General features: G+C 40.9%; 4 gene segments (V, D, J or C); all 4 read left to right on the top strand.

The window, feature by feature from the left end:
* Positions 1 to 265, top strand: part of LOC114688316 — a 557-nt gene extending 292 nt beyond the window's left edge. Inside the window, 1 exon segment of the V gene segment in view lies at positions 1 to 265. This exon segment is cut by the window's left edge and continues 100 nt beyond it. Within this exon segment, the coding sequence occupies positions 1 to 265 (265 nt within the window).
* Positions 266 to 44,875: 44,610 nt separating this feature from the next.
* On the top strand, positions 44,876 to 45,362 carry LOC114688317. The segment is given in 2 exon segments: positions 44,876 to 44,927; positions 45,088 to 45,362. Coding segments are annotated over 2 exon segments (327 nt in total).
* A 2,045-nt stretch (positions 45,363 to 47,407) lies between these two features.
* LOC114688318 lies at positions 47,408 to 47,926 on the top strand. The segment is given in 2 exon segments: positions 47,408 to 47,497; positions 47,610 to 47,926. Coding segments are annotated over 2 exon segments (378 nt in total).
* A 22,905-nt stretch (positions 47,927 to 70,831) lies between these two features.
* LOC114688319 lies at positions 70,832 to 71,599 on the top strand. The segment is given in 2 exon segments: positions 70,832 to 71,094; positions 71,208 to 71,599. Coding segments are annotated over 2 exon segments (435 nt in total).
* The last annotated feature ends 490 nt before the right edge of the window (positions 71,600 to 72,089 follow it).

Raw genomic sequence — 72,089 nt, 5'->3', positions numbered from 1 at the left:
AGCATCCCCTGCTCTTTTCTGGTATGTTCGATATCCTGGAGAAACACTACAGCTCCTCCTGAAAGCCATTACGGCTGGCGAAAAGGGAAGCAGTCGAGGGTTTGAAGCTACACACGATAAAGGATCCACCTCCTTCCACTTGCAGAAAGCCTCGGTCCAAGAGTCAGACTCGGCTGTGTACTACTGTGCTCTGGGTGACACAGTGGTGGAAACTGCAGGGGGAGCTGAACACAAACTGAGAGGCAACAGGTGGTCTAACTGCTGAGCACCTGCCTCTGAAATCCCTCTGGCTTCAGCACACCCTGTGGTGTGTGGACTCACAATCTTTGTTGGTGAAAAAATGTAAATGTTCTCATGCCAGACCATGTAACTTCACAAACTATTAAAAGAATGAGCAGTCTCTGGGGCCGAATCTTAAGTTATTTTCCTGCAGTGCTGAGAATCAACCCAGAGCCTTAAACTTGCCAGGCAAGTGGTCTGCCACTGAACCACATTTAAAACCTTATCTATCATTAGATAATCAAATGTGCTGGAGAAAGAGACATCTGCATAATGTGACCTAACAGGGTTTGGCAGGAAAGGTGACAGAAAGCTGCAATCCTTCCCTTACAAAGCCCTGTGGAATTCTTAAGTAGGAGGAAGAGCAGGAACTCAGGTGCAAACAGCAACATGAAGAGCTGAAGGGAGGGACACTCATTGTGCAGGAGACAGGTCACTTTCCTGGTAAATCAGACAGAATTTCTTCTATTTTGGGGGAACCCCATCATTTTTCCTCCTCTTCTTCCTCCTCCTCCTTTTGCTCTTCCTCATTCTCCTTCTCTCTTTCACTCTCTTTCTTTGAGATGGGGTCTCTTTATGTAGCCTTGACTGTCCTGGAACTCTTTGTAGACCAGGCTGGACTCAGACTCACAGAGATAAGCCTGCCTCTGCCTCCCAAGTGTTGACAATAAAGGCAAGAGTCACTATGCCTGACTATCATTTTTCTCTTATACCCTTCAAATGATCATATGGGATCCACCTGTTTCACAGTGAGATTTGATTAGTGTTCGATCTGTGTACTGTGGGCTGGCCACACTGTCAGAAAACCAGTGATCACACTGTCTTTACCTCTCATAATTCTCTATTAGGAACATGTTTTGTCCTGTATAAGTGGACTATTCTAGTTTCCTTTTGATTTCTCAGGCAAGCTATGTTTCCGAAATTCCTTTGTTTTCTCCACCTCTATGCATCAGATCTCAGATGTACAGTAAACCTTCACTTATCTAAACAACTTTCACATTTTCATTGGCTTCAATTTCACTGAGAAATGAGAAGCACTAAGAAAGGAATTTTCAAAACCTTCATTACTTATCACTTTTCAATACCTGTGCGGGATTTTTACTTTTCCTCCCTCAGTGTTTAATTCAGGAGCACAGAGCACTGCTGATCCTTAGCATCTATGACAGCATTTGACAACAGTAGGTCTTGAAAAGGATTGTTGAACTAATAATGGCTGATTAAAAGTCCTACCGTTACCACGAGAGCAGAATTTAACATACACTCAAAAAATATTGTATGCAGATGTGAAATTGTCAAAGAATTAAGAAAGATATTACATTTTTAAACAGAATTTTAATGTATCTGTTTCTTGACAAAACTCATTTTTTTAAAAACTGGTGACACAGTAGCGAATAGAACAGGGAAAAGTCACATTCTAAAGGAAATTTCCATTTTAGGTTCAGACTAAGCTCAGGCTAGTCATTACCACTAGCCTCTGCCATGAATCATTTCAATTCAAACCTTGAAAAATCATTAGGCATCTGCTTTCATTGAGGAAAGTAAACATTACCTGTCCTGTGTAATGTCCTTTGTAGAGCCAGAATTGAACTGAGGCCCTGAAATAGAATCTGATTGACACTCTACTGTGTGTTTCTATGGATACATAAAAATTTACACCCTGAATCACTTTGCCAGCAGTGAAAAACAACTGCAAAAATTTACCCAAAGGTTTTGAGCAAGTTCAGCTCTCACCCCAAGATGGCAGTGCTGGCATTGGTCCTGTCTCCAGGAGCTGAGGTGTGTATCAGGTCTCTGATTGGCTGGCTGTACTTCCTGAGCCTTCCTTTATGTGACTGTTTCTATGAAATAGGCAGCAGCTTTGGGGGCAGACTTCTGCAGAACAACAATGGAGAAGCACCTGAGTGGCTGCTGGGTGGTTTTATGGCTATATTTCCAGTGTGAGTTAGAGGTAGTTTTAGCCAGGGGCCATAGGAAGTCAAAGAATATATATATATATATATATATTTAGAATTTGGGAAAAAGATGTAATACCTTGGGATAAGTGGAGGGAGGAAAATAAACCTATTCCTAGATCACCTGAGATTCATGTGGAGAGTAACGAAGGATATGAACTACAATTACTAAGTGTGGATGATTGATTTCTGGAATTTCACACTCTTTTCTGAATAGGGGCTGCTGGGAAGACCCAAGTGGAGCAGAGTCCCAAGCTCCTGGCTGTCATGGAGGGAGAGAACTGCGTCCTCCAATGCAATTACACTGTGAGCCCCATGAACAACTTAAGGTGGTACTGACAAGACACAGGCAGAGGTCTTGTGTCTCTGGCAGTCATGACTTACATAGATAACAAAAAGTCAAATGGAAGATATTCAGCATCTCTGGATGCAGATGCTAAGCACAGCACCCTGAACATCACAGCCTCCCAGCTCGAGGACACTGCCTCCCACATCTGTGTGGTGGGTGCACCATGCTCCACAGATAGTTGCAGCCAGTACCAAAACCTGCTCCTGGAGGCTTCAAGGAGGCAGAGGTGACAGAACAGTCTTTTTTCTTTATTATTACTATTATTATTATTATTATTATTATTATTATTTATTTATTTATTTTACAATAATATTTGGTTCTACATAATAGCCACAGATTCCCTTGTTCTCTCCCTTCCAGGTCCCCTCCCCATCCCCCCATCCCACCCCCATTCCCACCTCCTCCAGATCAAGGTCTCCCCAAGGACTGGGATCGACCTGATAGACTCAGTCCAGGCAGGTCCAGTCCCCTCCTCCCAGATTGAGCCAAGCGTCCCTGCATAAATCCCAGGTTTCAAATAGCCAACTCATGCAACGAGCCCAGGAACTGGTACCACTGCCTAGATGCCTCCCAAACATATCAAGCCAATCAACTGTCTCACCTATTCAGAGGGCCTGATCCAGTTGGGGGTCCCTCAGCCTTTGGTTCATAGTTCATGTGTTTCCATTCATTTGGTTATTTGTCCCTGTGCTTTATCCAACCTTGGTTTCAACAATTCTCGCTCATATAAACCCTCCTCTTTCTCACTAATTAGACTCCCAGCTCTCCACCAGGGGCCTAGCCGTGGATGTCTGCATCCAGATTCCTCAGTCCTTGGATGAGGTTTATGGCACAACTATTAGGGTGTTTGGCCATCCCATCACCAGAGTAGGTCAGTCCCGGCTGTCTCTCGACCATTGCCAGCAGTCTTTTGTGGGGGTATCTTCGTGGATTTCTGTGGGCCTCTTTAGCTCTTTGTTTCTTCCTTTTGACAAAGAAGCCACAAGTGTACAATGGAAAAAAGGAAGCATCTTCAACAAATGGTGCTGGCATAACTGGATATCAATGTGTAGAAGGCTGCATATAGATCCATATCTGTCACCGTGCACAAAACTTAAGTCCAAGTGGATCAAGGACCTCAACATAAATCCAGCTACTCTGAACCTGCTAGAAGAGAAAGTAGGAAGTAGTCTTGAACGCATTGGCATTGGAGATCACTTCCTAAATATAACAGCAGTAGCACAGACACTGAGACAAACAATCAATCAATGGGACCTCTTGAAACTGAGAAGCTTTTGTAGAGCAAAGGATACGGTCAACAAGGCAAAGCGACAGCCTACAGAATGGGAAAAGATCTTCACCAACCCCACATGTGACAGAGGACTGATATCCAGAATATATAAGGACCTCAAGAAATTAGACATCAAAACGACCAACAGTCCAATTGAGAAATGGGCTTTAGAACTAAACAGAGAATTCTCAACAGAGGAAACTCAAATGGCTGAAAGACATTTAAGGAGTTGCTCAACATCCCTAATCATCAGGGAAATGCAAATCAAAACAACTCTGAGATACCACCTTATGCCTGTCAGAATGGCTAAGATCAAAAACACTGAGGACACTTTATGCTGGAGAGCATGTGGAACTAGGGGAACTCTCCTCCACTGCTGGTGGGAATGCAAGCTTGTACAACCACTTTGGAAATCAATATGGTGCTTTCTTAGAAAATTGGGAATCAATCTCCCCCAAGATCCAGCTATACCACTCCTGGGCATATACCCAAGAAATGCTCAATCATACCACAAAGCACTTGCTCAGCTATTATGTTCATATCAGAACAGTCTTTTTAACACTGTACTAGGGAACTGAATTTCCCTTTTTGGCTTATTAGTCTCATTAGAAAGACAATTTTAAAACAGTCTGAAAAGAATGCTTGAGGACAATTTTAATAGATTTTGAGAGAAAAACAACAGTATAGGAAAGTAGAGTATCCTGGCAGCCGCCATGATGTGAAGAGATGGAGAAAATGTTAGCCTTTTCAGTTCACCACAGAGGTCAGGAAACAGTGAGAAAGCTTAGAATATCAAGGAAATAAGCTCAGGAGTGCTGAGCCATGGATATGTATGCAGAGGGCAGCAAGTACCACACTCTTGTGTCCCAGGAAAAAGGATTGCACCAAAAACACATGCTTAAAAATGGAAACAGAAATAGCTTATTAAGGAGGAAAAACACTCCTAAGAATGGATGTGTGCTCATGAGCTGAGGAGAGAGTTCAAAATCATCTGACCACACTGTGTACAGCTCTTCACAAGATCCATAGAGTCCCCATCTCTATCATGCACTTTGCCTGAGCATTTTTGCACAATCCAAGTTCCCTAGATGAGATTCAGGTGAGGAAAGGCATCCAGTCTTCCTTTTTTCATATGTTAACCTTTTACAAAAAGGAATAATTATTTCTAATTTAAACATTTTTGAGAATTTCATACAGGTGTGCCATACTTACATAATTTCTACTTCACCCTCCCTCTTCATCTCCTCCCACATTTTTCTTACTCCATCTCAAACTTATGTCCTCATCTTTAATTACTGTTACACACACACACACACACACACACACACACACACACACACACACACACACGCTACATCTTGCTGAATCCATTTAGTGTTGCTCCTATGTGTATGTGTTTAGAATGACCTCTTGTGATTGGATAATCTGTCAAGTCTTACCCCTGGGGAAAGCTGATTCTCCTGGTCTCAGCAATCATTAATTGTCTGCATCTCTTCATCCAGGAGTGGGACCTTATGAGATTTCCCATATCTATGCTGACACGTCAGTTGGCACTGTCATTTTGCAGATCTTGTTTAGTTGATCATATTTTTTGATATTTCTTGGTTGCAACTTCCCTGTCATATACAGAAGACACAGTCTCACAGCAGATGTGCTGGTTCTCTGGCTCTTTCAGTCTTTCATCTCCTCCTTCCCCAATGTTCCTGGAGCCTTGAGTGTGTGTGGTGGATTGTAGACATATCAGTGGAGGTTGGGCAGTATATGATCAGTTGTGCTCTGCTCTTTGGCCAATTTTGGACATCTGTAATTGTCTCTTGTTTGCTGCAAAATGAAGCTCCTTTGATGACTGGTGAGAGATTATCTGCGTGTACAATGATCAATATTTAGAATTTTCTTAGAAATTATACTGGTTTAGGGAAGTGACATTAGTATGGTCTCTTGTAGGGATCATGGCCTCATCGGCCATGGGTAAGTGAGCTAGGTTTACAATACCAGGCATATATTTCTTTCCCTGGAATGGGCTTTAAGTTCAGCTAGACAGATGTTGGCAGCTACTAAGATATCCATTGTATAAAGGTAGTCATTTTTTGTGGTTCATACACAGTATACATAAGTAGGACTCTTGATTGCTTTTCTCCTTCAGAAGCATGACCAGCTCCTTTGGATACTGTGAGAGCTAATTCTTAGAGAAGAGGTTTCAAGGATGGGCCCAACTTGATTCTCCCAAATCTTGAATCTCAAGTGTGTGCTGTCTTAAACAATAGGCTCTTACCTTCAGGTTCTGGGAGGCAATCAGTGACAATGGCAATAAAGCATGTTAATTTGTCAGTCTCTTTGACTTCTCTGACCAACATCTCAAAGAAAATTTCCCAAGTTTAGCACTGGGGCTTTGTCAGATAGTTTGTGACTCTTGGGGAAGAGCATTATCCCTCCAAGTGGAGCATGTTCATTCAAACTATCACCTATCATCTACTATCTGCCTATCTCTATCTATCTATCTGTCTGTCTGTCTGTCTGTCTATCCATCTATCATCCATCTCTATATCTACCATCTATCAACTATTTACACAAGTACACACACAGCATGTATTTTTAAATAAAGATGGAATTATATGCTTTCCTATGGCTTTTTCAGACAACCTTAGTACCTTCTGTAGTTCATTCTTTCCCTTTTCCAAGTTAAATATTATTTTTGCCTTTCAAATTTTCCCCTTTGTAGCACCTGTATCCTACTCTCCACCTTTCTTCCATTTCTCCCAATGGCATGCTTTTAGTTTCATAGTTTCTGTGGTTACTACAAGCTGTATCCTCCCATCTGAAGATTCAGGCTAGGAACCACAAATATGACAGAACACGTAGTGTTTTTCTCTCTGGGTCAGGGTTACCTCACTCAGTATAATAGTTTTGATTTCTGTCCATTTACCTGCAAATTTTATGATTTCATTTTCTTTACAGTTGAATAGAACATTAATTTTGGTAATTCTCCTGCTTCAATAGAAATAGTGAGTGAGTTTTCTGTCTCAGAGGGAGGTATTATCTGTGCTGGCTGGTTTTATGTCAACATGAAGTAAGCTAGAGTTATCTGAAAGGAAGGAACCGCAGTGGAGAAAGTGCCTCTATAAATTCTGGCTGTAAGACATTCTCTTAGTTAGTGATTCACTGGGTAGGGCAGCCCAATTGTGGGTGCTGCCATCCCTGGGCACATAGTTTTGAATTCTAGAGTAAAACAGGCTGAGAAAGTCATGATGAACAAGCCAGAAAGCAGCATCCCTTCATGGTGATATTTTATTTGTGCTGAAATGTGATGATATTTTATTTGTGCTTTGATAAATAAAGCTTGCCTGGAGATCAAGGGGAAAAGGCCAGCCATTTTAAGTAAACAAAGTCAGGCAGCACAAACCCTTAATCTGATCACTTAGTAGGCAGGGGCTCTGTGTGTTCAAGACCATGCTAAGAAACAGAGCCAGGCATGGTGGTGACACATGCCTTTAATCCCAGTACCAACCATAGAGGCCTGGAAGTGTGTACAGATAGAGTGACAAGGAAGTGAGGTAGCTGGGCTAAGATAGCCAATGAGAGGGCAGAAAAACAAGGAATATTAAGGCATGGATAGATAGGAAGGAGCTCACATTTGGAAGCTGCTGAGTTGGTGAGGTAAGGTTAGCTGTGGCTCTCTCTATTTCCCTGATTCTCTAAGTCTTTTGCCTCTATATTTGGCTCTGTGTTTTTTATTTAATAAGACCATTTAGAAATTCATCTATACCCCTTCATGGTCTCTGCATCAGCTCTTGCCTCCTGGTTCCTACTCTGTTTGAATTCTTGTTCTGACATCCTTCAACGATGGACTACAGTGTTGAAGGGGAAGCCATATAAACCCTTTCCTAATTGCTTTTGGTCACAGTGTTCATCACAGTAATAGTAACTCTAGAGAAATGGTACAGGTTAGGTAGTCATGTTATTGACAAACCCAATAAAACATGTAGTGCACAAGAAATTCACAAAGAGCTGACTATTTTTATTTTTCTGAGCTTTAATAGTTGATTAAGAAAAAAAGAACATTAATTGCACTCCCTTTCCACACCCGAAGGGACAAGGAATATCCCTTGCCAACTGATAAAGTTGTTTCTTTTTTTCTGCTAGCATAAAATCATAAAATTCCTCTTTCCTTTTTTTCTTTTCTTCTTTCCTTTCTTTTTTATCTTTTTATTTCTCTTTCTTTCGTTCTCTCTTTTTCTCTCTCTCCCTCCTTCCCTCCCTCCCTCCCTCCCTTCCTTTTTTCTTTTCTTTTTTTCATAATCTCTTAGTTATACCTGAACCTTGTTCTGTAAGTGAGGCAGTTTGAACGAGAGTGTCTCCCATAGGCTCATGTATTTGAATGCTTGGCTACCAGTTGGTAGAATTATTTGGGAAGGGTTAGGAGGTTTGTGCTTATTGAAGGAGGTCACTGGAGGCAGGTTTTGAAGTTTAAAGAGATTTATGCCATTCTAGTTAGCTTTCTCTTTCTGCTTCATGCTTGTTTATCAAAATGTAAGCTCCCAGCTTCTGCTCCATTGACATGTCTCTCTACCTGTTACTATGCCTCTTGCCTTGGTGATCCTAGACTCACACTCTGAGGCGTAAGCTCCAAATAATCTCTTTCTTCTCTAAGTTCCTTTGATCATGATGCCTCTTCACAATAATAGAAACTTAACTACAACAATAATGGAAAAGACAACAAGGTTAAGGATAGTTTTATGAGATTTACAGAGATTTGTTGTGTTTGCCATTAGACCCTCTGGGACCACTCTGCAGTGTCTAATGGGAAAGTGAACTAACCCAATAAGCAGTTATTGTCCTGATCTAAAACCATATCTTCCAGTAAGAGAATCCAGATGGATTAACTACAATTAAGTTTATTATTATTATTGTTGGTGTGGTAATGAAGGATTTTGGAGACAAGGTCTTAGCATGTAGACAAAACTCAGTAAGTTCAGGCTGCCTTAAAATTTGGGATCCTCTTGTACTAGCCTCTGAGGTTCTGGAATTAAGGCCTGTGTCACCATGCTGGGCATAGAGGCCAATTTAACAACTTTCTGATGAAGCTGATAGCAGGAGGATGCACAGTGCTGACTGAGGCTATGATTAGAAAAAGGAAAGAACCAGTGTGTTTTGTGCTTTTAGAAAGTTGTAGAGCTCCCTTCCCATTTCTTCTGTTTAGTAAAGTTTCCAAGCCTGAAGGACATGAAAAACCAAATTTTAATGAGACTTCGGAGCCAGTAATGGTGTGTGTGTGTGTGTGTGTGTGTGTGTGTGTGTGTGTGTGTGTGTATGTGTGTGTTGCGGGGGCGGGGGTATGGGAACTTTTAGGCCAATGACTCAACAAGATGTTTCCCCTTTCTGGAACTGGAGGTTTCACTTGGTGACATAGACATGTAGTTGGGACTTTCTCTCTCCATCCCATGATGACTCCATTTTGATTCTTTTACTATATGTATATTTTAGGAAGCTTCCACCGTAGCAGGTTTCCATGTGGTTTTTCAAATGGCTTTAGTGTTAGTTGCCCCTCTCTAGTCTTTCTTGACCCTTCTCTCCCACCCTGCCCTATTCTAATTTACCTTTATCTCTTCATAACTCTGTATTCTATTCCCCCTTTCCATCCAGATTCTCTCTTCTCTCTGAGTCCCTTACTAAATATGTAACCTAGGTGATCATTCATTTTATAGCACACATATCAAAAGCTTAAAATCTAACATCCATTCACAAGTGAAAACGTGCAGTGTTTGTCTTTTTGGGTCTCAGTTTTCTTAGTCAGGATGATTTTTTTCTTCTAGTTCCATCTACTTGCCTACACTTTTCTTTCTTTCTTATTCTTCTTTTTTTTACAACTGAATAATATTTCACTGTGTAAATTTCCCGCATGCTCAACATACTCCAAGTATTGTGGACCATTTTCCTGTTGCCTTCTGATCAAGATGCAGCCAGCACCATGCCTGCCTACATGTTGCCCTGCTACCCACCATGATAATAATGGACTAAACCTCTGAAACTGTAATCAGGGCTCCGATTAAATGCTTTCTTTCATAATAGTTGACTTGGTCATGGTGTAATTTCACAGCAGTAGACCAGTGACAAAGATATAACTCCACCAGTATAACTAATCCCCCATTTTCCTGAAAGAATGATCTCTTTTGTATGATTCCTAAAATATTAGGCTTTATTTGTTAAAGATTTGATTTTCATTTACATGTGTGTGCATGCTCATGTGTGTCTACACAAACTTGTGTGTACACATGGGTACACACACCTGTGTGCATATGAAGGCCAGAAGATGGTGTCAAATCAATCAAAGATGGAGTTGCAAATTTTGCTAGGAACTAAGCTTAGCTTACTAAACAGGTTCTGAACTTCCATCTTTATGCTTAGCAGCAAGTTCCTTTAACTGATGAGCCAGTTCTCCACCAACCTTAAACTTTATCATCACTAGGAAGTATTGTTTGCCAATTAAATCTCAAGGAAACACAAGGCAGCATTTAGAATGAGACCAATTGCCCAGCCCAACACTCAACCCCAATGGGCTCCAATGCCCCATCTCAGAGGCTGTGGCCATGCAGCATGGAGAGCATCCACCTGCTCCATGGAGAACTAGAGCAGGGGCACAGCCCTGCCATCCTGAGCTCCCCAGGCTGCTATGCCTCCCATGCTCTCCTACTTAGACACAGAGACTGCAGTCCAGGGTATATGCTTCCTGTCAGCATTCAGCAGTGAGGTGGGCAGAGGAATATATCTCAGGTACCAGAAACTCATCCATGATATACATTTTGACTGGTTATTGAAACTCATAGTGAGACATGGAGCTCTTTCAGAGACCTTGTTTGTACTTTCTCTTCCGATTGCCTTTTGGTTCATTTCATCCATTGGGATAATGAGAGCAAATGAATAATTAAGAACTACAGACTAGGCTTTTTGGAGCCCACTACCTATGATGGGACACCTCACACAGCCTTGAGGCAGTGCATTGGGCTTGGACCTGCATCTACTTCCCCATGGGAGTCCTTAACTTCTAGTAGAAGGGAATGGAGGGTAGGTTGGGAAGGGGAGGCCGGAGGGGCATGATGGAGGGAACAGGGGTATGTAAAATGAATTAAAAAATTCTTAATTAAAAAAAGTGCTACAGACTAAATGATGACACAATAGTACCCAAAATCCAAACATCAATTTATGTGGCATTAACATGTTTCTAAGTTTATTCAGGTTATATATATCACGTACATATATAATCAGCTGAAGTCACAGAGAAACACGGCAAGATTATCATGAGACCATTTTGTACACTAAAAAATACCCAGAATTTAACAAGTGAGAATAAATACTTCAGGGCAATAGTATAGAAGCTTCTAGGACTTGTAATAAGCAGTTCTTTTTTGTGGAGAGAACAGGACATCTCCTGAATAAAACTTGATGTAAGACTTTTGCAAACTAGTCAGACTTTGTAAAAGTGAGTTTTCAAATTAGTATGACCCTCTCTCTCTCTCTGTGTGTGTGTGTAATCCAGTGGTAAACATTCCTATATTGCTCTCCACATTTATTTATTAATTTAAATAATCAATTAATTAATATATTTATTTATGTGGTAGAGATTCTCACTGACACTGAAACTCACCAGTTGGACTAGACTGTCTGACTAGTGAGACCCCATGATTTTCCTTTCTCTGTTTCCGAGAGCTCTGACTGCAGGTGCACGCACCCACATCACCTAGATTCTTAATTGGCTTCTGGAGATCAACACATAGGTCCTCATGATTCACAGCAGGCAAGAGACACATTGAGCCTCTCTTTAGTCTGTAAGGACTATGATTTTATTCATATTACAGTTTCACAGAACATAAACAGGTATCTTCTAGCATTCTGATGCACTGCCCTTTACCATGTGATTTAAAAGTAGCTCTACTAATTGCTGAATTTATATGGACCCTAGCACTCAGTGAAGGAGGAAGATTATTTCAGATCCCAGTGAGTCACAGGGAAATTCACAGACCTGTGTGGACTTTTTTTAAATTAGGCTTTATTAAATAATTGATATAGAGAAGTAAACATATGACAATGGTCTGTAAGTGCATTAAAGACTGCACATGGCTCTTGATGAATCTGACTTTGGGTCTCCCAAATTATCCTTCTAATAACAACCATGAGTTCAAAGCAACTTTATGCTCAGCAGGGATGGGTTTTCCCATTCTCTTTTTTTTGGTTTTTCGAGACAGGGTTTCTCTGTGTAGCTTTGCGCCTTTCCTGGAGCTCAGTTGGTAGCCCAGGCTGGCCTCGAACTCAGAGATCTGCCTGGCTCTGCCTCCTGAGTGCTGGGATTAAAGGCGTGCGCCACCACCGCTCGGCCCCATTCTCCATTTTAAGTGCCTCCTCTTTTAACTACCAATAAAGACAGGAAGCAAATAAAAGTCTATGGTGAGCTACACTCAAAGCCCCATTTCCTGCTTGAGGTGATGTAGGAACCACAGTCAGTACATGTGCAGTCACTTGACACTGCTCTAAGGCCGAGGAGACATATTCCTAGGAAGGAGATGTGCTGCACACCTCCTCACAGCCTGCTCTGTGTGCTGGTGGCCTTGGCCTTCTCTGGTATGGATGACTCACATATAGTTAAGTATATTAAGCAGGAAGCCTTGCCCTAGGCATGTAGCAGTTCGCATGGACATGATGGAAACAGGGATTAGAGAGAAGAGAGCAGAATATGTCTTCAGTTACGTTTGTCTTGGGTCTCAACGTAGCGAATTCCAACACTGTTTTGTTCACACTATCACAGAATGAGCTTTTTTCTTTCTTTTGATTTTTCTCCAGGATCCAATTTTGGCCAGAAAGTGACTCAGGTCCAATCAACTGCAAGTACACGAGAGGGGGAATCAGTCACCCTGGACTGTTCATATGAGACAAGTTGGAAATATTATTATCTTTTTTGGTACAAACAGCTTCTTAGTGGGGAGATGATTTTTCTTATTCGCCAGTTTTCTTCTTCTACTCATACTGAGAAGAGCAGCCGCTACTCTGTTGTCTTTCGGGAATCAGCCAAGTCCATCAGCCTTGTGATTTCAGCCTCACAGCTAGAAGATTCAGTGAAGTATTTCTGTGTGCTCTGGGAATATATTCACAGTGTTTGAAATGATAGCACAAGCTGAACAAAAACTGGAGCTCCTTAAGCATAGCCTCTCTCTGGGAGCCCAGATGAGAAGCACACCTGCACATCACAGACAAGACAGTCCCAACCATGGCTTCTTCCTCTGTGGTCTGCATCAGAAGTGTGTTTCTAAGTAAAACCACATTTTATGAAATTTATAATCAGTTGGTGTGTGTCTTTTAATTCTTTGTCTTGAAATATTTAGCTAAAAATAGACTACAGAGAGCATGTGTAGTATTCTCTATACTTCGGAATCTTACACCACAGTAATCTAAAGTATCAGTTTTTCTTTAAGTTGGTAACAGCACAAAGCTCAGACTAGGCATCTGGAAGAGCAAAGAACATAATTTCCTTGTGAAACTGAGAGAAGCAGAGCCATCATGAGTGAAGTTGTCAGAGACACATTAGGAGGAGTTTACCCCAGGAAACTGCTGCTTCTGGGGAGTCCCTACAAATCACTGTCTGCATCTGGTACTGAGCCTGAGATACAGAAGTTCAGCTAGACCAAAATAGGGAAGGACAGCAGCATGTGGGCAGCATCTGATGGTAATCATACTTTTGGAAACACAGTGAGTCTCATAAATCAATTGGAATCTACAAGGATAAACCTTCCCCATCTACTCAGTCTCACTCCTTTTAGGGAACTTCAGAAGAAACCATGGTATTATCCAACACCCTACACTCAGACTTGACCTAAGATAAAGAAAAACTCTAGAAGTGAGGAGTAGAGAAAGAAACTGAAATATGAGTTGGAACCTCATTGAAATCTTATGTGCCTGGGCCTCTATCAACTGAAGTACATTAAAAAAATATAAATGTATATAAATACATCCCACCTGTTTCTCAACTTCTCTGTAATTGCTTTTTCGAAGTCCAACCTCAAAACAGAACAACATGGGGAAGGAAATTCTGGGAAATGTGTTCCAGATATGTTTTCAAAGATTTATTTATTTATTTTATATTGTATGTGTAACTTTTTTCTGCATATTTGCGGTTGTACTTTGTGCAAGTCTGGAGCTCATGGAAGTCAGAAGAGGGTACTAGATTTTCTGTAATTGGATTTACTGAAGTGTGTGAGTTGCCATGTGAGTGCTGGGAACTGAATCTGAGTCCTCTGCAAGAGCCGCCAGTTCTCTTAACCGAGTCAATGTTCTAACCCCTGTTTCCAGATAGTTTACATTGAGACTACAAAGCTACCATAGGGCTTCTGGGTAAACTGTGGGATTAGACGTTGGGTTTCTGAGACAAGAGGAAATAGAGTCAAGGTGAAACTGCAATAGGTCATTGAAGAACAAGAGCTAATACAACAGAAACTATCCGACATGGTGCTTTCTCCACAAAGAACCAGCCAAGGGATGTAACAAGCTGCTCCTGCAGTTACCACCAGCTGCAGCCACCAATGAAGTGTCTGCCTTCATGGTCTCCCTGAGAGCCACATGCTGTGGATATCACTCTATATAAATAAAACACTGATGGCAAGTGACCAGGCAGGAAGTATAGGCGGGACAAAGAGAGAAGAGAATTGGGGAAACAGGAAGAAGGAGGAGAGAGACTGCAGCCACCGCCAGGAGAAGCAGCATGTAGAGACTCTGGTAAGCCACCAGCCACGTGGCAAGGTATAGATTTATAGAAATGGGTTAATTTAAGATAAAAGAGCAGTTAGCAAGAAGCCTGCCACGGCCATACAGTTTATAAGTGATATAAGCGTCTGAGTGATTATTTTATAAGTGGATTGTGGGACGGCGGGGCTTGGGGAACCTGGAGAAAAGCCCTCCAGCAACAAAGTTGGGCGCCAGATATTGGGGAAAATTATAAAGGCCACTCCACGTAGTTAAAAGGAAGATTTATTTAGTGGATGACTTACAAATGAAGGAATGGATAGGTCGCGGGGGTCTGGGGAAAGTGTATCGCAATCCAGCGGTGTTCTCTGGAGCTCTGCACAATCAATCTCCACTATCCAGGGTCCAGGCGCAGAGAGCGCGCCCAGAGCGAGTGCTTGCCCATCCAGCTCTCAGGTTTCCAGCACCTCCCCTCGCCCCGCCTCGTAGGCGTGACAGTTGCCAGAGTCTCAATGGGGGTTGGAGCTTCCAGATCCAAGCTGGAATGGCTACCCACTACAGCCACAGAGAGAAAATCCAGCTGTCCCAATACATTTTTCCTGGTGTCTGTTTCAGTTACTGGCTCTGGATTCCTGTCCTGAATTCTGACTTGGTTCTCTTGATGATGGACAGTGAGGTAGAAGTATGATCTGAAATACTCTCTTTCTTATCCAGCTTGATTTTGAAATGTGTTCTATCACAGAAACCCAAGCCAAAAAAGAACAGGGCCTCACCTCAAAAACTTCTGATAGAAACATGGTGTTTCACCACAGAAATCCTCTTCTGAAAGTACCAACTGATAACTTGTTTGGATTCATGAGACTAGTTGTCTTTGCCATCTGTGGAGACTGATATAAAGTCATTCCAAGCAGAGGGAGAAACCACCTCATCCTGAAGAGGATGAGACAATGATTGTGTGCATGATGCCTTTTACTTTATGGTATTGGATGTTTTAATCTATTATTTTTGCACAGTTTTACACACACACACACACACACACACACACACACACACACACACACACACACACACAATGTGCTTTGATTGTATTCCCCTATTAATCTCTCTGACTACTCTCCCTCTCCCCACAAACTCCTTCTTTCCCACAAGTATCATTTTTGTCTTATATTTATATCCTTTTCCTGTCACCCACTACTTCAAGTAGGATTTCTTCCATGAGCATGGACCTGGGCAGGGGAGTTCCTGGAGAAAGTGAAATTCTTATCAGCGTTACACCACTGAGGAACATGACTTCCCCAGTGTAGCTCTTCAGATAGGGTTGAACATCCTGACAACGATAGAATGCTTAAAGGTACAATCTTGTGCTTGTAGACATTGCTGTTGTGATTTCACAGCAGGCATGACCATGTCTTTCCAGAAGATTGTATTTATTTGTATTTGTAAGTTTATATTTTGTTAGGTTGCTGTCTTATAATTTAATCTTGCTGTCAAAGCTTTTAGAACTCACGTCTTACAACAATTTCTCTATTGTCCTAAACTGTGTCTCACATGCTTCCTTTCTCATTTTAATTTCAGTCCTCCTATCCTCCTTTTCCTTTCCTTATTCTCTTTATGACTTACACATTAACTCAAAAGAAGTACATTGTCACCCAAACACTGTCTTGAACTCTATTGTGGATTTGGAAAAGTGCCCTAGTGTATTCCACTGTAAGTCAGCACTGGGACTTCTGCTGAGTCATTATGTCTGGTAGTTCAGGCACACTCCCTGCTAAATAGCAGTAGATAACATAAATCTAAGTAAAGACAAATCACTAAGGGATTCTGTAAGGCTACAACATTTATTTTGGCAGGAGAATCCCTCAAAGGAATGCAAGGTAAAGCAACAGACACTTAGAGAACCTACTAAATGTAAACAATGAAATCTTCTTAATACATGTAATATTCAAATTCTCAACTCTGAGCCTTTGCCTTGCCTGCCCATGGTGTTGTTTCATCAACTCCCAGCTTGGTGATATTTGGCACTTCCTATAATTCTTGAATCAAATGCAACAGCCTGTGAAGACTTTCCTTTTTCCTCGTTGAATATCAGGCTCTAGCCTATTCCAAATGTAGAAAAGGGAATTATTTATTTTCAAAATTTTTATTTATAAAGTAAATCATTTTATCCGTCTTAAAATGTAGTGCTAAATGTAATGAACTTCTAGAAGAGTTAGACTCATATTTGTGCATGGGAAAGAATAACAGCTCCCTGAGATGGAAGTTTCTGGTTCCTCAAAGACACGTGAAAGGAAGTGGTTGGAAGGTAAGAGTGTTACTATCTGAACAGGCCCCACAGAGGAAAGAGGAGGACCCAGAGAGCTACCAAAGACTCAGCTCAGAATTGGTTTAATGAACTCTCAGCCTTAGAGTACCCTCCATGCCTAAAGGATAAAGCTTTACGTCCTCATCCTCTGAGGCTCATCTTCTGTCTTATACTGACACCCAGTCCTTTGTCTGTTCCTGGGAATGTACTCTGTAAAACCCTAGATTACCACTAGCATTTCTGCTACATCTGCTTCCCTTGTCCCCTCCTACTGGCTCCTTGGCTCTCCCTTTGATGCCACTTTTGGTTTCATGTCATGTTTATTCTGTTACTGTATAAATTTCTGTTTCTTTTCTTTTTGCTGCTCTCTTTTCTTCTTTCTCATTTCCTTTTCAATTTCTCTGACCAGTGACATTCCTCCACATATCTATGTATGTATAAACATTAATATCTAGGGCCTGTATATGAGAAAAACATGCCATATTTGTCTTTTTGAAACTCAAAAGGAAGTAGTTTTTTACTGAACCTCTGCCACCAGAGAGCTGAAGAATTTTGATATTTGAGCTGAGCTCCTGGCTGCCCTCTGGTGCTTGTGAGTTAAATTGTGAGAACACGTAGTGGTGGCAGCAGCTGTCTTTTCTGACCTGAAGTTACGACCTTGTGATAATCATGGCGGGAGGATTCAGAAAGGTTGGGGTTTTTGATCCACTGCTGTCTTATGTGACTGTGATTCATGTGGGAGTGCCTAATATAAATCCTGGATGCTCTGGGTTGGAGAGCAGGAAAGTGCTTAAGATATGAGGCTTAGCCTGGTTGCCTGTGGGGCATTTACCCACCACCCCCACAGCTTCCCAGAGTTTTCTTGAGTGCGAGCAGCAGGAAATATTAGATAGAAGGATTTATAGCAGAGAATCTTGCGGAGATAAACAGATAGAAAATAAAGGATAGCCTCGAGAGGGCCTGGAACCTATTCCAACGGGCCCGGACTGTCTCTGGTCCAGGGTTTTTATAGAGACGCCAAGGGGTGGAGCAAAAGACCTCCTCCCCCAGCACAGCCAAGTGCAGACCATCTCAGACACCTGCACTCAGGCCCGTGGTCCTGATCATCCTCTATTCGGACCTGCTGGGTAAAGCCACGAGGAACCCCAGAACAGGCTCCTACAGGTCCCCCCTTCTTAATATATATAAAAAAAAAACTATTAATGGCTTACAGCAATCTCCATAGCTGTTACACCTCCCAGTATGGGAGTAGAGGATGATATAAATGGCATTTCTCTTTTGAATTAGGTCCAAGGTGACCACAGCAGTTTAGCTGCCTCAAGCCCTTTCTAAACCAAAACTCTTAAGGCGACTACAAACTTAAAGAATCCCTTAGCTTCATCATTACCATTAACAGGTTAACATAAATATTGCTATACATAGTCACAATTCTCTCAATCTTACAACTCAAAACAAACTCTTAACAGAACCATTAGAATTAGCATATATGGTGCTAAATATAGTTAACAATTTTCTCCGTCTTACAACTTTAACTTAGTCATTTGAATTTTCTTGTTAACAGAACATAGGAAAAACTCCGATGATTTCACATCAAACTTAAACATTTCCTCAATTCCACAAAGCCAGGGTGCATTAATATCAATAGGTTTCTGCGAACATAATTCAATCTCATAGCTCCTCCTTTTCTTTATAATTTTTAAAGCAAACTCTCAAGCCTAGTTAGAAAACCCAAACTTTTCTGTTTAAACAGTTCCATTTGTAACACAAAACCAGTTCCATAAGTAATTCCATTCTTACATAAACAGTTCCACAAAACAATTCATAAATCTCCAGTTAATAAAGCATATATGCATACACAAAATTGCATCTTGATTCTAAATAGAAATACATTTCATTTAAACAGTTCCATTTTTAACCCAATTCCAGAAAACTGTTCCTAGGTCATTACTATAGGTAAGCTCAAAATTGTCCCATTGCAATGAAATCTCTATTGTTCATTTCATTTAAGTACCAAAATTCAAATGATAAATATTGGTACTAGCCTTCCAAATTTGAAGAAATCCATAACCAAAATGTTTTTGTAATTTTATCTCATTTTAAGTTCAAAAAGTTCAAACAAGTAATAAATTCTGGTATCAGGCTTTCACTTCCAAATATGAAGAGATGTTTTTCAACCAAAACTTTTTGCAGTTAATAATTTTTGTTCAAACAAGTGTCTCTGCAACTTTTGTTCTCACAGACAGACCTTTTTAGTTATAGTAATATTTTAAACTGCACCGTTTTTGCTGTTAGCTCAGGTTTTTCTGTGCTGCATTGATATTCCATGGATCTCAGCTGCAGATGCCTTGTGCTGGTTCTGGCATCCGCCATTCTTAGCTTCTTAGCTGCTTCTGGATCTTTTGAAACCATTCAGACTGCCTACCTTGCAGTCTACTAGGACACTATCTCCTGTGTCTCAGGTGTTCTCACCATATACATTAATAGACTCACACTTAACATTTACACTTTACAAACTCACATAACATGTGCTTAAGCATAAACTCACTCAACATTTACACATTTTTACAAACTCACATATAACATATTAACATCTACTTATTTATACTTTAAGGAAACTATAGAACTATTTTAGCAAATATATTTCTTATTAATTCTTATATACTTATATTCATTCCATCTTATTTCTTATTTAAACTTACATTTACAACTAGCATCTTACAAGCTTATTACTACATCTTAAGACTACCTTAGATACTTCTTGCAAGCTTATATTCTTAAAGGAACTCTATAGATCTAGTTTACAAACTTATATAGGGCTGCCAGTAGCATATATCTAACTTAGCAAACACCTAAAGATTTCTTAACACAGATCTAACAAGACAGAATTTTTACAAACTCACATATCTTAGAATCGTCTTTCTACTTCTTACTCTTAATTATTATCACCATCTCTATCAGAAAGATTCTCTTAACTAGACAGGAAGTACGCACATCATTTCTAAAGTTTACAGTTTATAGTTAGCTTTGTTATAAAGCACTGGGATTTAGTGAGTGTTGTCGTTATAGAGTTGTGATACTTGTTGCTAGGGGATTGTAACATTCTCAGGACGAAGCCACATCCCAAAGTTGCGAGTCGGCCTTTTCGAACCGGCAGAGATGCACTGTCAGCGGTAAACGGTTTTTAACTAGAGGTTGTCCCTTCACCCAAATTCATAATAGCTCCCCTAAGAACTTCAATTCAAACAAACATTTCTATCACAGCAGTACTTTTGGTTTGTTCTACTGAAAAACTTCACTTCACGCTGAGGGTGAATTTACTGTATTTAGCTGCTGTAAAGCTCTTCGCCAATACTGCACAGCTATTAGGTGATATAAAGTATTTTTCTAAAGGAGCTAGTAAAGCCAAAAGCGGCACAGCTCTGAACTCTGTTTCCTCACTGTTTGCATTAAACCAGTGACAAAAACCTCAAATACTAATCGAGCCACTTTTATTTTGGTTCCTTTATAGGAAATGTCATTGGAGCTGACCCTCCTTAGTTCCACGCTCCTTACACCAAACGCTCTGGTAACCACCGAGCTTCATTCTCCTCTTGTGAAAAAACACAAACATGTCCTCGACCTCATATTAAGACAGGATCGGGACCCTTCCATAATCCCGAGCAGGGATCTTTCCATTTCACTTGAGTTTCAGGATTTAGTATTTTCACTTCATTAGCTTTAACTCCTGATGGTATAGGAGCTGTAATATTTAGCATTTTTTTTAATAAGGAACTTTCAGGTGAAGCAACTCTTTTGTAAAACAGCTAGATTTTCTGAAGTTTGTTTCCCATCTATAAAGCAGTCATTTCTTTTCTGAATGCCTGTTTTCCTTGTCTCCTTATTAGATTTGCAAAGGAATTACTTATTGCAGGCAGTTTGTTCAAAAGGCAAAGAACTTTAATTTCAACATAAGTTTCTTCATATCTAAGACAACATTCAGTGTATAAACTGCTTTTCCTTGTTTTAAGGATTTTAAAGTGGCTTATTTGCTCTTATAGGTAGCTTTTTGTCATCCAACTACCGTAAAAACTTTTCACAGCTATTAGGGTAAATAAGGCATTTTACCAATGGAGCCCCAAACTGCAAAGCGCCTAGTTCTGTATCCTTTCAATTTTTCATTGCAACTGACACTTAAGCTCTTAGATGACTTTCCTCCTTATTCTTTTAAAGGCTGTATTTTAAGTTTACCATGAACGTATTTTCGAGCTGACAAAAGTGTTTCAGGGCAACGTCGCCATCTTTATCGGAAAAACTACCTTTCCCAGAATGTATTTCCCTTAAATCATGGAATAATATCAGTCTCTTATATCAGTTTCTTATATCATTTCCCATATATCATTCATTTCCCATAGTTCTTTTCAGGTTTGAGAGTCAACTGGTTCTCTTTTACTAGACTTGCTTACAAATTCTTGCCCGGGAGGTTTGAACAACGTTTTTTGCTTTTGCAATGGGAGATTTGAACAAGCATTTTACATTTTCAGCTATGGCACATTGGGAGGTTTCTATTCTCCTCAGCTGGCTTCAACAGGTGTCTCTCCTTCATTAGACACTGGCCCCCCAATCAGAACCACACCTGCCTCGTTAGCCGGCATTGAGGCTGGCATTTCTGATAGCAACTTTCCTCGGGGCTTGTGTTTGTTTTAGTCAGTCAGTGAAAAACAAGATCATGTACAACAGCTTTTCCATAGCTCCTTCAGAGATTTTCTCCCATTGATCTTATTCTCATTTTGCTTGTTCCTTCCCCCCCAGATGCAGAGCTTCGGGTATCTATCTGCGGCTCTGTACCTCTGCTAGCTGCCTTTGGAGGTAGGGGCTTTTTTTTCTCCCCCTGAATCTGCCTCCAATTCTAGCAGCTTTTTCAGGCCATACATTTTCTGGGGAGGATTTTGTCCCTTCTCTGTTTCTTCAGAGTCTTTCTCCCAGACAGTTCCCAGTTTGGTCTCAATTTATCCCCTCTACTCCAGAAACAGTTTCCGACACTACGGTGGCGGCTTTCCCTGCTACTGAAGGTAGGGGCTTTAGTCCGTTTCTGTTTTCGGGGTCTGTGGTTTGTGTTCATGAATCAAGCTTAGCGAGGGAGGTTTTTGCCATTTCTAAACTCCCATTAGGACGGGTGTTTTGCCTCATCAGGCCTTCACCTGGCCCAGTCCCCCAGTGGGTTGCATTTGCTTGTCTGGGTGCTCAAGGACAGAGCTTATGCCAGAGGCAATCACCCCTCAGGGCTACACTCCCTCATCTCATCAGGAGTCAGTTGAAACAAAGCTTTTCTCAAAGAGGTGCTTTCTCTGACAGAAAAAAAAGCTTTACTCCTGGATAGTTCTGTTCTGCCCTGGCTGGGCTCTTTCCCCAGACAGCATTCTGACTCGGCAGCACAACTGCTTCAGACACAGTTCAGCTTTACTGTTTTCCCAGAAAGGTCCTTAGTCTGATAGGAAAGCTTTTTCTCAGATTTTCTTTGTGGACCTATCAACTGGGACTTGTAGGAAAGTGGGCAACTGTGTCCTTCCCACTGGCTTTAGCTTTGTTTGTTCATTAGCAATCTTCCCCTGGGTCCTGCACCTTCCTGCCTCAGCTCTGTGCTCCAGGAAGTTTACAACTACAGGAACCCTAGTATCCCCGAAATGCACTCCAAACTCAGAGATGCTGGCCAGTCGCCCCTGGGTTTTTGGTCAGAAGTGAGGATACAATGCTAACAGCCCGCATTGCTTCAGGGGATCTTTGCATTATTAGGACAATGAGGAGCACCTTTTCATTCTGAGACACTCAGACAAAAACCTTGATGCCTCAGCTCGGCTGTAACTGTGAAGCTTGGCTTTTTGCTTTTCTCAGGTAAAGTTTCCTGCCCTTTGGGCTCTCTGTAGCTCTTCACCCGCTCTCTCCCAAGCGTTTCCCTCAAGGTACTCTGACCCACTGTCTTTTACTAGCTTGAAGAGACAGAGCTTAGAAGGGGTTTTTAGAAACTTGTCCTTGCCTCCTGCATTGCAGGGAGGATATTTAAAGCTTGAAAGAGAACTTAGAGGTTTTGCTGTCTTAAGAGGTTTGTTGTTTTCTCTTAGAGCTAATCACAGGTGGTCCCCATACTAATATCTTCAGGTGATTCTAATTTTTGTCCTCTCTCAGAAGGACAAATTTAGTTTTTAAGTTTAAGAGCTTTTGAGAAAGATTAAGGCTTTTTAGAGAGATTTTTTCCCCCAAAATTTTCCAAGAAAAGCTTTATAGCTTAAGAGAAAGATTCTTCCCCCCAGGAGAAAGACAACTTTTCCCAAAGCTTCAACTTTAAACTTTGACTTCTTACACCCCCATTTTTGCCTCAGGGAGAAATTACTTTCTCCTGCTGCTTGGACTTAGCATTTCAGCTGTCCCCAGGTCAAAAGCTTCCATAGGAAACTTTTTCTTCCCCATAAGCTCAGAGAAGAGCTTTTTTTACTACCCGAAAAGCCCAAAGAAAGATTTTTCCCCCAGTTTGTATTTATAGCTACCAAAGTGAGAAAACTGAAGAGTTTTTCTGTCTAGTTGCCTTACTTATTTTTTCCTACACAATCTTACACTTATAAGTTTTTCCTACACTATATTACTACCCTACACCTTTTTTTTTTTCACAGAGAAATTGAGAAAGGGATAGAAGATAGAAAATTTTGACATAAGAGAATTTCACTGCAGCATCGGACATCCTTCCAGTCTGCTTTCCTTTTCTCTCGAGGATAAAACCCCTGCCTCACCAATATATATATATATATATATATATATATATATATATATATATATATATATATATAAAATATATATTTTTTTCAATAACACCGGCATGCCTTTCCACTGGCAGGGCTGACTCAGCACTTTCACCAAAAACTCTGTATTAAAACTATTATTTTCCTTTATCTTTAGTCCCTATTACTTTGTCTTAATTCCCTCTTCATTTGTCTTTAGTCCCCCCTTTTTTGTTCCCCTTTTTTTCTTCTTCAGTCCCCCCCTTTTTTTTTCTTTCTTTAGTCCCTGTTCATGGCGCCATTCTGTGGGGTGTTTACCCACCACCCCCACAGCTTCCCAGAGTTTTCTTGAGTGCGAGCAGCAGGAAATATTAGATAGAAGGATTTATAGCAGAGAATCTTGTGGAGATAAACAGATAGAAAATAAAGGATAGCCTCGAGAGGGCCTGGAACCTATTCCAACGGGCCCGGACTGTCTCTGGTCCAGGGTTTTTATAGAGACGCCAAGGGGTGGAGCAAAAGACCTCCTCCCCCAGCACAGCCAAGTGCAGACCATCTCAGACACCTGCACTCAGGCCCGTGGTCCTGATCATCCTCTATTCGGACCTGCTGGGTAAAGCCACGAGGAACCCCAGAACGGGCTCCCACAGTTGCCCAAGGTATGCTGTTTTTCTTTACTAAGTGAAAATTGTGTTTATGCGATGCCAATTTTTGTATTTTGGATATGTCCTGGGAGGTAAGAACAAGTCAGTGATGGAGAAGCCACCGTAGGAAACATGGCACAGTGAGCTCTTGTCATCTTTCACCCGGCCTCCTCCCTTCCAAGGTAATACAAGGTTTTCTGATGGGCACCAAGACATGTGATGGAGCACAGACACCTGGGAGAAGCTGGGAAAGCTGTCCTTAGGATGCACTGCCAAGTAGATCTCAGACGACTTCCCATGGGCTTTGTCTTGTGGGCAGACACTGCAACCTCAGTGAATGCCTGCTGGTCTTCAAAGGAGAACATGGTAAGCAGACCCAACAAGTATCTGAAGTACTGGAGCTACTGTGATGTTTGATTTCCATGTGTTTTCCTGTTTAGTGCTTCCTGGACATGCCAAAGTTCTTGAAGCTTCCCTCCTTGAATAGCATAGTGACATTCCAAAGACAAAGATTTGGCTTGAAGTTCTGGACCTGCCACTTATTAGTTGAGGGGAATTTGGAAGACTGCTTTATAATTTTCATGCTTGATTTCTTTATTCCTAATGTGATTGTTGGTAATGTCTACTGCAAAGTTCTTTATGATGGATAAATGAAGTGATGGCTGCCAATAGTCTGTGCCAAAAAATGTAGACAAATTATTTACATAAAGAGAAATTGAATCATCTTTGGTATATGCAGCCTACTGAGTCCATTTGTTTTGTCCATATGTACATGTGTTCAGGTGTGAAAAAGTACAATTGGTGAACCTCTGTGAGAGCTTGTGTCTGGGGAAAACTAGTAAACTATTCTACTTCTCTCATCAGCTTTGACAATCTGTAGGTCTTCATCTAGGAGTAGAACAATGTGGACACAGGGCTAGTCTCTCCATCATTTTTTTCAGTGTCCTGTAGGATGTCTGGCAGTTTTCTCTGCGAAGCAGGAACCTGAAGGACCATCTTTTCAAGCAAAGTTCAGTGGTCATCCTTCCATGGGTCTTGCATGTCCAGTCGATCAAGCAGTCCAGGCAAGAACAGTTTCTTGCCTGAATGGCTATCTTTGCCAATGTGAAGATAAACTCCATATGGAGTATCTTCGATGCCCATCCTCCTCTCCAAAGTAAATCCAGTGCTGCCAGGAGCAGACATGTCTCACTGTCTAGAACGTCTAAATTTTTAAAACATTTTAAATGCCATATTCTGTAGGTCTTTGAAGTGTTTGAAGACTGCCTATCTATCTGAAATATATCTATGTATGTCTAGAAGACTTAACTAACATGACTATAAATATGATTATCATAGATGAATAATTATTAATCTATTTCTTAATTATTCATTACAATTTTAAATGAGTTACATAAACATAATACCTCAAACAAGAATAGAAATATATATACAGTGTAATAAAATTAACTTCAAGTTTGTATCAATAAACTAAAATTTATACCAATGTAAAACATTTTAAACATAAACTAAAATCTATACCAATGTAAAACATTTTAAACAAGTTGTTGTTTTTTAAAAGTAGGTTCATAAATCTACCCTTTTATCTTATCATCTCCATCATATATATATATATATATATATATATATATATATATATATATATATCATATCCCCTTTTCATTTTTATAAAGAGATCACATTTATAATCAACCTGTTTTAAATAAAAATATTGGTTTTTCTCTGTCCCACACAAGCCGGTCTTCTGATTTGGGACACAAGAATCTTTTAACCATTTTTTTTAAGCAATATGTCTGGGTTTAGAGGGGGAGCCAGCCAATTCCACCTTTAAAGCCAGCTTGGTATATTTGGGAATTTGGGCATAGCATCTCTTACTACTTCCTGCTGGAGTGGGGTGCCGTATCTTATGGGGACGCAAAGAAAATTTTAGGCTTATGGGGTAGTCCGTGAGGCTGTATTGTGTGAGCCAGTTGCCTTGAAACCATTCTGGATGTTAGATTATCTGGGCCATGGTGTCATCGGAGACCTTTCAGGGTGTCTTGGATGGTCAAACCTGATGTATCTTAATCTGGAACAAATCCATAGCCTCTGGCATTCTGTGGAAACAAAAGCAGAACCTCTTTTCCAAAGTAACATATCCAAATTTTGAAGTCAAGGTACCTTTAAAATATACATATTGGTTTAATTCAACATCTTTTTCCATCAATTTTTTTTTTTTTTTGCAGTTAAAAATCCCAAAGACAACACAATCCAGATTCTCTGTGTAATATTCATCTTTATGTGGCTTTTTTATATTAATTTACCTTTTGTGTCTCTTTCAAGCCTACATATATTTTACACACATTGTAAACTATTTCATCTGAATCAGTCTTATTGTGAACCTATTGCTTTAAACTGTAGTATTCTAAGACTGAAACAGCGCTGTGGCTGCTGGCTATGCCCACTTTAGCTTCCCAACATGGCGGTGGTAAGTTTTCCACCAGCTCTGTGAGCCATCAAGTCTCAGAAATTGTGGCTCTATGCTTTATCAAAGTAGCGTGTAGCCCAGAAAACTCTTTAAAAAAAAAAAAAAAAAAAAAAAAAAAAAAACTAGTAAAGACTAAATCTACCACACAGCGTAATGTGCCACTGTCAGACGCCTCATTCCCGTCATACTGCTGGTCAAACGTGCACACCAGGAACCTGCCAGTAGTTCAAACCCATGTTTTGCGGCGTCTAGCTGCCTGTATGAGCCACGAAGCAGGAACCTGGTTTTGGCTCTGTTCAGAATTGTTTATTAAATATTCTCAGGTTTAAGGTGGAATTTTGAGCCATTGGGCACCATTTGTTGCTGGAGGGCTTCTCTCCAGGTCCCACCAAGCCCCACAGTCCCACAACCCACGTATAAAATAATCACTCAGATGCTTATATTACTTATATACTGTATGGCCATGGCAGGCTTTTTGCTAACTGTTTTTTTTTTTTTTTTTTTGCTAACTGTTCTTATATCTTAAATTAACCCTTTTCTATAAATCTACACCTTGCTATGTGGCTTGTAGCTTACCGGCATCTTCACATGCTGCTTGTCGTAGTGGTGGCTGGCAGTGTCTCTCCTCCCTTCTTCCTGTTCCCTCAATTCTCCTTTCTCCTTGTCCCGCCTATACTTCCTGCCTGGCCAGTGTTGTTTTTTTTTTTTTTTTTTTTTTTTTTTTTGGTTTTTGGAGACAGGGTTTCTCTGTGTAGCTTTGCGCCTTTTCCTAGAACTCACTTGGTAGCCCAGGCTGGCCTTGAACTCACAGAGATCCGCCTGCCTACAGTGTTTTATTTATATAGAGCAATATCCAGTATATAGCCAAAAAGGGGGACTTGTAGTGGGTAGCCATTCCAGCTTTGATCTGGAAGTTCCAACCCCCATTGAGGCTTTGGCAACTGTCACGCATATAAGGTGGTCCCAAGGGAGGCGCCTGGAGACCCGAGATCTGCATTAGCGAGTGCTCTCTTAGTTCCTGGACCCTGGACGGAGGAGGTGGACTGAGCAGAGCTCCAGAAAACAACGGTGGACTGGGATACACCTTTCCCAGAACCTACAATCTACCTATCCCTTCATTTATAAGTTACCCACTAAATAAATCTTCCTTTTAACTACGTGGAGTGGCCTTAATAATTTCACCAATACCCTCAGCAAGAGTCCCTGCCCAGATGTCAATATGGTCCTAGGTAGCAGCACAGGCTTCTAAGACACACATGGCCCCTGTGGGGCATATTCCTTTAACACCAACAGGGTCACAGGTGGTGGCCCAGACTGCATGTAGCTGCAAGGCCCTCACTGGTAAGAGGAGTCATGTAAATATCAACACAGACCCCCACAGCTCTGTCAGGGCCATGGAGAGTACATGGCGCTTGGCAGCAGCCCAGGCAGAGGCATCATCACAGCCCCAGGGGGCAAGCAGGCCATGGATTTCTTTCACACTCCCTTAGTGAATGTTTTCATTTCCTGAGAGGCTTTAGAGCAATACTGCTGTGTTTGTTATTAATTTGGTGCACATGATTATTTCATGAAAAGTGTATACAGAATGCTATATTTTAGACATAGCTAAATATAATACCACAAGAGTACAGTATGGATATTTTTTTCCATCATGCAATGGATATCCATAGACTTGGCAACACCATCCATATCCAAAGCCCTGTGTAGCCCTGGCTGGTTGGGAACTCACTATGCAGCCCAAGCGGGGTACATAAGACTTCTGGTCTGACAGGAAGTTCTAGGGTTACTGAAGTGAGACACCACACCTGAACAAAGAAATTCATTCTAAGAGAGAAGAGTTGTAAATCATTTTTATTAATAAAAATACAGCCATTTTAATCTATAGAAGCTTAAATATGAACAGTGGATAGCCTTAGCAAAATGCCAAAACAATAAAAACAAAAAAAAGTACAAATAAATTGCAAAACCTCAAACCACAACAAAGAAAACAAACAAACAAACAAACAAAAACCGAAGCAAACAAAATGCAACCAAAAAACCAAACAAAATATTAAGCTCAGAAGCATTCACTTGCTGCAGATTTAGCAGCACGTACCTGCAATCTATGACTGGTCTTGGAAACATGGTAGGAAGGCAGTCACCTCATATAAAAAGCCTTTTCAACGCTTGTATAGCCAGGCCTCCTTGGGGCTTTGTGGGTCAAGCCCTCAAAACTAAGGATGAGACATGTTTGGAGAGCATTCTTTGTGGCCCTGTGGGGAAGCTTTTGATAAACTACCAATGTCTTGGCCACTATTTGATTCTTTTAGCTAACATAGAGTTGTGTGCTTACTAGAGACCCAACAAATCTGTGAGCAGTATCTGAGTGCCCAAGAACATCAAAAAAATGACTCATATGTCATCTGTACATCATTTCCAGGACCAGTCACTTCAGTCCAGCCTGTGAAACTGAAGAAAACCCATTCATTTCACACATGGAGGAAAACTGATCAAGACTAGGAATCAGGAACAGTTATAATCTCTGTGGTGCATTATCTTCAGCAATGCTTTGAATGACATGGGGTCAGCTTTAACACTGAACTGGAGAATGAAATATGATGCTTTTGGGTGTGGTCTGTCTGGAACATCTTGACATCAACACAGTCTTCCTTGACAGATTCCCCACCATATAGGGAGGGCTCAGGACTCAGTCAGCTTGCCAAAACTGTCGACATTAAACTGTCAGATAAAGTCTTGCTCATCAACATCTCCACCCTCCATGTTGTTGTACCCTCACAAATTGAATGTCAGGATTCTCAGTCATTCTTCTTTCAGGTTTTTTTTGTATCTCAAGCTCATATTTGATGCTTTATTTTCTTCAGGAGTACTGAGTCAACAAACCCATGGACCCGATTGGGGCTGGATCACCTGGAGGTCAGCTGGTATTTGCCTCACTGGTGAGTTCATTCTGAGGAGGAGGCCTTGATCCGAGGGTGGAGAATGTCATGGGTCCAAGGTGTCTGTGGCCTCTTTGAACTCCTCAGTTCTCCCTAGATCTGCTATGTGAGGAGGAAAGGCCATCAGAACCAGAAGCAGCCTGGCTGGGGCACAGACTAGAAAAGATCAGGGCCTATTCACACTGGAAGCCAAGGTCCAGAGCCTCAGTCCTGCCACCAATGCCCTGGTTGCTGGGGATGGAATGCAGTGTGGCTCACTTTCCTGTGATATGTTATGCTCCTGCTGCAGCAGCTGTCTGTAGGAGGCTCTCATCCTGGACTGTGGCCTGTTCCAAATGAGAATGGAGATTTTCTGACCTAGAGGAGGGGGACAGGTAGGAAACAGGCCTGGTGGGGCCTGCTATGTCAGCCATTGGGCCTGAACCAGCTCTATACAGCTAGAAAATCCAGTCTGATCCTTCAGCTGAAGTCATTCGCTGCATTCCCCAAGGGAAAATGGTCAGAGTGCACCTGGGCCTGGATTGATTTTTTTTCTCAGCTTTTAAAATCTTCTAGAATATGAATTGAGAACTACACTATGCTGGACAAGAAAATACAGCACATTTCTCCAGATACATTATTTTGGAAAAAAAAAAATTAGTCTAGCAATGTCTGAGTGACAGTTGAGGACAGATATGCATAGCCTTGAATAGACACCAGGTGAATATGAGCAACCTGGGAAACTGAATGTAGACCCTCTAGGGGAGCCTATAAAATAAAATCATTGAAGGTTCTAATTATTCCTACAGCACAGAAACCTGTCTGAGTCCAACTCCTTAACCTTTAAAACTTCTTATAACCAGAAAAATCTTTCCACAGGAAAACGATGCATACTGCAGAGAGCCTGTAATGAGTAGGAGTATGCTGCATGCAGATCTGCCCAAAGGTAGGAACTTCTCTGTAAAGGTGATGTTCTGGAAGGAAAATAAAGTGGCAGGAGAACACACTGTCCTCCACACCTAACCCTCCTTCTGCTGGGTTTAGGAATACTATAGGCGATTTGTGAGGAGACACAGGGGACAAGCTACTGAGAAGACACCAAAGAGCTCAGAAGTGAATGAGGGGTACACACTCCCCAGAAACACTAAGGATCAAACATAGTGTCTCCTGGAGAAGTTCTTGTTAACTGGGCCAGCACAATACTTTGAGGCATTCTTTTCCTGCTCATGGCTGATAGCCATTCAGATGGAGAGAATCCCACAAAAGACAGAGATCCAGACACATGTGACCTACATGGTTCTAACTCCTCCTCCTACCTCATCTCAGAGACACTGCAGTGATGTGGCAGCTTTTCTGCCAAGTCCCTGTGCTGGGTGACCAGCTCCTTGTGCTTCAGCAAGTATTTTAATCTTTCATCCAGGCTTTCTTGCTCCTGTTCATTAGAAGATTGTGTTCTCATGGTGGGTTGCTCCCTCAGATGCACACACGTAAACTCATAAACAAACACAACTACATCTATGCACATATACAAGCACATTGTAATGCAGTAACATATTCAGTTTATCAGTTAATGTTAATACAAGGAGCAATCACCAGGGATACTATTGAGAAGATGGTTAACTTTTGTTGGATGAGGGAAAAACACAGCGTGCATGAGAGACAGGCAGCTCAGCCATTGGAGTGCTACACTGTGAACCTAATGCACACACAGGTGGACCTCTGGGGTCCTGGCCCATTAGCCAACCCTGCTTAGGAAGTTCCCCAGCTGTGCAGTACAGGAATTTTCTCCAGCACAGGACCACAGGATGGTGGTGGACGAGCCCACTAGTCTTGTACACTGCTTCCCAGTGGCCCTAAGGTGAACAAATTCCTCCAAAAGGAGCTCCCTTTATCACAGGCTGCCTCACTTAGGACCCAAAGCAATGAGGTAAGGAAACCAGAAAATCTCCACAACCAGAACTCAAAAATCAACAATTCCTTCCTGTAAGGTGACTGTCTCAGGGATGTGTTTGAATAACAAAAGTCTGCCTAAGTTATGGCTATAGCACGAATCTTAAATGGTCTTATTAATAAATAAACCTGGAGCAAGGTATTGGGGTGAATGCTGGAAGATCAGAGAAGCAGAACAAGCCACAACCACCTCACCTTACCAATCCCTCAGCTGATCCTGTTTCCTCAGACTGGAAGCCTCTGAGTCCTCATCCAGAATGAATGTCAACTGAACTGTTGCTCAAAAGCCTAAAAGCTTAACCAGCCCTAGTTCCTGGTTTTCATGCCTTATATACCTTTCTGCTTTCTGCTATCACTTCCTGAGATTAAAGGTGTGAGTCACCATGCATGGCTGTTTCCAGTGTGGCTTTGAACTCACAGAGATCCGGATGGATTCCTGCCTCCCAAGTGACAGGATTAAAGGCGTGAGTGCCACCATTTTCTGGCCTCTATGTCTATCTAGTGGCTGTTCTGTCCTCTGACCCCAGATAAGTTTATTAGGATGCACAATATATTGGGGAACATAATATATCAGCACATATGGCCAAATGATTGCATGTACTATTTCATGCTAAACAATATTCCATGGAAAGACTCAAACACATAGTACTTTTTCACTCATGTAATGATAGAAATCTAGATAGTTTCTACTTTGCCCCTACTCTGAGGAATGCTACAACTCTGATATCCTCTAGCTTCTTTGTGGACACCTACTTCATGTTCTGGAATCCCTGGGTCACCTGGGGACTGCATTTTAACTTTCTGAAGAATTGTGTGTGGCTTTTCACTGGGCTACATCTTTTTACACCACCAGCAATCTCTGAGGGTCCTCACATTCCCCAACCCTCCATGAGGCTAATTTTAACTCAGAGTGAACAACTTTAATAATAGCAGTTACTGATTGCTACAGATAGAGCACATGGTGAGTGCTCTCAACTATCATTAGCCTAAGTGGGGTGCACTGAGACAGCCCCATTCTCACACCACAGCATGGCTATGACTTCTGCTGGACTTAGATGCAGGTGGAAGCACACTGCAAGTCAGAATCTCTCAATGAACAAAATCCAGTCCAAGCTCCAAGGCCAAGTTTAAGTGAGCCACGATTAGGCAAAGGTGGAAAGAAAATGATAGCAGGCAATGTGGATGAGGACAAAACAGGGTACAGAGAAGACACAGTCAGCCACCTGACCATTGAATGTACAGTCACCATTCACCCAGAGCATAGAAGGGACACAAACCCTCAGTCAGCCTATCCTGCCTCTCAGACACCTCGATTTGCCACAGTGGCCTCCTCCTCCCCTTCCTGTACCACATTCTTTGGTTTGCTCCAAAGCCTTTTCTTTCTTACAGATAAATATTTTCCCCTGTACAAATACCTCAAAACCACTGAATTACAGTAGGTTTTGTGTCCTTTTGTTCTAGAGAGCTAGGTGGACATGCAGAAAGATAGGCAGTAGCTTACAATATTTGATGGATGCAAGTGAGCGAGCACAGTACTTTCTCAATAGAGCTGGACACCATCATCATTAAAGATGTTTCCTGAGTAAACAAACATAAATATGCAGAAATACACACATACAAAAGTGAACACATCAGTGCACACAATCACATATTTTCACATATAAGCACCCATACTCACAAACACTCATACAATACAAGCACTTTCCCCAACACATTCAGGAAACATGAACACAACCACACTCAGTCACACATGGGGAAACATACACACACAAAGGAACACTATTGTGCAAACAACTGGCAGTAGACATACACAAACACACATAGAGGTACACACACAGAGGGATGAACAGAAATGCACTACACAACACAGACACACACACACACACACTTATTCATACAGAATAACCAGGGAGAAGACTACTGTCTTTCCAAACCTTTTCTGATGCAGGAGGAGGTAGTGGGTCCTTCCCGTTGTCTAGAAGGCTGTTAGACTCATCCAGGTTCTGCTACCCTGGCCTGCACTTACTTATGCTTCCATGAACTTTATCCATCCCCGAGACTCATAGTTCCCACAGGTTTCAAGTTAACCCATCATAATCTCTTCACTCAACCTACCTTGTTCTCCACAGAAGACCTTGACAGCTTAAGTGAAAGAAAGTGACCCATGGTCAACACCCAGGAAGTTTTCAACAATTACAGTGCATATGATATGAATTCAGCCACATGTCAGTCAGAAGAGGACTAGTGACATCACCTGCAGTACTTTTCAGGAATGCAGCACTTGGCACAGCTATGAGAGGGAATATATTCTGAGACACATCCATGCACACGATATAGTCAGCAACACAATGTCAGCAAGGAGATGCACTGTGGGATTCTGTGTAGTGAAGCCAATGAGACAAACCAGATATTTTCTGTTGTGTTAGCTCTGTGCACTGAAAGGAAAAACAAATCTGCTTTTTATTTTTTAAATAGATGTATTGTTTGACTTTTGTTATTTATTACAAAACACATTAATTCCAAAACAATAAATAAGTGTAAAATAAAGAGAGAGCTACTACATCCTTCCTCTTTCTGAGCTACTGAAACTTGTAACAATTAGAAGAGACAAGACAAGCCAGAAGATCTACTTTGGAGAACACAGGAGATCCAGTGTTGTCCAGCCAAATTAACCAAAACAGAAAATTTCAGGTTCCCTGGGAGACCTGGGCTAAAGGGAATAAGGGAAAGAGTGACAGAGGACAAGACCAGATGTCAGTATCTGGCCTGTGCACACACACCAATGTACACGTCTACACACACACACATGCATACATCACACAAAGACTATATAAATCATACATGAGCAGAAAACAATGAAGAGGACATCATGCTGAATGAACAGTTGAATTTAGACTCTGTACATCAGGTGTTTCAACTGAGGCACACAATACTATTATTCATCCCTTAGGGACTGAAAATTCCTAGGGGAGCACACAACTTAGTCATACTATGTTGAGGTAATTGGAGAAACTATTCTCTTGGAGCCTCAAATCTGTCACCCCAATCCTCAGCCTGTCAAAATAATCCCACATCTAAGGTCATTAAGTCTTCTCAAGACTGGAAGCTGCAAGATGGCAGAACTGCCCAGGACACCAAGAACTGGCAGGAAGGGCAGTCTCTACCCAGGTCCACTGGCTCTAGTAACTCTCAGGCTGAACTGGAGACCTGTATGCCACCCACAGCTGGGAAGTCAGAAGCCTAGGGGTCACTGGAAGTCACTTGTTGCCTCAGCCCTGGTAGAGGATGTGATTTAAAGCATGACAACCTCAGGCTTTGCCAGGGCACTCTCCTTTTCTATTATTACTGGCACACAACCTAAAGGACTCCAGTGGGGGAAAAGTGCAGTGATAGCATTGAAATCTCATTAGTTCCACTGTGTTTCCTTTTCCACTCAGCATGAAAGCAGAGGGTCCCCAGCATAAAGTGTACAGCCTTGTCAATTCATGACTGTCAAACAAACCATCATTAATCCATGATGTAGGTCAGTCCTTTAGGAACCCAGAGAAGCATGATAGGTCTGTTGCTCCCCAGATGCTCCCAGTTCCTGAGCCCTAGGCCTGGGAAGCTCAAGGGCATCATATCCAGAAAGCTCCCTAGTCCCTTCCATGAACTCACTGTGTCTTCCCCAGGACCATTTATTTCTCCATGTTTTGCAGTGAGACCTAGGGCCAGCTTCCTTCTTTCTCACTCTGGTCTTTCCATGCTGTCCATTCTCTCTCCCAAGTAGACACCTCATTCTTGACAACATGCCTGTAGGTGAACCTTATAGGCACTGAATGAATGTACTAAGCTCACATGGTGTTGCTACAACACTAGTGACATCACTGGGGATTCCAAGAGCTCTCCAGGATACAATAGAATGTCCAGCAAAGGGCCTGCTGATGTCACAGGTCACAGCCTCTGCATCCTTGCTAATTCGTTCTCTCTGAACTGAACAGAAGCTGATATTTCCTTTCCAGGAGTCTCTCCTCTGACACAGGGGAAGCCATTCAGCACCTGCTCCTTCCAAAGCTAAAGATTTCTCTCTGCTTCATTAGAATCTTTTTACTACTTCAACCAAGGGGAGTTGAATGCTCACTTTATAAGCACAGCCCAAGAATGGTCTTTCTTACCTTTTTAACAGCCAAGTAACACTTCATTGTGTAAATGTATCACATTTTTAAATCTATTCTTTGATTGAGGAACATCTAGGTTGTTTCCAGTTTCTGAATATTACTAATAAAGCTCCAATGAACATAGTTGAGCAAGCATCCATTTGGTAAGATGGAGAGTCCTTTGGGTATATGCCCAGGAGTGGTACAGTTGGATACTGAGGTAGATGAATTCCAAATTTTCTGAGAAACTGCCATATTGATTTCCAAAGTGTCTGTACAAGTTTGCACTCCCACCAGCAATGGAGGAGTGTTCCCCTTGCTTCAGATCCTCGACAGCATGAACTGTCACTCCTGTTTTTTAACTTAGCTATCCTGCCAGGTGTAAGATAGAATCTCAAAGTCATTTTGTTTTGCATTTCCCTAATGGCTAATGATGTTGAACATTTCTTTGTTTCTCAGACATTTGAGGTTTCTCTGTTGAGAATTCTCTATTTAGATCTGTATTCCATTTTTAAAAATTGGATTATTAGGTTTGTTGAGGTCTAGTTTATTTATTTTGGAAATTAGTCCTCTGTCATATGTGGAGTTGTTGAAAATCTTTTTCAATTCTGATCATTTCCATTTTGTCCTATTGACAGTATCCTTTGCATTACCGAAGTTTTTTTCAGTTTTTGTGCAGTCTCATTTATTACTTGCTGATCTTAGTCCCTGTACTATTGGTGTTATGTACAAAAAGTTGTCTCATGTGCCAATGGTTCAAAGCTATACCCTACTTTATCTTTTATTAGGTTCAGTGTATCTGGTTTTATGTTGAGGTCTTTGATCCACTTGGACATGAATTTTGAACAGGGTGATAGATATGGTTCTATTTGCATTCCTCTGCATGTTGACATCCAGGTAGACCAGCACCATTTGCTGATGATGCTTTTTTTCCATCATATATTTCTGACTTCTTTATCAAAAAATTAGGTGTCCATAGGTGTGTGGATTTACGTCTGGTCTTTGATGTGATTCAACTGATCACCTGTCTTTTTTTTTTTTTAAGACCAATACTATGCTGTTTTTATTACTATTGCTCAATAGTAGAGATTGAAATCAGGAATGGTGATACCTCCAGAAGTTCTTTTATTGTACAGGATTGTTTTAGCTATCTTTGTTGTTTTTTTTTTTCATTTTTCCATATGAAGTTGTGTCTTCTTCTTTAAGACCTGTAAAGAATTGTGTTGGGGGGGGCAGTGGTGGTGCACACCTTTAATCTCAGCACTCGGGAGGCAGAAGCAGGCAGATCTCTGTGAGTTCAAGGCCAGCCTGTGCTACAGTGTGAGTTCCAGGAAAGGAGCAAAGCTACACAGAGAAACCCTGTCTCCAGAAAGAAAAAAAAGAAAAAAAGAAAAAGAATTGTGTTGGAATTTTGATGGGGACTGCATTGAATCTTTAGATTGCTTTTGGTAAGCTGGCCTTTTTTAATATGTTAATCCTTCCAATCTATGAGCGTGAGAGAACATTCCATCTTCTGATAGCCTCCTCAATTTCTTTCTTCAAAGGCTTGAAGTCTTGTCATACAGGTCTTTTACTTGTTTGGTTAGAGTCACCTCAAGATATTTTATATTATTTGTGGCTATTGTATAGGGTGTTGTTTTCTTGATTTCTTTCTCATCCCATCTGTCTTTTGTATATTTGGAGGGCAACTGATTATTTTGAGTTAATCTTGTATCCATCTACTTTGCTAAAGGTGTTTATCAGCTGAAGAATTTCCCTGGTAAAATTTGGGGGGTCACTTATGTTTACCATCCTATCATCATGCCTGCCTTCTTCAGAGTCTGACCATCTGCATGTGGACATTTCTCCTGTTCCTGGGATCACACAACTCTCAGTTTACACTCTTCCCTGATGCTATTTGTTTTATTCAGATCCCTGTATTTTAGTCTGATTCATTACAGAGCAAATCAGTGTCTCCTCCACTTTTATTATTCTTATTATTATGTTCTTATTATCACTTTCAGTAAAATTTTAGTCAATGCTTATAGATTTATTTTGAATTAAATTATATAAATCTAATAAATATCTGATGATAAGAAATAACAGCGTTTTTGAGAGGTTTAATCTCCATGACATATCACTTTCAAAGTGATTCACCTTTACCCCCCACTCAATCTAGACTGTCATGTCTTCTGACCATCTTGCATGTCCTCCATCAGGAATTAAAGGAGTGAAGGGGGTTGCTTTTGTGTGACATGTGGAGTTATGGCCTCAAGTCACCTTTGCTGATGGTGTTGGTCCACTAGGGGGCACTGCAGGCTTCCCAGAAATGACTTTCTGAAGTTCCTGAAGGGTTGGGCAGTTACAGAGACCAGAGAACATGTGAGGCTGTCAGTCACAGATGCAAAGTTTATTCCTGGTTGTTAGCTGTGCTGTTCTGTGGAACTATAAAACTTGAGGTGACTGGAAATCCACTCTGAGGATGATTTCTTGAGGACAGACAAGGAAATAGAATTTTACTAGTCAATACAACCTCTGATGCTCAACAGAAAATATCTAACTCCATGACTTCAAGTTTTAAAATTTTATGATGAAAATCTTCAGAGTTCATGGACCCAGAAACTGTTCCAATACCTGTGATAGCCAAACTTTTCATTGACTCCTCTCAGACTAGCAGGAGCATGAATAATTAGTCGAAGGGATGAAAATAATAAGGCACAAAAAGAAGAAGAAAATACAGAGAATACTATTGAACTTGACCAGCAATGTGTGGGTCTGCAGGGTGCAGGGAAGGGATGGAAAAGGACAGAGGTAGAAAATGAATCAGAGTGAAGGTTGTGTTTATAACCTGATTGTTTTAACAAATGAAAGTTTCATTGGAAACATTTCTTAGCAGTTGGTTATCTGCTGATTTCAAGAAAGTATATTTATTCCTCAACACACATTGCACACCATCAAAGAGGTTTTTTTTATCAGAATTTTCATACAACTGATTTATCAAATTCTGTAAAATTTTGTAAAATAGTATACTCTCTCTATCCTTCTAAGTTCTATGATATACAGAGACCTCAGCTCTTTCCTGATATATCATCCCCTTCTTCTCACAATTTCCCTCAAATATCTCTTACTTTAACTGTTACAACATACAAACAAACAAATAAACCTTTTTAGTTTTCAAGCTGTAGATGACATGGCTTCCTGTTTCCTGCAGGGTTTTCATCCAAAGCTAGGGAGCAGTTATTGTGAGGCCTCACAGGGCTGCTGTGGGTGGGGTTTTCCATCAGGATGAAAGAGCTCAGATTTTATTGGTGCCTGGTGAATGAGGGAGAGCCTGCTCATGGTTGGAACTAAGTTAGATACTGTCTGAAAGTGGGGTGAAGGAGTCTCAGCAGTTTAACAGGATCCATGGAGAGGAGTCTGGGAGCTGTGCTGGGGCTGCTGTGGGTGCAGGTTTGTTGTGAGTTGTGGCTCTCCCAGATGGGTTAGGGGTGTTCCAGAGCTGCCAGTGGGAGGGGCAGAACACAGGTGACCCAAAGCTCCTCATGACTGTCTCCTGGGATATATGACAGGGTGGAACCTGTGGAAGGATTGTCATATGTTTTTTGTTTTTTTCCTTTCACTCTGAGCAGGGGTGAGAGGGATGCAGATGGAGCAGAATCCTCCAGCCCTCAGTCTCCAGGAGGGAGCCGGCTCTTCTCTGAGATGCAATTTTTCTACAACCCTGACAAGTGTGCAGTGGTTTCGGCAGAATCCCGGCAGTAGCCTCCTCAGGCTGTTCTTCATGACTCCAGGAACAAAGGAGAATGGGAGGTTAAAGTCAATATTCAACTCCAAGGAGCGCTACAGCACCCTGCACATCAGGGATGCCCAGCTGGAGGACTCAGGCACCTACCTCTGTGCTGCTGATGCACAGTGCTCCCAGCAAGCCTGCAGCCTGGCCCCAAACTGCAGCTGTGTGTGCAGCTACAGCCCTATCACAGGGAGATTCTGCAGGAGGTTTTGCACAGCTGTGGGGTTTCCAATTTATGCTGCATCTCTGTCATCTCCACTAACATAGACAGTTCAGGATTGCTGTCTCCCATCAGTGCACCCTTTCATTACAGATTCCCCTTTTCAGGAAGAAGTTCTCATGGAGAGTACTGGGACAACTGACAAAGATGACAAGGTTCACAGTGCTGTCAGGTAGACCCACTGCACAGTGTTCACTGCTCTTCAATTATTGCTCTACAAATGCATCAAACAGATGTGCTGTTCAGCAAACAGAAAAGAGATTAATCAGTATTTCAGTCAATTGCATATCTTTCAATTATCAGAAGAATGGGTCTTTCATTTGTTTTTTTTTTTGAGAATTTCATACAATGCACTTTGATCATATTCAATTCTCCACCAATTCCTACCAGTCCTACTCCAGCTTTTCTTTCTTTGTTTCTGGAAAAAACAAAACTTTCAAGTACAGTTTGTTCTGTCCATAACTCCTGGGTGTGTGGCCTTCTTGGAGTGTGGTTGACCTACTGGGGCCATACCCTTAAAGAAAAAAGATTCGTACTTTCCTAGTAGCTATCAAATGCCAATATCTCCTTAGTTAGGGATGAGAATTTGTACTCATACCCCATGCTGGAATTTTGTGTAGCTTGATCTTGTGTAGGTTTTTGCATGTTATTCCAACTGCTTTGAGTTCATATAAATTAATTTTTCTTATAATTGAAGATTCAATAATAAAATGCATCAATAAAGATTCTCCATTACATCAAATTATATTGGTTTGAATGAAAATTGCCTCATAGGCTCATATATTTGCGTGCATTGTTCTCAGTTGATGAGCTGTTTTGAAAGGATTAGGAGGTGTGGTCTTGTTGGAGGAAGTGTTGGAGGAGATGTGTCCCTGGAAGTAGGCTTTGAGATTAAAATGCCCACACCAGGCCCTGTGTCTCTTTTTCTGCCTGTGGCCTACTGATCAGGATGGAAAAGGTCTCAGCTACATCTTCAGGACCATGCCAGCCTGCTGCCATGCTCCCAGCCATGATGAAAATGGACTTACCCTCTGAAACATTAAGCAAGCCCCAAATTAAATTTCTTTTATAAGTTGCCTTGGACATGTTTTCTCTTTATACCAATAAACAGTAACTAGGACACAAATAATGAAGTCATTTTCACCTCCTCAACTTACAAAAATGTCTGAGAAAGTATTAAATCATTAATATATAAGTTTATGTTTATAATAAAAGAAGACTTACACAAAACTCATTTGTATTAGGAGTTAAATCATTTCAGAAACATTTCTCCACTACAATCATCAAACCTAGATTTAATAAAGCCTGTGTCTTCAACTGTTCATTAGACGTGTCTGCTGCTATTGCCACAAGAGCTCAAGTGTCAGCTTTGTCATTTCCAAATTCAGAAACTGCCAAATGTTCATTTGGAGTTTTACATTTCTGAGGAGCACCTGACATCATCCAATTATATAACTTGAAAAGGAAGTTGCTAAAAGAATAACACTGTAAACACTAGTGAGTGAAACTCAAGGGTGATTCCAGAAACGTCACAGGATATCATACATCATTGCAATTGCACCGAAACCCAAGATACACTAACAGAGCAATGTCAGTATTTTTTATTACAATTTTTAAATCAGTTTTTGAACTTATTACACAGTATGTTTTGATTATACTCTTTTCATCCCTTAAGTCCTCCCAGATACTTCCCATCTCCCTACTTCCCAACTCAATGTTCTCTCAAATTAATTCACAAAAACTAAAACATCAAGAAAAAACAACCTTCCTCCAAAGACAAAACCCACTAAAGCATAACAACAACAAAAGCATACACATAAAATATTTCTGTTGGACGTTGAAGCAGGAGAATCATAAGTTAGAGGCCAGCCTAGATTTCATAGCAAGATTTATCTTCATTCAGTGAGATGGGGTGTGTCAGCTCCTCCAAAAGTATGTTAAAGCCCAGAGGTGATGCAGAAGTGGTTGTGCTGCACTCACACTTGATGCTATCTCAATGTATTCTAACCTTGGACCAGCCTTTCTGCAATGCATTGTGTATGGCTTGTGCTGTGTATGTATCAGTTGTGACTAGGCGCCCAACTATAGCAGGCTTTCTTGGACCTCTAGCCCCCAAATCATGATAAGGAGACTTATTATTAATTATGAATGCTTGGCCTTAACTTAGGCTTGTTTCTGGCTAGCTCTTTTAAAAAACTTAAATTAACCCATTTCTATTAATGTAAGTGCTGTCCTGAGGCTTGTTTACCTCATCTATGTACTGTTCATCCTCCTTTCCTGCTTCCTCTGTGTCTGTCTGTCTGTTCCTGGCTGGCTCTCCCTCTTTTACTCTCTCCTCTCTCCCCAGAGCTGAGATTCCTCCTCCTACTTATTCTCTCTGCCTGCTAGCCCTGCCTATCATTCTACTCCCTAGCTATTGGCTGTTCAGCTTTTTATTAGACCAATCAGGTGCCCCAGGCAGGAAAGGTAAAGCAAAAGTAACACATCTTTATCTAGTTAAACAAATGCAGCATAAACAAATGTAACACATCCTTACATATTCTGCAATACAAACAAATGCAACACATCATTACAAAGTTAAACATATATTCTATTCCACAACACCCCTTGGTCAGTTGTTCTCTGCATTTTGACTTGTGTTTTCTTTTCTGGTTTCCTACTGCTGCAAAAAGAACCTACTTTGACGAGGTACACTTATTTGTGTATAGCAGATTTTTCTTTTAGGCCACCAGCCAGCTCCGAAATCATGACAGGGAGATTTGATTAATTATGAAGGCTCAGCCTTAGATTAGACTTGTTTCTTGCTAGGTTTTATAACTTAACCTGTTTCTCTTTATCTACATTTTGTCTCAGGGGTTTTTACTCCCCCCTTCCTTCTGTATATCTTACTTTCCTGTTGTCTCCATGGCTGGCAGCAGCCTGGCTTCTGGTCCTGGACAAGTCCCTCTCTTTCTTCCTCTTTCTCTTCATTCTTTTCTTTCTCACAACCTAGATTTCTCCTCGTACTTTTTCTCTCTGTCTGCCAGCCCTGCTTATCTCTCTCCTGCTTAGCTATTGGCCATTCAGGCTTTTTTTTAGACCAATCAAGTATCTTAGGCATGCAAGGTGAAAGAGCAAAACATCTTTACATAATTAAACAAATGCAGTGCAAACAAATGTAACACATTTTACATTGTTTATAAAGACAGCAGAAACAAATGTAACACACTTTCACATAGTTAAAGTTATACTCTGCAGCATAAACAAATGTAACACATCTTTACATATTAAAATGATATTCCACAACATCTGTGGGCATAAGAAAAAGTATTTATAATGCTGTTAGGGATTACACTGGTTTAGGAAAATGGCAGTGGGAAGTTGTCTTTTAGAGTTCCTGACCTCTCCAGTCATGTATGGTTGGTGAAGTTGACAGTACCAGGTATGAATTCCCTCCCATTGAATTAGCTGTAAGTCCAGTTCAATGGTTGTTAGTTATCTCCAAGACAGAAGTGGCACTATTGAAGATTTGGATGCTGGTCATTGTTGTGGCTCTTAGGTATTACAGCTGGATAGGACTATTGACTGCCTTTTTCCCTTGGCAGTTTTCAGACTATCTCTGGATACTATGAGAGTCCTCAGGAATAGACTGCTAGGTCAGTTGTAGCCTATTCTTCCAAATGCTGTGTACAAAGTATATGTTTTGGGAATAGGGACTTAGTTTCAAATCTATGAGTCAACTAAAGACAATAGCAATAGTTTATGTTGTTTTGGGAGTCCTGCCTTGGGCTGTCCTGACTGAAACTTAAAATGAGGTTTCTCTTGACAGGTGCTATGCTAAACAGTCTATGGCTCTAGGGGAACATTATCACCTGAAGTGGAATAACATCATTTTGATTATTTATTTATATAACATTGCACACACATACACACACATAATGTAATTTGGGGTAAATAGAAAATAATATGATTGCCTATGACTTTTTAAAACACTTTTAATGTTATTTATTCCTCCTCTCTCCCTCTCTCCCTACACTGATCTCTGTTCTCACTCCCTATTTAAAGGCCCCTTCAGTGTTTCCATTTCCCACATCATAGAAGATGTGGCCTGCTATTGCTTTTTCTTTTTCCCATACCCTCTTAGTCCTTGTTTGCTGTCCTGGGGTTCATCCCAGGTAATCCCCATTGCAGAACATTTTTATAGAACTGGGGTTGTCTTGCCTTTCATAATGCTTGTGTGTTTGTGATATGGTGTAATCATCATGTAGACTTCTTTCACTGTGTCTGATATTGTAGCCTGCCTCTGCTGAGTAGAATTTGGTTTCTGTTTTTGCTGTTGCTCAGATCAGGTTGGTTTCAGATCAGGTTTGAAGAGTTGGTAGGTCAGTCCTTCAAATAGAGATACCCATTATTGATGGCGGGAATGAGAGTGATTCTAATTCAGTGGTTATTAAGAAAGTATGTGAATACACCTCAGTTCTATGTCTGTGTGCTGGTAAAAAAAGCTGTTCAAGTCCAGCTTTGCCTAGGAATGTTGGGATGACATGCAAATGTTTATTTTATTTATTTATTTATTTATTTATTTATTTATTTATTTATTTATTTGGCTACTTAGCACTCTAGGTTGGTATGAAGGCTGCAGGACCCAAAGCAGGCTTTCTGAGAATGTGGATGGAGATCTGAGACATTCAACTGACTGGGCTGGTGCACAGATGGTGTAACCATAGCTAGGCCTGGGAGTGTGAAGATTGAGTGGCATATTGGGGATCTGGAGCACTCACCTAGTTAGACTGGTCCACAGGCTGTGTAATACAGGTAGGTCTGACAATGTGGTACTCACATGGGTGAACAGGGAGTTTGTGCTCTCACCTGGGTGAGCAGATGCACAGTCTGTGTGAGCACAGCTAGATTGGAAGAGTAAGGATGGCATAGGTGGGCTGAGTTCAGAATCTTTCCTAGAGTAAGATAAAATGGAACTAGATTTCTGCAGTGAGAAATCTGACCACAAGGTGGCAGTGCACATCAGCTGAATCACAGGCCATTTTAGTGAATTATAAATGAACAGGCTTTTTCTTATTGGCTGGGCAAATAACTCAGCATGTATGATTGTTACAACAGCAAAGGGCTCTGCTGGGTAATGACCAAGCACCAACAACTGATCTCATAGGAAGCACAATGAAGAGAACTGTTCATACTTTATTCATTTTCTTCTGGCTGCAGATGAACTGTGAGTTGAGGAGTGTAAGATGACTGGGTATGTTAGTGGGAGGTCCTTAGATGTCCATGAGAATGGCTTCATTTGGGTTTTCTCTATTTACTACAGGAAAAAGATAAGGAAGAAAAATGACTTGACAACCTTTCTCCTTTTTCTCCATCTTTCTACACAGGGGAGAGCCTAGGTGAGCAGGTGGAACAGCATCCTTCCACCCTGAGTGTCCAGGAGGGATCCAGCGCTGTCATCAACTGCACTTACACAGGCAGTGCCTCAGCCTGCTTCCCTTGGTATAAGCAAGAGCCTGGGAAGCATCCTCAGTTCATCATTGACATCCGGTCAAATTCAGAAAGAAAGCAGGAGCAAAGACTCACCCTTCTGTTGGATAAGAAAGCCAAACACCTTTCTCTGCACATCACAGCCACTCAGCCTGCAGATTCAGCCATCTAGTTCTATGCAGCAGATAGACACTGCTCCCCAGACACCTGCAGCCTGTCTTCAAACCTGACACCAGGGCTGGAGTGGCACCTTTTTGCTATGTCAGACATTCTAGGACAACATTTGTAACATTGTTTGAGAGTAGAAATCAACATATAGATATTAAAAATACATATGATAAGGTCAAAATGACCAAGGAGGTTTAGATTATATTGTTGATTGATGCTTTTTTTCAATTCACATTTATTGTGTATATTAAGCATGTATTTTGTACTGTAATATCTTGGTTTAAATAAACAGTGGAAAATGAACAGTTTGAGGAGTAGGTTCAGATAGGAACATCGGAAGTAAAGGATAAGCTTTCATCTCCTTTCTGTGTGAGCTGATTCTAGCATGTCCATGTGTATGGCAATCCAAAAGCTCTGTATAACGGATTCTTACAGGAGTTCGTGATACTCTGTTTCAAACCTATGCTGTGTGCTGTGGCCCCAATGTTCTAAATGACAAACCTGACAAGCAAGGCATGCCCACTGGTACAGTGGTGACCTGACAATTTGTAGGGGTGACCAACTACTTTCTCCTGGGATTGAGGCCTGCTTTGTAGGAAGAGGTACATATGCAGTGTGTCAGTCTGTGCAAAAGTCTAAGGCTGTGAAATTGTAAAAATAAAAAAAAGAAAGAAGAAAGAAAATATTGCTTTGAGAAATGATTCTATATCTTATATGGGGAAATCGTATGAACAACAAATTCTGAAGCAACTTCAGAAATTGTGAGGATAATTCAGATGGGATCAACACTCTTTACCTTGAACAGTAGGAGACAAAGGTTCTGAGCCAAAGGCTGGTATTTACAGTACACTTATAGGTTAAAAACAACAAGAATTGTCCACAGTGATGTGGACAAAAGTGAGAAAAAAGATTTGTGAAATGACAAATTTTGTCAATGGTAAAATATTACTAAGACCAAAATAAAGGATAAAAGGAGCTCCCACAGAAACATGGCTGCCATGAAAGCCATACTCATGAGTAGAAGTTTTAACAGTTGAAAGAAGGAGCTTTTCTGAAGATACTTACATGAGCTGCCTGCTTGCAATGCCCTTGTCAGGTCCACAGGGAAGGGTCACAAATGTCACCCCAATTCCAAATGATGGTCAGCTTTGTGATTCCTGAAAACATGCACCACTGGTCACAATGACATCTACTGAAGAGTTAAGAAAATGGTCATAGCCTACATATGATATAGAACATGGCACAGCATGTGAGTCCTGCATGCCAGTCACAACTGCTTCCTTTGTTGTGGTTGTCCAGTATGTTAATCTTCAAATCTTCTTTCAAGACACCAATGACCTTCTAAGTAAATGCGCAACATAAACCCATTATTTCAAATTTCTAGAAGGTAAAAAGCACAGATTTTAATGATTACACATTCCCTGGGCCAGTTTGTAATTACTCCATTTTATTATAACTGTAAGAAAATTTAAAGATTTATTTTATTTTATGCTTATGGATGTTTTGCCTGCTTTTGTATTTAGGTACCATATGTGTGCCTGGTTTCCCTGAAACTGGAGTTACAGATAGTTGAGAACCACTATGTATGTTGTGAGAACCAAACCCGAGGCTTCTGCAAGAGCAACAAGTGCTTCCAAGTGCTTAGCCATCACTTTGGGCTCACATAGTATCTTGAAACAAATTCAAATCAGTGAATAGAAACTGGTGAAATTGACTTGTTGCCTTTAATTTATCCTATGGTAAAAAGCAAAACAGAGAACTCATCAGTTGCTCTATTATAAAATTTTCAAGTCAGGTTGAATCCTAAGAATACCAACATTGAATATATTAATGACCATTGCTTATATAATTTATAAGGGGCACTTAAAATTTGACATGTGCCTTATGAATGATTTCAAAATGAGAGCACATTTCTGACTTCTGGGAGGTACACAAGAGACCCTAGTTTAGTCTCTGTCCACCAGGGGGAGGAGTTTCTTGACACAAGACCATTATCTTTGTGAATTATAAGCTTCCTAGGTTCATCATTTGATGTCATTTCATCATTTCTTCATGTGAAGAGTCAAGAACATTACTTGATGACACTAAAGATGAACACGTCTCCAGCTTTAGTGACTGTGATGCTGCTGTTCATGCTTGGTAAGTGAAGTGACTTAAAGTTTGCACTCTTTCTCTTATGATGTCAGAAAAATGTTAAACCATCTAAGAGCTTTGTCCTTAATGTGAGACAATTATCCTCTTCTTCCACCAGAGAGAACCCAAGAAGACTCAGTGACTCAGAAACAAGATCAAGTGACTCTCTCAGAAGACGATGTCCTATTTATAAACTGCACTTATTCAGCCACAGGGTACCCAACTCTTTTCTGGTATGTCCAGTACCCTGGAGAAGGTCCAGAGCTGCTTTTGAAAGTCACAACAGCCAACAACAAGGGAAGCAGCCAAGGTTTTGAAGCTACATATGATAAAGGATCCACCTCGTTCCACTTGCAGAAAGCCAAGGTCAAAGAGTCTGACTCAGCTGTTTACTATTGTGCTCTGAGTGACACACAGTGGCAGAAACCACTGTGAGAGCTGAGCATAAACTCAGCACAGGGGCCTGATGCTGAGCACCTGCCTCTGGGATCTCTTGTTTCTCTGTGCTGTGTGGCTCTCCATTTCTTTAGTTGGCACAAAAACCATAGGAATAGCCACAGCAGAAGAACAAGAAGTAGAGTCTTCTGCACTCATCTCTTGATTGGGACCAAAGCAAAATTTGATACAAGAAAATCTTATCAGAGCATGAGATTTCCCCAGTAAAGCCTGTGACTAAGGGAGATGTCTGCTTGTTGTAGGAGATGAAGTCTGTCCTCCACATTTTCTTCCACAGCTCTCTGGAAGAGCTCACTATATTTTATATTTGCAGGGGAGAGGGCCTGCTGGGAAAGGAGGCTTCTGCATAATATTTTCTGAAAGTAAGGTGGGAAGGATGACAGGAGAGCCCAGTGTCCCCAGTCCTAGGATTCCTGTAGAGAAGGAAGGGGCAGAAGCGCAGAGAGGAAGGGGACTTTCACTGCACAGAGAAAGTTCCCCTTTCTGTTAATAAGATCAGGCTGATGCCCAAACACAAGAGTTTGAGAATCACCAGTGGATCTTTTGTGAACTCTGAGCAGTTACAGGGCAGCTGGCTCTCTAAAGAGCCTCAGAAGTAGTTTCAGTGCTTGGGGGAGGGCAAGCATACAACTTAATATCCTATCACATAAAATACACACACCATAAACTAGCCGTCTACACTCTCCCAAAGTGTTTAAATGGCTTTATGTTTTTTCTAGAATACAACACAAAGTTGTATTCTAGATGCTATGATACACAATGTTGCACAGGATTTGTACAGGCCTGAACTGTCAACATCAGCTTTTTGTGGGGAAAGATCCCAATTCTCTGCAGCAGCAATGCTGGTCTCTTTTGATTTGCTGAACTTCCCAGTTGTGGTCCTAGGTCTTTCTGAATAGGAAACACTCTCTGTCCAAAACTTGGTATACCAGACTCTTGACCATCTTCAACTCTCAGCTCAGGTGTCACTTCAGTGAGGATACCCACAGATTCTACTGGTCTTCCCATGCAAAGTTACATGCCCCTTACTCTGTCATAGTCCTCCTGTTACTCTATCATAGACCTCCTGTTACTCCACCACAGTCCTCCTGTTACTCTATCACAGCCCTTCCTACTCTGTCATAGCTCACCACATACTCCATCATATCCCACTTCCATCTGCATTATAACCCTTATTTTAAAATATCATAACTCTTGTTCCGTTAACACAGCCTTCCTCCATCTCTACCACAGTCCTTCCCCTACTGCCATAGCTCCCACTTAATCTATCATACCCCCTTGCTCCATCATCGCTCTCCCTTATTCTACCTACTCTATTATAGCACTCTGTTCATCTCTCTGATGTGGAGACTCATAAAATTGAACTATGCAGTTCATTTGTGTGTCCATGTGTTGACTGTCAATTTCACCAATTAGAATAAAAATTCTAAGATGTCAAGGTCTTCCATTTGTAGCAGCTTTATTCTTAGCATAGAGACTTGTGAATAGTCCACTGTAATCAGTTCAGAATTATCTACTGATTACATGAGTCAGGAGGTAAACAAGCAAATGTCACTTGACTCTTTGTCCTTTTCCTCTTCTCCTTATTCCTCCCTGACCTACTGTGTGCTCTCTCTTTGGTTCCATGGTATACTACAATGCTCTAGGAACTTTCCATACACACTTAAATTTAGCTATCCTGGGCTCATGGACATCTGTCTAATAATTACATCTATTCAGAGTCCTGGACTTACCTCACATAACTAACCTCTCCTTAGCTGTAAACAGAAGGGCTTAGTCAAGCCCTAATGCAAGTATATCAATGGAGAAACCTCAAAAAGTAAAAGCAGGTAAAATTAAAAGAGGTGCAAACATAAAATAGCTCGAAAGTCAGGAGATTATGAACACATTTTAAATTTTACTTCAAAACAAAGCAAGCTATAAAGGTCCTAGGGAATTAAAATAAGACCTTGGGAGACATTTTATAGGATATTTGATTTTTTATATTGTATTTATTTTCTTTTAAAAACTAAATATAATCACATTACTTTCCCCTTCCGTTTCCTTCCTCAAACCCCTGTATGGATGTCCCGTCACTCCCTTAAAATCATGGTCTTCTTTTACCTGTCATTATTACACAAATAGACAAACACAGACACACTGAAACACACACACACAGACAGACAGACAGACAGACAGACACACACACACACATACACACACACGGTGATATATTGTGTCCCCCAATATATTATGCATTCGAATTAACTTATCTGGGGTCAGAGGACAGAACACCCACTAGACAGACATAGAGGCCAGAAAATGATGGCACACATGCCTTTCATTTTATCACTTGGGAGGCAGAGATCCATTTGGATCTCTGTGAATTCAAAGACACACTGGAAACAGCCAGGTATGGTGACTCACGCCTTTAATCTCAGGAAGTGATGACAGAAAGCAGAAAGGTATATAAGGCATGAAAACCAGGAACTAGAGTTAGTTAAGCTTTTAGACTTTTAGTAGCAGGTCAGCTGAGATCCATTCAGATGAGGACTCAGAGGCTTCCAGTCTGAGGAAGCAGGATCAGCTGAGGAATTGGCAAGGTGAGGTTAGTTGTGGCTGGTTCAGTTTCTCTGATCTTTCAGCCCAATACCTGGCTCCAGTTTTGTTTTTACTAATAAGACCTTTAAGATTCGTGCTAGATACACATGTGAATACATGTATACACACATGCACTCGTACACATGTGCATGCCACAGGCACACACCTGCCTAAATATATTAATACAATCTCATCAATCTTTTTAGTGTTACATATAGGTATATAATTTCAGGGCTGGTCATTTGGCCTTGGTAACGAATTAAGGGGTTCATTCCTGTGGAGGACTATTTCCCATTCCCCGCACTTCTTAGTTGCCTGTAGTTGCTTCTCAGTGGGTAGGGTCTCATGAGATTTCCCATTTCCATGTAAGCAAGTCTATTGGTGCTCTACTTCTTCAGGTCTTGTTTAGATACAGAGAACAAGAGAGGTGCCCAGCTTCCATTGATACATTTACAGCATAATTCCTTCACTGAAGGCTCAGGGAGCAGCAAGAAGAGAGAGTGGAAAGATTGAAGGAGCTAGAGGACCAGGAAAGTTGCCAGGGAATTGTGTCTCTTTAAATGACAGGAAACCTCACTCAAGAGATTTTATTTTAAAAACATATGGTTGAGGTTACTGTAGTGGCCAATGAACTGGTAAAAACTGTCTTCCCTTCATTGTCTCTGCTGTGACTGTAATGTTCTTCCCACACTTACTAGTCATCTGGGTGTGCAGCACTAATTTCACAGGAGTTCCTACTACTGAAGTACATCCAGACTTGTTTATGTGTGTCAACAGAAAGAGTAATTAATGACCATAAATGAATATATTTCTAACCTTCATAAAGAGGTCAAGCACTTTTGGGAATACTAACTCTTTCAATTGTAATTCAAAGTTCCTGGTGTGTCTTTCTGCTCATACCACAGGACCTTTTTCATCAGGGCCCCAGCACATTGGGTTGGACTCACTATAAGAGACCCAGACCCCACATAAGTCTATTATCTTCCCCCAGGAAGCATGTCTGGAAGGTCTCAGTCCTCATGGTCTCACTCAGCAAGACTGACCCAGCTCCAGTGTGGCTCTGCCCCTTCTCAACCCCTCCAATCCATCACCTTGCAGCTTCAGCTCAAGATTCAGGATCAGTGGGCTAAAATCTCATATCAAAGACACAACCAACAGCTTAACTCTAGATGGAATGTCTCATAGGAAAAAGAGAATAATAAGAAAATCCAAAACAATATGTCCCTTCTCCAAAAACCTAACATGATCTAGTGGTTCCCAATGAGAATGAGTTAGAAGAAACTGGAGAACATGAATCACAAATAACTATGAAGATGGTAAAAGAATTTGTGAATTACCAAAAAAAAAAACCTCCCTAAAACACAAGTAGTGGGCAGAAATGAAATTCTGATTGATCCAAGAAAACACAAATAAATGACTTAACGAAATAATGGGATTATTCAGGACATGAAAACTTAATTCAATAAAGAACTAGAAATGCTGAACACCAGGGTTGTTTGATAATGGCTCAAGTAGCTATATTTTATAAATATAACCTAAAATTATATATGCAGATATTTTATACTTTTTATATTGTACATGTGTTATATATTTATGATATATACATATATTTTAAGATACATACATCTTAAAGGAATACATACTATTTTAAGATATATAGTAGTAAGATAATATCTACCTTAATATGATAATATATAAGTCTTAATGAAAGAATAAGTTATATGTTTCTTTATATATAAATATATCTATATCTTAAAGGAAGTTAAGGCATTTGGGTTGAAAATGCTCTCCACAAGAACCATAGACTAACAACAGTACCAGGCGTGAAGAACCTGTTTTTGAATGACTGATCTGGTTAGTTAGTCTAAGTGACTCCCAAAACAATATTGATTGTTGATGTAGCCCTTGATTGCCTCTTAGGGCTGAGGCCACTTTTGCTGAAGACACCCCACACTTAGGACACATGACTTGGATGATTCCACCTGGATCTTACCTGAAAAGCTCTTTCATGTGGTCTATCTTCCACAGTTTCAGAAAATACAATGCAAACTGCCAAGGTACAAGGGATGGAACAATAAACTTACCTATTCAGCTCTCACACCCATGAACAATGACAATTACCAGTATGTCAAAATATCCATAAGGGTACAATAAGTAGCCCCCACAGGTTGCTGTGCTGTGGATATCACTCTATGTAAATAAAACACTGATGGCCAATGACCAGGCAGGAGGTAGGTGGGACAAGGAGAGAAGAGAATTCTGGGAAGCGGAAGGCTGGGAGAGAGAGACTGCAGCCACCGCGAGGAGAAGAGCATGTAGAGACGCCGGTAAGCCACCAGCCACGTGGCAAGCTATAGATTTATAAAAATGGGTTAATTTAAGATAAAAGAACAGTTAGCGAGAAGCCTGCCATGGCCATACAGTTTATAAGTGATATAAGCGTCTGAATGATTATTTTATAAGTGGATTGTGGGGCTGCGGGGCTTGGGGAACCTGGAGAGAAGCCCTCCAGCTACAAATGGCGCCCAACGGCTCGAGTTTCCACCTTAAACCTGAGAATATTTAATAACCAATTCTAAACAGAGCCAAAACCAGGTTCCTGCTTCTTGTCTCATATGAGCAGCTAGACACCGCAAAACGCAGGTTTGAACACTGGCGGGTTCCTGGCGGGTGCGTTTGACCGGCAGTATGGCGGAAATGAGGCATCTGCCAGCGGCAAATTAAGCTGTGTGGTAGATTTAGTCTTTACTAGTATTTACAAAAAAAAAAAAAGAGGTTTCTGGGCTACATGCTGCTTTGATAAAAGCTTAGACCCACTATTTCTGAGACTTGATGACTCCCGGAGCTGGCGGAAAACGTACCACTGCCATGTTGGGAAGCTGAAGTGGGCGGAGCCAGCAGCCACAGCGCCGTTTCAGGCTTACAATGGTACAGTTTAAAGCAATAGGCTCAAGGCTCAAGGTAATATAAAACATAAGCCACATAAAGATGGCTACCACACAGAGAATCTGGATTATGTTCTCTTTGATATTCATAACTAAAGAAAAACATTTGATTACAAAACCTGTTGAGTTATGCCAAAATGTATATTTTAAAGGTACCTTGACTTCAAAATTTGGATATAAGGATATGTTACTTTGGAAAAGAGGTTCTGCTTTTGTTTCCACAGAAAGCCAGAGGCTGTGGACTTGTTCCAGATTAAGATACATCAGGTTTCACCAGCCAAGACCCCCTGAAAGGTCTCCGATGACACCATGGCCCAGATGATCCAACATCCAGACCGGTTTCAAGGCAACTGGTTCACACAATACAGCCTCACGGACTACCCCATAGGTCTAAAATTTTCTTTGTATCCCCATAAGATACAGCGCCCCCCTCCAGCAGGAAGTAGTAAGAGATGCTACGCCCAAATTCCCAAATATACCAAGCTGGCTTTAGAGGTGGAATTGGCTCACTCCCCCTCTAAACCCAGACATATTGCTTTAAAAAAAAAAATGGTTAAAAGATTCTTGTGTCCCAAATCAGAAGAGCCCTCTGGTGTGGGACAGAGAAAAACCAATATTTTTATTTAAAACAGGTTGATTATAAATGTGATCTCTTTCTAAAAAAAAAAGAAAAGGGGATATAATATAGATATATAAGAGGATATGGAGATGATAAGATAAAAGGGTAGATTAATGAACCTACTTTTAAAGAACAACTTGTTTAAAATGTTTTACATTGGTATAGATTTTAGTTTATGTTTAAAATGTTTTACATTGGTAAAAATTTTAGTTTATTAATACAAACTTGAAGTTAATTTTGTTATACTGTATATATATATTTCTATTCTTGTTTGAGGTATTATGTTTAACTCATTTAAAATTGTAATGGATGATTAAAAATAGATTAATAATCAGTCATCTATGATAATCATATTTGTAGCCATGTTAGTTAAGTCTTCTAGGTATACATAGATATATTTCAGATAGATAGGTAATCTTCAAACACTTCATAGACCTAGAGAATATGGCATTTAAATAACTTAGAATTCTGTTGACGTGAGACACAATTGCTCCTGACTGCACCAATTGATCCCGAGAGAATGTTGGGCTTCTAAGACATTTCCATTTGGAAGTTTGTCTTTTTGGCACAAAATGGCCTACTGGGCAAAGAACTGCCCTTGCCTTGATGGCTGACAGTACAAATGCAATGCTGTCCTTTCTGGACAAGCGGGACACAAGGAAAGCGACCACTGTACTCTGCCAAGACAGGGTAAGATGGTCTCTCAGAATTCCTGCTTCTGAAAATGGTCTGTCAGATACTCTAGGCCTGTAGCCAATTTGAATGCACCAACAATGCTGAGAAACATCAGGTGACTGTCCAGGCTGCCAGCTGTCTTGGTCTACTCTTGCAAGATTCCCGAAGTTGCTTGCATCCGTCTACCATTTCTCAGGTACCATTATGTTCCTTCTCAGGTCTTTGATGTGGTTAAAGGCTAGATAGTCGTAATTTCCTCAGTTATGATAAAAGATAAGTTAGCTATAAAACCTTAAACTCACAAATATAAGATAGATAGGACATCTTCTTTAATATTGTAACTATAATTCTTGCTCGGTAATTGTTTTGTTATATGTAATTTTACCATGTTAAAGTTAAAACCTTCCTTTTTAAAAAAAGAAGAAAGGGGAAGTGCTGTGGATATCACTCTATGTAAATAAAACACTGATGGCCAATGACCAGGCAGGAGGTAGGTGGGACAAGGAGAGAGGAGAATTCTGGGAAGCGGAAGGCTGGGAGAGAGAGACTGCAGCCACCGCGAGGAGAAGAGCATGTAGAGACGCCGGTAAGCCACCGGCCACGTGGCAAGCTATAGATTTATAAAAATGGGTTAATTTAAGATAAAAGAACAGTTAGCGAGAAGCCTGCCATGGCCATACAGTTTATAAGTGATATAAGCGTCTGAATGATTATTTTATAAGTGGATTGTGGGGCTGCGGGGCTTGGGGAACCTGGAGAGAAGCCCTCCAGCTACATTGCTGTCTATTGGACTTAAGGTCAACTCACAAGGGAAATCACACCTGATACTGGAAACCTAGCATGCTTTCTGGGGCTGGTAAGGTCTTGGATCTTAGAGAATAATTTACTACCATCACTTTGCTAGATGAGCATAATTTCTTACTATGTTCTAAATCTTATTCTTTTACTCACAGACAAGTGTAGTTACTCCATTGTATAAATGTATCACATTTCCTTTATCCATTCTTCTGGGTTGCCTCCAATATCTGACCATTATGAATAGAGCAGCAATGAACATGGTTGAGCAATGTCTCTCTAGTAGGATGGAACATTCTTTGGGTATATGCCCAAGAGTGTCACAAAAGGATCATGAACCCATTTTCCTGAAGAACTGCCACACTGTTTCCATGGCTCTATTCTTAGGAGGAAGTGTTATCAGTCTCTATCAATTACTATTCATCCTGTGAATAGTTCTGCCCATGTTCTTGCTTTAGTTGTGATTTAGAGTCTCTGGTTTATCTTCACAGTAGCTTTCAAGATGCTAAGGGTCATGTTAATCCAAGGAAACAGGAAACTAAAATGAAGGTATAGATGAGTAGCTTTCTTCATGTCTTGGTTGTCAAAATTCCAAGTTTATAGAAAAAAAGAAAATAAACTGGTGGTCACAAGAGAGAAGGACTTAGTTTCTCACATAGGCAAGAAACACTAAAGGCCAAGAGATCATCATGACAGGCTTCATGCCCTGAAAGGAAACAATTGCTATCAACCAAGATGACTGTATCTAGAAAACCATCCTTCAAAATTAAAGGCTATAAAGATATATCCTAAGTATAGCAGAAACAATCTGTGATATCCAAGTCGGCATTACAGGAGATTCTAAAGGAATATTGCACACAGGTAAAAAAAGCCAGAATAATAGGGAGATCTCTTGAAATAACAGACAAATAACTCAACAATAAACCATTATTTTAGTAAACCAATAAGATACAAAGATGAGCAAAGGATGATCAACAAAAGTAATAAAAATAACCAGAGAAGAAAAGAATGTGGAATTGGAGTTACCCTATTATCCTGCAGCTGCATGATGGACAGGCCCTAGCACCTGGAACTGCCCTGGGGTCCCTTGGCTGCATCTTAGGAAGCACAGGGAGAGAGACTGCAGAACCCTACTTTAGCCTCTTATGGATGCAAACAATCCCCTCCCCCACCCTTACAGAGTCACTGCCATCCTTTCTCCACACAGACACCCTGCTTCCTACAGGGCAGTGTCTGTCCTTACCTGTACAGACCAAGCTCTAGTCTCTTTTTTCTGCCTTCTGTCTCCCTCAGCTGCTGAAGGAATCTAACAATAGTTTAATAAGCACAGAGAGTGGAACAGCCTTGTAGTTTCAGCTGTGCCCACTCCTCACCATTGCAGGCCATGCTCTCTTAGCAAGATGACGGGGCCACCACCAGATGTCTCCCCTTCCTCACACTCCCTTGGTTTGATATCAGAGAGATGGGGAAGAGGAGGGTGGAGGTAAGATGGTTGGGGAGAGACAAAGGGAGGGGTTAGGGAGGGAGGTGCTTGAACTTGTTTCTGAGACTCTTCAAGGCAGATGCTCAGAAACCAATCAACCTGTGATCAGGCTGGAGCTGCATCTCTTGTGATCTGCTCTTCAAAGGGAAGAATGGACAGACTCCTGGGAGTGTGGATGGTGACACTATGGCTGCAACTGACTAGTGAGTTTGGGTTTCTGGTGAGGACAATGGGGACAACAAAGTTCATAGTCCACTTCCATGTGAGATGAAGCCTTCTTATTAATCTGGAAATGCAGTTTGAAAATGTAACCACTGACTCCTGTTCTCTGGTCTGTGTTTCTACGTAGGGGTGAACAGTCAAGTAGGAGAAGAGAATGCTTGGGTCTTGAGCATCCAGGAGGGTGAAAATGTCACCGTGAACTGCAGTTACAAAACATCCATAACTGTCCTACAGTGGTACAGACAGGAGTCAGGCAGAGGCCCTGCCATGCTAATATTAATACATTCAAATGAGAGAGAGAAACACAGTGGAAGACTAAGAGCAACCCTCAACACCTCCACCCAGAGCAGTTCCCTGTCCATCACTGCTGCCCAGGCTGCAGACACTGCTGTTTACTTCTGTGCTACAGATGCACAGTGTGCAGCAGGCACCTGCAGTCCTGACACAAACCCTCAGAGCTGTTTCCTAGACCCCAATAGTGGGTGGAATGATGCTTATGTCATTGCAAATTAAGTCTACTGTCAATGAAAGAGAATTCTTTCAAATTTGTGATTTTTTTACTTTATTTTCCTAATCAGTCTTGTGAGGAAAAGATATAGGAATCAGAGTCTTGACACCCTGACATTTCAGGACGGAGGTGGTACTGACCTCCACTGCAGTTATACAAAATTATTACACTGGTTTAGGCGAGGTCTTGGGAAATGGCCAGACTAGATTCCTTTTCAGCTTATATCCTGCTATACCTTTTCCTGTGGATGAAAACAGAAAGGCTTAAAACCACAATATCAAAGAAACAAAGCTCTCTACACAGCACTACTTCTAAGCCTGAAGACCTCTGTGCCCTCTCAGGCATCTGTATCCAAGCCCTGGGCTATAGAACAAGGGCAGAAGCCTCCCTGTCATCTGTCTCTGCCAACCAGTAATTACTCCATATTCAGGATCTCCTTTCAAGCAGCATCATGACAATTAACCTGTGATACAGCCAGAGGACAGAGATGCCTGTCAATCTCATTATCTGACCCAGACATTTGCCTGTTCATGAACATAGTCCTACAGAGCTTCCCTTACATGAATCTCAAAGGTACATCTGGGACAGGGAGCAGCAGGATTCTAGTATTGGGTGTTAGGGAAGGAGACTGCACAGGTACACAAAGCTTTCTGAAACGTTATTCTTTGTTGTTCATAGTAATCTAGCCACATGGTTGTTTGTGAAATCTATATGTTTTCTAACATAGTCCTTTTTTAGGTCAAGATGGTCATGAGTTTCATCTCTGTGTCATTTTCAAATTTTAGAAAGAATTCTGTGTAGTTAGTATCTTAATTTTCTCAAGTCAGTCTGACCTTCACTAACATCAATTCAAGAAATGGCTGAGCTGACAAGGTTGGGTGATTGGTAATACCTTTTGAAAACACTTTTCTTTTCCCATTAAATTGTCGTCATTATAGTTAAACATTAATGGGACATTATTTATAGCCTGTCTCTGTCATATATATTTTAGTTACATTACTACAATATCTATCTATCTATCTATCTATCTATCTATCTATCTATCTATCTATCATCTATCTATCTACTCATTTATATACTACTTCCACTGACAGCAAGGTGTTCGGGCTACTGTTCTTTATAACAGCTCTAGGCAGAGTGAACTCTGCAACACAGTTCTCTTAGAAAACTGTTCAGTTACTCAAGTATCTTTGCCCTCTATGTAAATCATAAACCTTGATCTTCAATTTCAATAAAAAAGTTTCCTGAGATTTTTAGCAATTTTGCATTGCCATTTTGGAAGACTCTGAGGGAATTCAAAGTTCATGTGTCTTCTAAGTCAAGGACATGCCATACCTTCCCATTTATTAAGTTCTCTGTAATTTATCAGCATCACTGTCAGCTGTTCTGGGATGAGACTAGAGCATCTTTAGGAAAAAAGAAGGTGATCCTGCTCCAGGGTCTAGCTTGGTGAGTATACCTGACCCTCTAATCCCTCCACATACCTTCCCCCCAACCTGCTAGATCTAGCTTGGGTTCCACGTCTGCATCCAGTGCCCTGGCCTAGTTTGGCCACATCTCCCCATGCTGCAACCAATTTCTGGACTTCTGCCAGGACCTGACAGGACTGACCACAAGCCCTGAGGCCTTTCTCATGACACATCCAAATCCTCTACACAGTCAGATCTACCCCCACACTTCAGGCCTAGACCATGAGGCACATCCTGCATTCCAACCCAGTCTATTCTGTCGTCTTAACTTTGCTTCACCTAAAACCTTTCCAACCTCTAGATCTAATTTGCTCATACATTACGTCTCCTGGCACGATCTTCTATGTCCATATCAGACACAGAACTAATGAATGATGACATTTCTAGTTAGTATTGCAAGACTGCAAACAGTATGAAAGATCAGGTCAGTATCCACTCTAAAACTCTGTAGAAACATTGGTCAGTGAGAACTGCTTTGATGAACCAGGACACAGCATTTAAAAAACAATCATAAGCTTCACCAAAGAATTCAAAGAGTTTAAAGAAGGGACACGGGCATGCGCTCTCTCTCTCTCTCTCTCTCTCTCTCTCTCTCTCTCTCTCTCTCTCACACACACACACACACACACACAGAGAGAGAGAGAGAGAGAGAGAGAGAGAGAGAGAGAGAGAGAGAGAGAGATAGTTCAATGAAATTCAGGAAAAATAATTTAAGAGAATAAATGTCTGAGTGGTGTCCTCGAAAACATAAACATAAAGCTGATGAAAATGAGGAAGACAATCCAGGAATTGAAAATAGAATTCAGTAAAGAGATAGAAACATTGAAGAGATCTCAAGCTGGAATGAAGATGGAATTAAAAAATCTAATAACCCAAGTAAAAAACTCGAAGGAAAGCCTTACAAGTAGAATGAACCAAGCAGAGGACAGGATATCAGAACCCAAAGCGGAAGATCTAGACTAAATACAGGGAATGTTAAAGATGAAAAACACCAGAAGGAACATGCAGGAAGTATGAGACACATTGAAAAAAATCTTAGAACTATAGGTATAGACGAGGGAGACAAATCCTACATCAATGCCATAAACCACATCTTCAACAAGATCATAGAAAAAGACTTCCCTAAACTAAGGAAATACATACCCATAAAAATAGAGGAAACAAATAGAACACCAAATAGACAATACAAGAAATGAAAACACCATGGCATATCATAGTTAAAACACTAAGTATATGGAATAAGAAAGTATATTGAAAAGTATAACAGAAAATAAAATCTTAATTCACAAATAAAGGAAAACCCATCAGAAAAGGAGCTGGTTTCTCAATGGAAAAATTGAAACCCAGGAGAGCCTGGAGCAATGCATTCTCATTCCTAAAAGACCACTATGGGCAGCCCAGACTAATATACCCAATAACATTATCCACCATAATGAAGTAAAAAGTAGTAATTTCCATAATAAAAATCCACCCCAGAATTCATATAGGGCAAGGGACCAGTCAGACCATCAGTGCACCAGAAAACAAAAACAACTGTAACTGTGGAAAGCCTAAGTTAACACTGTGGTCCTACTTGGAGGTAGAACCTGTCTGGTGTCCAGGACTTTTGGCTTAGAGGATTCACTTTACTCTGATGCTTACTATTTCACTCTCCAGGTCAATTCTTATCAGCAGGATACTTTATGGCCCCTGAGACAACTTGGTGGGCATGCTCAAATCGTTTAACTAAACGTACCTCCTCCAAGACATTCAAAATAGTAATTCCCTTCTGTGTGTACTAGTTCACATCCTGCCCCAGGTTTACTTATATGATGGGGAAGAAGAGAGAGTACATTTAAGATGAACCTCAGGCTTCAACTCGAGAAGTGAGGTATACCTCTCCTCATCCCACTTCTGATTGGAGCCAATATTGCTCAGGCAACAGTCATAGGAACATTGGCCCTTATAGTCAGTGATCAAACTTCAGAGAATTAAGTAAGCAAGTGGACCAGGACTGTCTTAGTTAGGATTTCTATTGCTGTGAAGAGACACCATGACCATGGCAAATCTTTTAAATGAAAACATTTAATTGGGGCTGACTTACAGTTTCAGAGGTTTAGTCTTTATCATCATGGCAGAATACATGGCAGCATGTAGGCAGACATGGTGCTGGAGAAGGAACTGAGAGTTGTACATCTTGATCTGTAAGCAGCAGAAGAAGACAGTGTACCACAATGGGCATAGCTTGAGCATAAAAAACTCAAAGCCTGCCTCCATAGTGACACACTTCCTCCAAGGCCACACCTTTTAATAGTCCACTCCCTACGGACCAAACATTCACACACTTGAGTCTATAGAGGCCATGTCTATTCAAAGCACTACAAGGACTTAGGGATATTAGAAGACTCCGTATCCAGATGAGATAAACAAGTAGACTCTAGCAGAAGTAATTCTGGAAACCCAAGGAGGCTAGATCTTTTCTTGATGAAACAAATAGGATTCTACATAGCTTTAGGAGAGATCTATGGTTTCTATTTCAAGTAACCAGGGATTAGTTTGAGAAAATCTCAAAGAAGGGAAGAAAGGAGACATAGATCAGATAATTGGCATCAGTCTCTCTTACCTGGTCCCCACTTCATTATCAGCATTAGTCATTTCATTGATTCTCATCCTGATCAGGCTAATGGGGAAACCCTGCATCTTCAACTGCATTGCCAACTACATCAAACAGGGTAAACTCAGTTACGCTTCTGGTCTTAAAGACCATCTGTGTCTCCCGCCTAGGACAAGACAAGGAAATGATGGACACATGCCCATAGAACCAATGGAGAATGTGACAAAGTAAGACAGTGCAGAGTGTCCTCCATCTTGTGTTCTTCCTGGGGCCAGTTTTTTTAGGCTTGACTAGAATTTGATCTTCTTGATGAGAAGCCCTCTGGACAACTACCCAACTCTCTTTTAGGAACCCAAAGGTCAAGATGTCCCAGCTAGCTTGTCTTAGCTTCTGTTAAACCACTTGTTTGCACAGAATCCTGCTTATCTTAGTAGTTTCTGGGTAATTTTCCACAGGGATCTTCATCAAGGAGATCCTAGGCAATTCTAAAAATGGCCTTAGCAAGAATTTAAGCTGGAGGAATCTTTGCACTGTCTTTCCCTATCACACTCTGTAACAGTCTTAATTTTATTAAGCTACTGTGTCATATAATAAATTTTAGTTTAAGTGGGTCCTCAAATTCTTCCAGTGAATACCCTCAGTGTGTGTCACATGATTCCATCTGTGGCACCCATGGCTCCAGCCTCAGCACTAGAGGCTTTTCTTAGGCTCATGTTTATTGGTGTCTAAGCCAGGGGAAAGGCAGCAGGTGGAACAGCAGTGTGTGGTTAGCCACACTTCCCTAGCCAGCACAGAAAAGCCTTGTGGTCTAGGAACCCAAGAACCTCCATTTTCTGATTGAGTGGTAGCAAAAGACAAAAACCAAAACCAGTCTTCCCCAGGGAAGAGCACACCAGTTGGTTTTCCAGTGCTGTGAGCAAGGGCACAGAGAAACCATTGAACCAACCAATTTACGTGTGGGGAAAAGGTTTTTATTATAGATGTGAGAGAGAGAATAGCCAGAGGTCTCATGCAGAAGTCCAAAGCAGCCATGGCTACTACACTGGAGCAGAGAGGAGAGGGGCAGACTAACAAGGGCTGGAGATATCTCTTTTAAGAGCAGAGAAAAGAGCAGGAGATGGGAACACATCCTGGGTTATAAAGAAAACCCTGTAGTAGCAGCGTGCAGGGAGGGAATCCTGTGAACTGGAACAACCTGGAAGTTTAGGGTATAGGGGAGGTGAGGAAAGCCAGGAGGCTAGAGAGGACTTTGCTATCACCTGTCAACAGGGACCCCAGGAGCCTGGAGATTAGCATTGGCTTTGGTTAGCACCAGAGTTACATGTCACCAGGGAGCCAGATGCCTCATCAGCCAGAGGAAGGGGAAATAGGAAGTGGCTCTTCCTGGCTGATAGAAACCCTTCTCACAGGCTCCTGAGGACTGAGGAAAGTGTCTGCCAGCAGTCCTGAGCCAAAGCCAGGTTGTCAACTTGGACTTAGTCAGTGAGCCTGTCCTTTTGGGGTGCTTAGGGTTTTCCTACAGACCTAACAAATAATAAAACGTTAGCCCAGATAGCAGACATACAAGTAACATTATATAGACTGAGAAGATTATATTTAGGAATATATATGTATGCACATATACATATAAACATGTTACATATGTATATATTTGCATATATATTACCAATAGTAAAATGAGAGACCATGAGAAAGAGTAGGCAGGGGCATATGGGAGGATTTGGTGGGAGGAAAGGGAAGAGGGAAATGTTTTAATTATAATATCAAAAAGAAAAAGAAAAGTAAAAAATCCAAACAACCAAGGGAGTATGTATTCCACTCTGGACCCCAGAGCCTAGGCACAGCAGACACATTTGTGTAGAGGGCTATGTGTCACACACCACCCCACAGTCTTCTGTGTGTGTTTGGTATGGCCTTCTCTACTATGGATGATTCCCACGTTAAGAATATAAAGCATGAAGATTTGCTCCCATCATGCAGTGCTTTGCATGGACCTAGGAGAAAATGATCAGAGAAAAAAAGCAAACTGAGTTCATTTGCATTTGTCTCTGAGTCCTTCTTATCCCAAGTGTCACAGTATTTTGTCTGCAGTCTTACAGAATCAACTGTGTTCTGTTTGTTACCACAGGATCCATTGTGTCCAGAAAGTGACTCAAGTCCATCCATTGACACCCAGACAGGAATGGGAAGCAGCCACCCTGGATTGTTCATAGGAGTCAAGGTAGAACACTTTCTACATTTTATTGGAATGAGCAATGTCCCAGTGGAGAGACGATTTTCCTTATTTGTCAGAGTTCTTCTGTTTGGGGTGCACAGAATGGTTGATATTCTATCTTTTCCCCCAAGAAATCAGCCAACTCTATCAGCTCCATCCTTCGTTCAGCTGGAAGATCCAGCAGAGTATTTCTGTGCTCTCAGGGGACACAGGAGTGACAGTAAAAGCTGAACTTGTTTTTCAGCTCCCTGTGAGATAGTGCCTGCTGCAAGAGCCCCATTCAGTTGCACTCCTGCTGGTTGCAGAAAAGTGAGTAATTAGGTCTGCTTTCACTGTTGCCTGGAACAGAGGATTTGTTCAGAAGTGAAACATCCTTTCATTTCTTTTGTAAACAGGAGTTAAGGAGAAACTTTATTCAAATATTCCGTCTTGAGTTTTTTACTTAAAATACAGAACATGAAGATGTGTAAATTTACCTAAAGGTGAAGAGCTTGAATCACCATAATTTAAAATGTTAGTTGTAGCAGGAATCTTAAAAGGTCTTATTAATAAAAACAAACCCAAGGCCAGTTATTGGGGTGAATGCTGGAAGATCAGAGAAGCAGAACAAGACACTGCTATCAAACCTTGCCAAATCCTCAGCTGATCCTGTTTCCTCAGACTGAAAGCTTCTAAGTCCTCATCCAAATGGATCTCAGCTGAGCTACTGTTCAAAAGCCTAAAAACTTAACCAGCTAAATGCTACTAGTTTCTGTTTTTCATGCCTTATATATGTTTCTGCTTTCTGCCATCACTCCCTGGTATTAAAGGCTCACTTCTTGGGATTAAAGGGGTGAGTCACCATGCTTGGCTGTATCCTTGAACACACAGAGATACAGAGGGATTTCTGCCTCTGGAATGCTAGGATTAAAGGCGTGTGCTATCCTCTATATTTAATATTGTGGCTGTTCTGTTCTGTGACCCCAGATAAGTTTATTAGTGTGCACAATATTTTGGGGAACACAATACCACCAGAGTTATTTCATTTACAGATGTTCAGAGCACAAATTTGAATTTAGTGACTTGGAATGCTCTTACATCTTATGTCTGCTTTAGGTATAATCAGACACAGAATCATGAGTGATGTAGAATAAAATAATCTGGAAGGATTATATATATATAGCCAGAGTTCATGGATGGGGTCTCTGCAAAGCAGTTGTCCTTGCATATAGATTGAGTCTGAACTTCCTAAAAGTTAGCTAAGCTAACATACAGAAAAAATGGTTAGATGATGCCAGTACACAGATGAATTCTGACTTGGACATTATGGTGATGCCAAGAAGGATAATTATAAGGGCAAAGTAAAACTGCATGCCCCTCAACTTCTTCAATGTCATTTGGGGGATTACCTTCAGAGGTAGTAGTGTGACTTGAGACCATGTACCCACACACTTAGCCCAAGGTAGAGAAAGTTGAAAGTGGAAGGTAGAGGAGATGTTAACAATAAACTGGCAGCTTAGTGGCAGCAAGAGGCTGTCTTAGTGTCCTGAATCCTGAACCCCCATGGTACCCCAGAGATGGCTGCTGTAGCAGACCTATCTTGCTAGTGTTACATGATTTCTTTTATTCCCAGAGGCAGAGGAATACAGAGAGGTCAGTCCTGGGGATCACACCTCCAGATACTGAAGCAGAGATGACACAAAGCTGGCAAAGGAATCCATTGTCAACTTGGCATCACTTCCTTTTACAATCATAACAAATCAAATAAAGACAATAGAGGAATTACACTTCCTGCTAATATTGTACAACCATTCTTCAGTCAACAACAAGCATGCTAATCCTCTACCCTAAGGAAAAAACAAAGTTCATCTCCCCACCTATGAGAGAGTTCACACCTCTTCTACCAAAACCCAAGCTTCCATTGGTATCCTGTAGTTTACTGAGATATAATGAGAGTCAAGACTGTCATTAGCGTATCTTGTTCTGCTCGATACAGGGAAATGGGGAGAGTGAGCCATGGTTAAATGTGCATAAGTGTGGACAAAAGAAAGTGAGAAAGAAATTCCATGATTATTGTGTCAAGTTTTTGTCACTATGACAATAGAAAAACCGGAGAGAAGGAAGAAAGATGGATTTTGGTTCATGCTGTCTTATGTTTGAGTCCATAGTTAGCTGGATTAATTCTTTTGGGTCAGACGCAGAGCAGAACATCATGAATCAGGGATATGTGGCATAGGCTGATCTACTCAAGAAGTAGAAATTGATGCAGAATGGGCCGTGGACAAGGTATAGTCCCAGTCACCTTCCACTGAGGCCCCACCTCTGAAATTCCCCACTGCTTCAACAATGCCATCGGATTATGAATTCTTAGTGCATGAATCCATTTGTCAAGGCAGAGCCCCATGATCTAATCACTTTCCACCCCTGACCATTGTATGAGGGATTAAACCTACAATATACAGCCACTGGGGCACTTTACAGTCAAATACATAACTGTTTTGTTTATTTATTGAGACAGGAAGTCATACAATCCATAACACGATTGTAGTCATTGTTTCCACAATGGTCTCATGAGGTTAGCTGCTTCAATAACTGTCTGTCACCTGTTCAACCATCTTGTTCATTACAAGCATCTTTATTCACTAGCACTTGATTTTCTATGATGAAAATCCTCAGTAAGGAGAAATGTTATACAAACATGAGGTTGAATCAGCAGCTTGGTGAGTTCAAAATTACAGCTTGGCAGAGTAGAGGCAGGCAAATCAAGACAGATGTATTTGAAGACCTTAAGTGAACAACTGCAACAAAAATATCCTGCTAATATCCAGAGGATGATTCCATACTGTGACCTGAGAAACAAATTTAATACTGCCTGCCTTCTCACTGAAACCAATGGAAGCCAACAACAAAGACTATTCTTAATGAAAATTCTGTAGAATTTCAAATTTATCTTCAACATACTTTAGTTGCCCTTATTAAAAGTCAGTTGAGTAGGGCAGGTACATACAGTCCTAGATACTTGGAAAGCTGGGGTGTAAGGATTGTGAGTTTATGATCAGCTGGTTAACTTAACCAAATTTTACTTGAGAGAAAAAAAAAAATCACTCTAAAGGTAGATAGCTCATCGCAGATTGAGAAGTTATATTTTCATTGGATATTTTCTCTCGCCACCACATTTCTCAGCTCCCTCCCATCCTTTCCTTTTTTAATTATTGTTTTTGCTTGTTTTGGGACAGTGTCATGGTATATAGCCTATGCTGGTCTTTGGAACTCATGATCATCCTTCCTTAGCCTCTTGAATTCTGGAATTGTCATGCTAAGTCACCATCCTCCACTTCCCTCATCTCTTCTTTCCTTTATTCATCCTTTCTTTCCCAGGAAATTTTTTTTTTCTATGTTGCTTATGCAAGGCTGAAACTTTTGTATCCACGGTCTTTCTGCTTCATTCTACTTAACTAACTGGCATTACAAGGATGCACCATTTATCCATCTCTGTGACACATATTTATTTAAAAAAGACTTAAATTAAGAATTTATGAAAACCTCATAAAACTAATAAGAAAGATAATCAGTACATGTAAAAATGGAACCATTTCCAAGGTTTTTCTCAAGAGATGAGAAGCTTGCCATAAAGCACCTGATATCATGACTTCATAAGGAAAGGAGGCTGAAACCTCAATGCCTGTTTCATGTGCACTTTCCCAGTATCCCATGTGTTGCTGCAGTCCAACAGAGTGAAGAAATATGTGGCAGCCTCCAGGGAAATTGACAGTTATGTTTCCTGGAAGCTTCCATCAGAAAACCTATGTAGACAAAAGAGTCTCATACTCAACATTGGAGGAAAGGTCTCATTAATTAGGAAGTTTGTGATTTATTGAAGTTACCATGTGTGAGGCAATAAGTTACCTACTCAGTCACTATCTAATTTGAATACCCCCTAGCTTCTCCCATATTCGCCTAACCTCCCAAATTCATGTTCTTTTAAGTAACTGCTAAGTCCAATTACTGATGCCCATCTAGGGATGGATGTGGGACCATGCACTGGAGCAGGAGAAACGCACCAGAGCGATTTCCAGGAAGAAAACAGATTCTCCTTCTCCTCTCATTTGTCAACTGTCAATAGTTCCTTAGCTAGTGGTGGGAGTCATGGGCTCTACCATCCATGCTGGAATGACAGCTTGATATTGTGCAGGTCTTGTGTAGGCAAACACAGTTGTTGTGAGTACATGAGTGCATTGGTCATGTCTAGTCCAAAAGTCACCATTTTTACAGTCTTTCTAGCCCTTCCTCAAGATGGGCCCCCAGCCTCGTGTGTGTGTGTGTGTGTGTGTGTGGTGTATGTGCGTTATAGACATGCATATATGGCTGAGCATTCCACAGACAGTTTTTCTCTGTACTTTGTCCAATCTTGAGTTTCTTCATCAGTGGTCCTTCATTGCGTAAAGAACCTTCTCTGATGAGGTCTGCACATTTGTTCACATGTGTACACATACATACCAGGCTAAGATAAACATATGAGGGAGATCTATCTTTTTTAAGCTGCTGAGATTGTGTGACCTTACTTAATATTCTTTCCTGCTTATTCATGAGATTCCCACTTAAAATGCAATTTGATACTGTGTTCATTTAACAAAATAATGGGTTTATCTGTAGGGTCTATAAGCTTCCAGCCACAGGTTCTTGATAGGACTTACATTACCATCCAGTATGTGTTCAGTCAAGGGTCACTACATTGTGAAAATGTCTAAATTTGTTTTTCCTGATTGAGGATCAGTCTCTAGCATGCTTCCCGTGGAGGAGGAGGAAGTGCTTCATTGGAGCACTGCCATGTTATGTCTGGCTCACATATGTGTGATGTTTGTACTGGCTCCATTGCTGCCCTGCAGAGTTCATGTGTTAAATTATGACAAAGCCTAGCTTCATAGAAGCGTCCATCCCCAAACTGAAGTAAAATTCCTGGTGTAGCAATCATGCCAGAAAAGATTCAGGGAGACAGGCTCTTCTTTTATCTGTTGCTTTCCTGGTTTGTTTGAACTTGAAATGAACAATGCACACACAGAGCTGGAGAGTTAGTCCTGTGCTTTGGAAACAAAGCCTGGCATTGATACGCAGGTAGGGAACATTTCTTCCTGCTAAGTGAAATTGTGTCTACTGATCTGTCCCTCACTCTGTTGTAGAAATATTATGAGGAGTGGAGACAAGTGTTGATGGAGAAAATGTGTCATTTAAGGGTGAGTACACAGTAGAGTCTTTTTAAATTCTCTTTATTCTGGTGTGTATTCTATTTACAGTACCTCCCAATGCTCCAGTTCAACACAGCAATATAGCAACTTCCCAAGTAAGAAACTTTCAGAAGAATGGCATGCTTTGGCCACCATCAACTCTGCTCTCATTAGACTACTCAACATCTGCCCACTTAAAACTGCTGGATACTAATGTGTCTAGGTCCAGCTGTTCCCATGGTTTCTGTTTTTCTGGACTGTGCTTCATTGCTGCTCCCACTAAGGAGTCCATGTTTTATGTAAATTGTCTCTTATTCTTTTCTTAAATCTTAAACCTTTCAAGGTGTGTGTGTGTGTGTGTGTGTGTGTGTGTGTGTGTGTGTGTGTGTGTGTGTGCTTTAAGTACCTTCATTAGTCAGCCTACTTTCATCTGCAGATGCTCCAGTCTATTGTTTCTATGATGCTGTATCATCCCAGGACTATCCAGATTGAATGATATTGGGGTTTTGCTGTCTTTTCTCCATATTGCATTATCATTATTGCTTATCTGAGGTCACTGAATCTTCACAATTCTTCTTAAAATTGATAAGCTTGTTTCATTTTTTAAGGCAAGGGTTCATATTTTAGACTACTCTCTCTCTCTCTCTCTCTCTCTCTCTCTCTCTCTCTATATATATATATATATATATATATATATATATATATATATATATATATATATCTTTCTCTCTCTCTCTCTCTCTCATTTCACCAAAGTCACTATCTTTATATCCTACCAGAACTTCCCTTGATTGGATGCTCACTGACAGCAAGGCTTATAAAGGTCAGTCAAGGGCATCTGACCTGAATGTGTCTGCCTATGTAAAGGTTGTACTAGGGCACAGTGAGAGGGCACCACATCTGAATTGTAAGAGCATATGTGGACGTCATCTGTAAGAAAGAATCTGTAGGCAAACACACTGCCAATGATTTCTTTCTTCTGAGTTAAACAAAGGGTGGGTGGAGATAGAGAGGAGAGGAAGAAATGGGGGAGAGGGAGGGCGAGAGTGGGAGAGGAAGATGGGAAGGATATCTCAGACCCAAGAGCATCTGGCCAGAAGGATAAGACTGAACTCCCAGTTGATTTCCTTTGTTCTGGCTCTCTACATAAATGCTAATGAGGAAATGCCAGGGAAGGCAGAGTTTTCTCTGGCTTCCAGGAGTCAACAAAACACACGTTAAAGATTCAGTCTCTGGGTTTTGACTATGTTTCAGGCAGCAGGGCTGCTTGCAGCTTTTGCTTTTATACTCAAGTGGTAATGGTCTACAAATTTAATAGTTTTATCATATAATCATTTTTGAAATAAAATTATCCTTCCATTTTTCATGGTTTATTTTTCATTAGGTTAGGACTCAACATAGCACAGATTAGTTTATAAACACAAGGTGTGCTATAGACACAGAACACAAGGATTTACTTCAGAGTCTTTATCCTGCACTGGCCACCAGAGGGCGACGTTGCACAGACTAGCCGCCTCCATTTCTGCAGTAGATCCCCACTTTCAACTCAGTCCCTCCCTGCATCTTGTAGAGTTCTTAGAACAACTGATGAGTGAAGACAGTCAGAGGCCAGGAAGTCACAAGGACCAGGACCACTTCTGCAGCGTTTTGTTTGTTGTTTTAGAATTTTATCTAAACAAGGAAGGTGTCTGGACAACTTTGTGCCCTTTGTCTTCAAGAACTGAGAACTGCAGCTGCTTTCCTACATGTGCCAAGCTTTTCCAGAAAGGCACCAGAGGTGTTTCCAGGGCTCAGCCATGCTTCTAGTCCTCATCTCATTCCTGGGGATACATTTTTTCCTGGGTGAGTAAAATTTCATCGTTTGTAGATGCACACGATTCACTGTTTTTGTCACTTGAATTTTAGTAAGAATATTTTTCTCCATCACATTTACTGATTTATCATTGATTTTGCAGGAGAGGTCCAAGCACAGTCAGTTACCCAGCCTGATGCCCATGTCACTGTCTTCGAAGGAGACTCAGTGGAGCTCAGATGCAACTATTCCTACAGTGGAACTCCTTACCTCTTCTGGTACAAGCAGAACCATGACCAAGGCCTCCAACTTCTCCTCAGGTACTTTTCAGGAGATCCTGTGGTTCATGGAGTAAATGGTTTTGAGGCTGAGTTTCAGAAGAGTAAATCTTCCTTCCACTTGAAGAAGACCTCTGTGCACCTGAGCGATTCAGCTGTGTACTTCTGTGTTGTGAGTGCACAGTGTCTGAGGCTGCAGGGGGAGCTGAACACAAACCTGTGAGATGCTGGGGAGGACTGTAGCTGGTTGACTTTAGATCATCCATGCTCCTGTAAGTAACCTAAATAAACTTATCAGTTCTCCAAGTTGAACTTCTGTGGAATCATTACTTTGGTCTGTCATTGGTGCTCTATCTGTGGTATATAGACATCTGGTCACTGATCCTATAATATTTAAAAATTTTCAATAATGTATATGTAATATAAAATTGTCATTTTTCTTTGAAAAACTTTTATTGTTAAGTTTCTTATGATAAATGTTTCAAATGTGAAACAAATGGCTATTTCAAATATTCCTTTATACAAACAGCATTCATTTATTAATTTAAGAAGTATCTGTTAGCTATCTTTTAGGTTTGTGACATCTGTCCAAAGTAGGGTAATAAAATGGAAAAAGTTTGTTTCTTTTCTCCAAAGTCATCTGGTAGTGATTAAACATGTGTTGGCATTCCTTGCTTGTGTGATTTTTCCAGTGGATTACCACATGGCCAAAACTGGCTACATAAGGAACTTAGAAATGGTTTGGAATGGCATTCCCAGGTAAGACA

Source organism: Peromyscus leucopus, chromosome 9, assembly GCF_004664715.2.
Source record: "Peromyscus leucopus breed LL Stock chromosome 9, UCI_PerLeu_2.1, whole genome shotgun sequence".
Classification (NCBI taxonomy): domain Eukaryota; kingdom Metazoa; phylum Chordata; class Mammalia; order Rodentia; family Cricetidae; genus Peromyscus; species Peromyscus leucopus.
This window is presented reverse-complemented; position numbering and strand designations above follow the sequence as displayed.